This window comes from Neoarius graeffei, chromosome 24, assembly GCF_027579695.1.
Source record: "Neoarius graeffei isolate fNeoGra1 chromosome 24, fNeoGra1.pri, whole genome shotgun sequence".
Lineage (NCBI taxonomy): Eukaryota > Metazoa > Chordata > Actinopteri > Siluriformes > Ariidae > Neoarius > Neoarius graeffei.
In genome coordinates, this window is record NC_083592.1 from 24,796,177 (window position 1) to 24,868,265 (window position 72,089).

The 72,089-nt window shown below is 41.6% G+C and overlaps 1 protein-coding gene across 2 annotated transcripts; it reads left to right on the forward strand.

Moving 5' to 3' along the window:
* The first annotated feature begins 4,973 nt into the window (after positions 1-4,973).
* On the forward strand, positions 4,974-33,152 carry olfm1a (olfactomedin 1a). 2 transcript variants are annotated; one of them, XM_060906925.1, is made up of 6 exons: positions 4,974-5,404; positions 9,054-9,203; positions 9,442-9,597; positions 10,884-11,103; positions 16,980-17,086; positions 31,573-33,152. In XM_060906925.1, the coding sequence occupies exons 1-6, from the start codon at positions 5,339-5,341 to the stop codon at positions 32,239-32,241; spliced, it is 1,368 nt and encodes a 455-aa protein (XP_060762908.1). In that variant the 5' UTR covers positions 4,974-5,338; the 3' UTR covers positions 32,242-33,152. The 2 variants fall into 2 exon arrangements, with proteins under 2 accessions (XP_060762908.1, XP_060762907.1); XM_060906924.1 differs by lacking the exon at positions 4,974-5,404 and adding an exon at positions 7,201-7,576.
* The last annotated feature ends 38,937 nt before the right edge of the window (positions 33,153-72,089 follow it).

The window sequence follows — 72,089 nt, forward strand, 5'->3', positions numbered from 1 at the left end:
GGCGGCACGGTGGTGTAGTGGTTAGCGCTGTCGCCTCACAGAAAGAAGGTCCGGGTTCGAGCCCCCGTGGCCGGCGAGGGCCTTTCTGTGCGGAGTTTGCATGTTCTCCCCGTGTCCGCGTGGGTTTCCTCTGGGTGCTCCGGTTTCCCCCACAGTCCAAAGACATGCAGGTTAGGTTAACTGGTGACTCTAAGTTGACCGTAGGTGTGAATGTGAGTGTGAATGGTTGTCTGTGTCTATGTGTCAGCCCTGTGATGACCTGGCGACTTGTCCAGGGTGTACCCCGCCTTTCGCCCGTAGTCAGCTGGGATAGGCTCCAGCTTGTCTGCAACCCTGTAGAACAGGATAAAGCGGCTAGAGATGATGAGATGAGATGAGATGAGATGAGATGAGATGAGATGAGATGAGATGAGATGAGATAACACATTTCAAAAAAGTTGGAATGGTAAAGCATTTACCACTTTATAATGTTGTCATTCCTTCTATCAACACTTAAAAAATGTTTCGGAATTGAAGACACCAAGTGATTAAATGTTTCAGGTGTTATTTTGTCCCATTTTTCCTGCAAACTGGTCTTAAGGTGAGCAACAGAATGAGGTCATCGCATTTTTCATTTCAAAATTCATCACATATTCTCTATCAGGGACGGACTGGGACCAAAAAATGGCCCTGGACTTTTCCCCCAAATAGGCCCACTATACTATAGTATACGTACTATACTGTACTATAGTGCTATAGTAAAGTGCTATAGTGGTATATTGTCTGTCATAACAAAACCCACACAGATGAACTATTTTCATAACATTTTTTTGTCATAACAAAACCCATTTACAGATTAACAGGTTTTTGGGCTTTTGCTGGGGGTGGTAACTGAAAAACTGCTCCAGCCTGTAACTGTCTGAACTGGGGCGGCTGAAATATTGGGGCACTGATCCCTCATTCTGGCATTTTCCTGGACTCTCCCCGTCATCTTTTGAGCTGCCACTATCTTCAAACTGAATAAACAAACAATTGAAAAGATGAAGTTGGATGCTAATGCTATTGTTGATTATATCTAAACTATGCAATGGCATCTAGGAAAACCCTTCACACTGTGCACTGACATAATATGCTTGATTAACATTTGTTTAATAGTATTATTTGGAATGACAGCCTTTAAACCTGTACTTATACCTCAAAATTCTATTTTTAAAAATCAGCCAAAACTTTGGATAAACATAGCATTTGATACCTAGGCTACAGACAAGAAGAATAAAACAGATTTGGAGTTTTTTCCTAAATCTCAATTACATTTTTAGCCTTTTCGGTCTATTCTGTGTAAGAATTAGCCTGCTTGACACATTTTATAGTTTTAATATTATGCTGATTTTTTGGTAGGTAAGCCTGACAAACAGATCTAAAATTAGGCTATTAACAAATTGCACAATGCAATGCTGCTGTGATTAGTTATAATACCATTCAACCAATCATCCTTCAAACAACATTTGTAGCCTATTCCACAGACATTCCACCACGCACCACGAAAGAGAAGACAAAGATAAATAATGCCAAAATGGAAAACACTTTTCCCCCCTCAAACTTTTGGTTAATGATAGGCTAGAGCTTTGGTTCTCTTGAACGTAAAGAGCCTAATCTGTATGAATTATGCAGAGGTGAACATATGAAATTGCGGCCATTTGTGCTTGCCTATCTATTTATAATTGGCTTGCTTGGTAGTTACGTGTTTGTTTTGACAGCAATAAACCACATATTTCTCATCATCACACCGCAAATCCAGTCAATAGAAGATTGGCCTACTATGAGAGGGGTCTATGAGTGGCCTTTACATAACCTGTTTTATGCTATGGTTTTATGTCGTTGTCACTTACCGGTACCTCCTCCTCCGGTGAAATTCCCTCAGCTGCCTGCCCCTCATCATGACTATCATCATCAGCATGTGGTTGATCAGGTTGGATGTCCACCTGGTTCTCAGTCTCGCTCGGTGATAATGTGACATGAACGTTACTGCTGCTGCTTGCAGTTGCGCTGCTGCCAAAAAGCTCTGTGAGCTTTCTACATTTTGAAGCATCTTCTTCAAGTGACTTCACTTTCTTTTGTTTTAACTTTTCCCATCCACCTTTCTCCTTATGTTTTCTGCTTGCCATCTTTCTGTTGACAGACACTAATGTTACTCTTCTTTGTTGGCTTTTAGGCCTATGGAATAATGATTGATGGATAAATTATCGTCTTAGCGCCACCTGTTGTTAGTTGATAGACTGAAAATTTTGGTTATTGAACAGGGCTGACGGCCGTAGACCAGACAGCCGTTCTGGACTTTTCCAGAACGTACAGATTGCCAGTCTGCCCCTGTTCTCTATTGGGGACAGGCACCCTCTTCTTACACAGCCATGCTTTTGTAATGTGTGCAGAATATGGTTTTGCATTGTCTTTTTGAAATATCCCTGGAAAAGATGTCATCTTGAAATCAGCATATGTTGCTCCAAAATCTCTATATACTTTTTTGCATTAATGCTGCCATCACAGAAGTGTAAGTTACCTTTGCCAAGGGTACTGACACAACCCCATACCATGACAGACCCTGACTTTTAGACTTCTTGCTGGTAACAGTCTGGGTGGTCTTTTGTCATCTTTGGTCTGGAGCACACATTGTTCATTTCTTTAAAAACAAACAAACAAAAAACCTGGAATATTCATTTGTCTGACCACATTACACATTTCCACTGTATGATGGTCCATCCCAGATGCCTCCAAGCCCAGAGAAGTCAATGGCACTTCTGGACACAGTCAACATAAGGATTCCTCTTTGCACAGTAAAGTTTTAACTGACATTTGTGGCTGTACCTTTGTATTGTAGTGATTATCAAAGGTTTGCTAAAGTAATTCCAAGCCCATGTGGTTAATATCAGCTATAAATGAATGACAGTTCTTGATGCAGTGCCATCTGAGGGATCAGGTATCAAGGCTGTGTGTATCAACAGCTTAGGCCTGTGCCCTTTACGTACCAAAATTCCTCCAAAGTCTTTGAATCATTTAATGATATTATGCCCCACAGAAGGTGAAATATCCAAATCCCTTCACATCTTTCTTTGATGAACATTGTTTTTAAACATTTCAATAATTTTCTCACACATTTGTTGACAAACTGGTGATCTTCGGCCCATTTCTGGTCCTCAAAGTTTAGACCTTTCCTGGATACTGATTTTGTACCAAATCATGATTACAGTCACCTGTTGATATCACCTGTTTCAAATCACATCATTATTTAATTCTTTCACCTTATCACTAGACATAAATAGTCCCTGTCCCAACTTTTTTGAAAGGTGTTACAGGCCCGAAACACAGAAATGGATGTATATTAACAAACTAAGTGAAGTTGACCAGACAAAACATGAAATGTCTGTCATACTATCTGCAATGAAATACAAGTCAAAGCAAATTTAAAAATCATTGCTTTTTATTTTCATTCATTCATTCATTCATTCATTCATTCCTTTATTTTGCATTTTCCATACCATCCCTTTTTTTTAATTTGGGATTGTAAATATTCTGTCCTATATTATTTAATGAAGACAATCTTGCTGATTGTGTGTAACATCTAAGAAGAAATACAAGTGCATGAACCCATCTGTAATCAGTGGAGGTGTTTCTCCCCATTAATTTACTACCACATATTACTTGAAACCATGATGGAAGAATTACAGGTAGGTACAGTCAACGAATTTTGTTTTCTATAACGTCATGCAGCACCAATAATGGTAAGTGCTAATGGTTGCTTTTCGGGATGTAAATTCTGTTTGTCCTTTGATGTGTTTAAATAGGTGGAAAAAGATTAATTTGACCTTTAAGGCCATGGTCTAGCACTATGAGCAGGAGCTGGCACATCATTTCTATAACATGATGCGACCATGGTGATGGCATTTAGTGCCCTAATAGAACAGTGAGTTACTGTTGGTGAGTGAAGGCTAGCTCTAATGATGGCATGGGTTAATCCAAAACAGATCTTTTCCATTAGTGATTGGGCTTAAATATGCGCATACTTTATATGAGTGAACAGAAAAAAAGAAAAAAAAAACATTGTATATGCAGTTAGAGTAATTAGACTATTAGATTAATTACAATCTAAACTGTTGGCTGCCCTCAAACAATCATCAACACCCCTCTCTCTCTCTCTCTCTCTCTGGCTGTCCTCAAACCATCATCAACACCCCCCTCCAGCCAGTACTCTCCAGCATTGTAGTCAAACCAATAACCCTCAAGTCAAGTTTATGTGATATTATACCCTTGCCAAGTCTACTATGAGTCCAAGTCAACTTAAGCTGAATCCATGTCGAGTCGTAAATGGGGGATCAAGTTTGATGTATTGCATAAAGTTGTAGCGTATTTCCAGGCTAATGTTTAACATATGCTCATATTGGCTAAATAAACATGTTCATATGTTTATTTAGCCAATTTACAATGCATCCAGCATTTAGGAAATGTCTCAAACTCAGCACAGCGTTGAACTTCAGGACATAGATGGAGAAGTCGTACATAAGTCCAAATCTCTCTCTCTCTCTCTCTCTCTCTCTCTCTCTCTCTCTCTCACACACACACACACACACACACACACACCAATTTTCTACAGTATATATGACGATTAGACCTCATTTGGAAAAGTGTGTAAATAATGTAGCCGCTTCTACGACTACGATGAAACCGAGGATCGAGGATGCAGTCGTCATAGCAACCTAGTTCGTCGCGGCACATTTATACAATAACCGCTAATTAAACCAGTGTGCAAATGGTGATGATTATGCACCATAACCTATATCAGAGAGATACCAATTTCCTATGTCTGTTCAAAACCACACACCATCTCAGGCCGTACCGCATCGTGTTTAGTGGTTTAGTATGCGGTTTGGACGAAGCCCCGCGCGCCCCGCCGCTCTTGACTCTCCCACGCCTTCTCGTGTCACTTCCGGTTCAGCACCACGGCTACTTCTCGCGTCTCAAATTCGCCTCCCACATCTGCCCTTCTCACATTAGGAATCCAACTTTTGCTAGCGATGAAGTAAATAGGCTATATATATATATTTTGCCTCCTTTTTGCGCTTTCGTTTCTTTTTGTCGTCTTTAGAAGCAGCCAAGGGAACAGGTCGAAGACGCGTCGGCAAACCGAGACGCGATAAATATGCTAAAAGACAGCTCTGCTACCCTGATTTCATCCCTTTCCTTATTTTGACATCGAACCCTTAAAGAAAATATTGAAGGCGGGTGTGTAAAAAGAGAGCTGGACGATTGTGCTAAAGTAGATCTGCATGCGATAGCTTCTGGATCAGGTGCCACCGGCGAGAAGAAGATGCAGCCTGCGAGCAAGCTCCTGAGTCTCACCCTGCTTGTTCTGATGGGAACAGAACTCACTCAAGTAGGTTTATAAACGCCATTTTCTTTCTCCCCATCCAACGAGCACAGGCTCATTCTTCTGACATGAAATAATCCACATCTGCCAATGCAAAACTCATAGTATAACTGGCTAGATGACGGTTGGTTTTTTGTTTGTTTGTTAATCTGCAGTAGTTATGATGATAAGCCTATTTCAAAACAGTAATTACTGGGGCACCTCCGCCTGTCACACCACACAGACATTTTACACATATACACTAAATATTTACATATTACAGAATGAACACAAAGGATGTCAGATTAACCTAGAGACACGAATCCTGTCTGTCGAAGTACATACTGGACATATTAACACACTGGACAGTGTGTGTGTGTGTGTGTGTGTGTGTACACGCGCGCGCAGAGTTATGGTAGCTTCATGGCGATTCTTTGCAGATGCACTCCTTTTTGTTTAAATTTGTTTAGGAGATGAACCCCCTTTTCTGAGTTAAGAGTGAAAGGACATTGCATGTTGAAAAATAGTGATGCATGTTGGAATAGTCTCTATTCACACAATATTAAACAATATGATCAATTATCCTCTTTCTTATATAAAGCAGTAAATCTTAACTGCCATGCCAGTGGGGCTGCACTTCCCTAGACTCCGAAGACTAAATTTGTGTCCCAGATTGCATTTTTTTTCTTTCACATAGACACTACCACACCATTGTTTCTCAGCTCGAAAGCACTCAAATATTTAATGATTGGTCCACAGTAAGTTACAGAGACATTGTAGGACATGGTTAGAGAGAAAATACACCAATGAACACATTTTTAGTGAAACATTAGCGTGGGACTTTGGAAAGGCAGACATTGTGGTGACATTTGAAGACTCATCTCCTGTAACCATTTGGACAATCATGTTTACCACATTTTCTTTAACGAGGAATAATTGACTGTCAATAAACAGTCAATAATAAATAGTTACAATAATAATAAATAGTTACAATTTACTACATTGTTATACCTTTTAGCCTATCAGACTATTAATTTCTTGGATCAGTATATTATTAACCGGTTTATTAATTTATAGAGAGGACTGAGTTAAACGTTAATTTTAGTTAATGTTTAGTGAAACATTAAGTTTGTTAAAAGGTAAATATTGATCATGGGCTGATCAAACATTAAGATCCCTGGTGTTGTATGGAGACAAACTATTACGAAACACTAATCAGCAGAGGTCACTAGTTTAAAAGGATTATGAACCTTGCACTGCCCTCTGTTGGCTAATTTATGTCTTATCACCCTGGAGAATTATCATTTGGTCATAAATGAGTATTTGTCAAAGACAGAGCATGGACAATTAAACACAATTAAAGCACACTGATAATTACAGCCATTTTTCCCTTTTTAATTATCTGTATCTTTGTCTTTTTGTTATTAGTCTGCTGCTAAGTTCATCTTTGCCTGTTAATGCCTGTGATCAGAATAAAGCAGATGTAGTCAGTGTGTGCAGCTTGTGAATTATTCACATCGTTTTACTACGAACACTGAAAAGGCAATGGTTCATATAAGGCAATGGCCTTATAGCATCAAAAACGATTTATTCATGCACATGTATTTTAACCATAATCTAAAACAAGCTGCTGTAGGTCCTACTATGTTTCAAAACGTTAAGAATATCACCTTGGATGTTAGAATTTATGTAATGCATGGAAAAATACACGTATAGTCAGAGAGACTCATGAATATTTAATAAGCTGCGCGGTGGGCGTGGACAGTGGACCAATGAGAAGCTCGGCTGAGTCTCTGCAGTTCTAGTTATTCGAACAGAGAAGGCGAACCGAGTGGACAGGCTTCAGCAAATACGAACAGCGAGCATCCCGCACAGCACCACCGGCTTTATAGTGAAAGGAAAGATCAGCGGGCATGTCTGGAGCGGCTCTGTCCTCAGCCGGGGCTCAAATGCACCACCATACTTTGATGGGCAACACTGGGTTGCAGATTCGTGCCGCGCCGGAGTGCGTATAATGAAGGATCTGGAGAGGAAGGAAGGCGCGCAAAGATGTCGTTGCCCTTGCTGAAGATCGGTGTTGTGCTCAGCACCATGGCCATGATCACTAACTGGATGTCGCAGACTCTGCCCTCGCTCGTGGGCCTGAACTCCACCAGGCTGATGGCGGCTCCGCCTGCGGGAGCGGACCGGAGCATGGCTGTGAGTTACTGAGCTTTACATCACGCTCCACACATCTGAGCGCAGGAGACTCATGCCTTACGATCACAAGACCATATGTGCAGAGGGAAGTGCTAATTACAGAAATACCCTGTTTGGAAACATGATTGGAATACCTAATTCAGTTAATTGTGATTTATTGAATGGATCAGTTTATTGGTTCCCCATTACATCATATATATATATATATATATATATATATATATATATATATATATATATATATATATATATGAAAGGCTGTCAAATACAGTTGCTTAATTTATCACTAGAGTAATTTTTATCACTGTTTTTCTTTCTTTGAATATATTTGACAAGTCACAATATTAGTGTTTTTGTTGTTGGTTGTTTTTTATGAATAAATTTTTTTAAATCTCCTCACCTACTATTTTGGTTGGATATTGTAACTTATGAGATCTCATTCTAGTTATGGTGTTTAAATTTGTAAGTACACCCATACAGAATTAAATAATCAAGAACAGACATGTTCAACATGTGAACTGTTAGAAAATCATGATGAGCTGGTTAATGAGCTGTTCTAATTTGCAATCCTCCTTGACAAAAATATAATTGGATTTCTTTTTCAAAAACAGGCAATATGGTTCTTGTAAATAGTGCCACCAAATGTGTCGGGCAAAATTACTTGGAGAGTACAATTGCTATTTTCTGCTTATTAGTGAATGAGAAAAAAATGAAGGGTGGAGAACTCCCTTTAAATGTCTGCCTAAATGCGCTATCCTTTCAAAAGTCAGCACAAATGTGCTTTTTCAAAGGAAGTTGATTTCCTTTACAGGTCAATTTAAATGGATTATTACTGGGTTACTCTAGCCATTTTTATTCCATTTTAGATTTAAGATTGCAGCTTCAAAGATATTTGAAACATAATTCCATTTAATAAACTCAATATTCAGTTATTAATCTGAATTTTAAAATGCTGAACTTTTGGTTTGATAAAATTCTCTTGTCATGGTAAATGGAATTATTGATAATTGTGTGTTGCTGAAATCCAGACGACTGTTTCACATGAAGATCATGAAAGGAATCTTTCAATCATAAAATTCTTTTTGAACAAAAAGTGACTATGGATTAACACATCATATGTGAAAACTCCTGAACCTGGCAGCTGTGAGCTGTATATGTGTGAGAGCCCTTCATTTGTACATGCAGTTCTCTGGGGAAAATGTGTTCAGCTTGTGTGAATGCATCATCAGTTGCACAAGCTCAGCATGATGACATAAGTGAAATGTCTTGCTGTGTTCTTTGTAGGAGGATAGATTAGTTCAGAGACACAGGAAAATGTAAAAATAATTAGGATTTGCAGGGAACCAAATGTACCTGGAGTATTGCTGTGTCCCCTTTTAAAGAAGTAAAATATCAGGATCAGACACAGATCCTCTAGTGTGACTCTGGAATCTCTCTCACTGACCTCGTCTGTCTGTCTGTTATCTGCTATGGCCAGGTGCTGCCTGCGAACCCTGAGGAGTCGTGGCAGGTGTACAGCTCAGCACAGGACAGTGAGGGCAGGTGTGTGTGCACCGTGGTGGCTCCTCAGCAGACCATGTGCTCGCGGGATGCCAGAACTAAGCAGCTGAGACAACTCCTTGAAAAAGTAACCTTTACATTCATAATCAATATAGCAAGCACACACACACACACTCAAGCATACACATATTAGATCTTCTTGCACAAATTTATCTCAGATGACCTTCTAGTACTTGCTTATTATGTAAAGCACTATAAATATTTTGATGAGAACCTCAGACTTGGCACTGCTCCCAGGTACAAAATGTTCCCCCAATGTTCATGGTCCTTGGTAATTTTCCCATTTCTTTCCATCATTCCACCAGGTACAGAACATGACCCAGTCAATCCAGACTTTGGATGAGAGGACACAGAAAGACCTGCAGTATGTCCATCGAATGGAGGTGCAACTGCGTGGCCTGGAGACTAAATTCAAGCAGGTGGAGGAGAACCACAAGCAAAATATTGCTAAGCAATACAAGGTATGGCAAGACAATGTGTTCACCCATCTATTCTTTCAGATTTATTGAATCCATTTTAGCCTGACAGATGTCTGCATTTTAACAGCCTTCAACCCTGCTTTAATTTGCTTTATTGCTAAATAACTTTAATTAATGTGCTTAAGATTAATTGGTTGGAAAAAAAATCAAGCAGGGACAGAAAATGTTTAGCTTCACCAGTTTCCTGGACCACAAATTTAAAATGTAGTCCTAATAATTAAACTGCATGAAAGGCCTGCTCATTTTTATTCAAATATCATCATAATCCTCAAACTTTGACCTTTAACATGTTGTTTATGTCTGCATGTACAGAGCATGTACAAATGTGGTATTTTAGTTACAGAATGAATTACTTATTTAAGTGTAGAATGAATTATGAAAGAAATATGTACTTCTCCTAAGAAGTCCTTTGTGTCCTCCATAGTGCCTTATGAATCTTTAATTAGACTTTAATCCTCTTTAAATATTAGTGTTATTTATAGCTTCGCTGGCTATGTTTGACGTAGTAATTATTTTAATTAATTACCACAGTCATTATCACAATTATTTGCACAGTTGCACAGCGATTCCTGTTGTGTCTATTTGCATGCTGCATCTTTCACCCATTTTTATGTTAATGTGTCATCTTGTGAATGCACCTGTATCTGGGTATAGTGTGTGTTTATGTTCCAGACAGGCTAGCGAGTTAGCTATTCAACAGTTTCTCATTTTCTTGCTTGCAGGGCTAAAATTATGAATTATGAATATCAAAGCTGCAGAGACTGAAGAGCAAGTTCAATCCCATTGTAATCCCGAGCTGGTCTACTGAACCTTTGCACCATTTAGTTTATTTTAAGCCAATAAGCACTTTTAAAGCTCCATGTTGCGCTCTTTCTGTGCATGCCATTGTAGAAGCATTCCATTACTAGATATTTATTTATGTTATGGTGAATTTCTTCCGTGTCTTTCCTCATTCAGGTTTGTTAATGCACATTTTGTTACCGGGGGAACAAAGTAACAAGTAAACAATGTTGTATGTGATGCACAGCATGTAATCACTTAAGACATTGCATTTTAAACATTGAAAAATAAAGGAGTTTTGCCAATTGTTCTTTGTGTACTGAGGAGTTGTTTTATGATTCTTTCGATATATCATATCCCACATCTGTGTTAGGCACACATTGCACTCAGGCTAGGCTAGACAGAGAGGGCATGTTAGGGCCAGATAGGTGTTTGGACAGGACGGTTGCACACATGCCTACTGAACCAAGCCTATTTTAACCTTACAGGCCATAAAAGCGAAAATGGAGGAACTTAGGCCAATGATACCAGTGTTGGAGGAATACAAGGCCGATGCAAAATTGGTATTGCAGTTTAAAGAGGAAGTCAAGAATCTGACGTCAGTGCTAAGCGAGCTGCAGGAGGAGATCGGAGCCTTTGACTACGAGGAGCTCCACAACAGGGTGTCAAATCTTGAGGAGAGGCTTCGTGCATGCATGCAAAAATTAGGTAGGCTGAGTTTGAGCACTAACATCAACACCCTCTCGCTAAACTCACTTTAGTCAGCTATATAATCTGTTGGGCTCACATTAGTCAAATATATTTGCACAGATCGATGTTACTGAGCTTTTAAACACACACAGATGCACAAACGCACGTTTCAGTATGCATGTAGAGAGCACATGCTAAGCAGGATACTTGCTGACTGTTAACATGGTGAAGATGGATTCAGATTAATACTAACAAGCCAAGTACATACAGGTAAGTTTAAATGCTTTTTGAACAGAATAGAAACAGTAGTTATAACGAATATGTAGCAAGCAAATACCATGATTGAGTAACATGGTGATGCAAAAGCTGTTGCCGTTCACTGCTAAATATAATACCTTTTGCCATGGGTACAATAGGATTTTAGGAGACATATAGCATTATTTAACATGTCATAAGTGTACAGGAGCTTAAATTTAAAAAAAGAGCTATTTTCATGATACGTGAATAACTTTGTCATCCTCGAGCTCAGGCAGTCTTTGAGATGATGGAGCCTTTTTTTGATACATAGCATGAACTGATGAGCATCAATCTGCCATAATGAATAAGTCAATGACTTCTAGATATATAACCTTAATGCAGCTGGGGGAGGATAGATCAGGTGGTGCTGTTAGACACAGACAGATCCTCCATTTCAGTAAACTGCTCTGGGAATATGGGATTCATTTAAAAGCAAATAGGACATTTTCACAGAAGTACAAAGAAAAAAAACAATGTCATAAATAAATAAAGGGCTCTGAGGACATAACCTTAATGCAGTTGAGGATGGATCACATAGTGCAGTAAGACATGGACAGATTCTCCAGTTAACACAAACTGTTCTGGGAATACAAAATTAATCTAAAAAAATAAATAGGAATTTTCCACAAAATTACAAAGAAAAAAGAATGGAAGAGGAATTCATCTTGTACAGTTTCCCCGGTGAAATATGGTGGTTAATGATATATTTCAGTTATATTCCATGGCCTGCAAAATCTTGAATGGGCTTCATGCTTATGTTTCCTTTTGGGTCAAAAGCTACATCAAGCGGTAAAGATAATCATTTAGAAATAGAAGCAGGATTTAAAGAGTGACAGATTATTGCCCTTGGTATAGTACATCCTGCCTGCAGGAACTGGTCATGGGTCATTATGTTAAAGAAAGGATAATCGTTGCCTGTTCTCTTAAAACTAAAGCCTGAGGTATGACCTTAATGCATAACTCTCTCTCTCTCTCTCTCTCTCTGTCTCTCTCTCACACACACACACACACACACACACACACACACACACACACACACACACACACACACACACACACAGAGTCTATCTATCTATCTATCTATCTATCTATCTATCTATCTATCTATCTATCTATCTATCTATCTATCTATCTATCTATCTACAGTGGCCTCCATGATTATTGGCACCCCTTGTGAAAATTAATAAAAAGGGTTAGGAAAAAAATCCACCTTTTAGTGTAGTAGCTTCATCTCACACTGAAAAAAAAGAGAAAAATACAACCTTTAATTGAAATGCATTTATTCAGAGAAAAGAAATATCTCATCAAGAAATACTCATTTTCAACAAAAACACATGTGCCACTATTATTTTGTACTTTGTACAACCTCCCTTTGCCAGTAAAACAGCATCGAGTCTTCTCCTATAACATTCTATAAGGTTGGAGACAGAGCAGGACATCTGAGACCATTCCTCTTTATACAGTCTCTCCAGATCATCCAAGATCCTCAGCCCTCTCTTGTGCTTTTTCCTCTTCAGCTCACCAACTCCACAGGTTTTCAGTGGGGTTCAAGTCAGGGGACTGAGATGGCCATGGCAGAAGCTTTATTCCTGTGGTCAGTGAACCATTTTTGTGTTGTCAGGAGCAGCGAGCCAGTCAAGATACAGGAAATCTATCAACAATTCTACATCAGGCTGACCTTTGACACTGCCCACAAAATGGCAATTTGGCTGTACCCTTAAGTGAGCGGGAATACAAAAGAATTTTGAAGCACTGCTTTACGCAACATGGTGTAACAATACAGGGTAGTCAAAATACATTTGTGCAAAATGTGTAATATTTCTAGCCTCTGTTTATTTTTCACTGCGGGTACCCTTTGACATCCTCCTCACTGGATGTGGGGACAAAATAAACTTGAGTCCTCTTCCAGGCCAGTTTCTATCAGTTCCAGTTGGTATCCACTTTTTTATTATTGCCCTAACAGTAGAAATGGACATTTTCAGGTGAGGAGGTCTTTTTTTATTTTTATAACCATTCTCTGACTTATGAAGGTCAACACACTTCTCCTTATTTGGTTTATGTGTTTCTTAACTTTCCCATGTTGATGGATGACTAAAGGACTTTGGCTTCTGTGTCACCTCATATTTGTACCCCAGTTAATCAGGAATTCATGGATTTCAGCTTGAAAGTTCCTACACGCTCCAAGCAACTTAAAACTGTACAATTTAAATGGGAAACATGCTTCAGCTACACTATAGTCTTCACTATAATTTCCAGGAGTGCCAGTTTTCATAATTTCCAGGGGTTCTATAATTTCCAGGGTTTCCAGGGGTGCCAGTGGCACGTGTTTTTGTTGGAAACAATTATTTCTTGATGAGGGATTTGTTTTTCTCTGAATAGATGTGTTTCAATTAAAGGTTGGATTTTTTTTTTCATTGTGAGATGAAGCGATTTCACCAAAAGTTCTATTTTTTTTCTAAACCTCTTTACTAATCTTTACAAGGGGTGCCAATAATCATGGAGGACGTGTGTGTGTGTGTGTGTGTGTGTGTGTGTGTGTGTGTGTGTGTGTGTGTGTGTGTGTATAAATAAAAGTTAACACAAGACCAAGACCTATTTACTAAATTGCTTGCAGTAATATTATTTGCACTCTTAAAGGGTTCTTTAGTTATCTGTCTATGGGGTCCCTTAAAGTTCCCAAACAACAGATGGGTTCCCATTTAGAAGCTAGACCTATTAATCAACCAAAGAACTATTGTAGTAATAGTGTAGGTAAGAAATAATGCCCCTTTTCATTTTTTGTTTAATTTTTTAAATTTTATTCCTGAACAGTTAAGCTCCTTCAAGGTACAGTGTACCTGTCTGACCTATATAGTATATAAATGAGTGATTTTTACAGAGAAGTATTATTCAATCTAAAAAAAGGACATGACCTCAATCTTGTTTATAGCACGTTACAGAATAATTACATCGACATGTTCACTGATGAAGTGTTGTATCTTTTGACCTACGATACTAATGGGTTGTATTCAGTTGGACGCACTCTGAAATCTTAGCAAAATGATGGTCATAATTCTCTTTTGTAGTACATAAGCCTATTAGCCAACAGGCACATCAGATGCCTTGCAGCCATCACCCATCTGTGATGAATATCCAACCAATATATATCAAATTTGTATTTCTATAGAGGATTGTTTAAAAATGGGTCATGTTTGCAAAAGTAACTCCTTCCATCCTCCTTAGATTATAGGATTACAATGGTGAATAATAGCAGATTACTGGTACACATTGTATAGTGAATTGTTTTACACTATTTGATACTGTATGCTACATTACATTACATCAGTGTGTGAAAAAAAGGAATTTTAAGCAGACTGTCACAGGACAAACAAGTTTGAAATGTTGTCTGTCCATCCAAATTTCAGCCTGTCTCAGTGATGGGCCAAAAGCTGGGAACAATGCAGCCAGGGGTCCGGGGCCCGCCTTAGGTCCCCGGAAGCTGACGGGCTTTAGATGCTTGGAGATGGCTTTTCAGCTATTTCCAGGCACATTTTTGTGATCTTCAAAGGCCAAATTACACTAGACATTAGTTGCTAATTGCACTACAAATCAAATATAATTTACAAGAAAATGTCAGACGATTCAAGTAAAATGTGCTTCAAGTTATGCCCAAGAAAACAGTAGCACACACAGGTCAATTCCATGTCTAGAAAAAAGTATGGGGGCCAAGGATGTTCCAGTTGGTTACAACTTACTGGTACTCAGATATAGGCACTATAATAACACTCACAAAACATTATGTCAACAATGACTGTTTTTTTATACTATGTTTATAATAAGTCTATAAGAAATTTAGTAATGAACAATACAACTGTTCTTACATCATAGAGTTAAAATTTTGAGTACGAGATTCCAAGTAACTTTGTAACAAAATTATTTTAAAAATGACTCAGAACTATACATGGTGATATCATTTGGCATTCAGACTAAAATCTTCTGGACTAGAACTTAGAAAATAGAAGAAAATAAAAACTATATAAATCATAATATATGCATAATATAAATCTACATCCTCCAAAGCATATGACTATGACTGTCATTCTTATTATGAATGAAAAAAGGCACATAATAATAACAACATCATAACCATTGATTGGCAGTTTGGCTCTTAATATAATATTGTGCTGCAAAGTTTCATGTAAACTGAACTCTTCATCAGCTGACTGGATCAGTCAAATAGTGTCAACCTTAAAACACTAATTCAAAAGCATCATGCAGTAAAAACAACTGTGAATACTGAGTGTATTACTATTGTCTTATTTAGTGTGCCACTTGGGGAGAGGGAGGTGCCTGTAAAGTTTGGCAGGGCTAGGACCTTCGGTGGCTGAGTTATGAATTTTTAAATCCCCGCACATGAAAATAGCATGAGCCCTGGCTCCAACCAAAGTTTTCCATAAGTCGTACTCACTCCTGATGGCGGATTGAGCCATGCCTGGGCTTGTTTGAAAGGTCTTGGGGAGAGAGATGTACCTGTAAAATTTGGCTGGGCTGGGCCATTTGTTGGCTGAGTTATGAATTTTTAAAGGCTGGCTTGAACCAGGGGTTTTGATGCGCAGCACTCGCACGATGGTTTCGGGGGCGAATAACAGGCCGAGGTGGGGTCGTAGTGGGTTGTGCATGAACTGGTTTGAGAGGGCTCAGAGAATGGGAGGTGCCTGTAAATTTTGACAGGGCTAGGACCTTCGGTGGCCGAGTTATGAATTTTTAAATCCCCGCACGTGAGAGCGGCTGGAGCAAGGGCTCATGCTAAAGTTTTCCATGAGCCGTGCTTGCTGCTGACGTCGGATCAGGCCTGTGCCTGGGCTCATTTGAAAGGTCTCACCGAGAGGAATGTCCCTGTAAATTTTGGCATGGCTGGGTCTTTGGGTGGCTGAGTTATGAATTTTTAAAATCGGGCCTGCGGGGGCCCCCGTTTCACAGGCCGTATTACTACATAATGTATTCGCCCAGTGTAACATTTGGAAGAAAATTAGAAGTAGATTAGACCCATATCTTTACAATTTTTCATGGGCCATCCGGTCCAATGCTTTTGAAATACAGATGGACAAATTCGAAAATTACCAGTAAATGTCCGCCGGTCCGGCCTTATTTCCCACACTGTTACACTAAATGTTACTGGTTTGAATTGGTGGCAGCCTGGGTTTATTTAAGCCAGCTATACAGATTATTTCACTGATGAGCACAAAAATGCTGCAGAAAGGAAGTGGTAGAAGAGTTAAAAATGGAGGTTTGGTAAGAGGACGGAGTGTCTAGTGCTCCCTAAGGATGTCATATGAAGAGCGAGTGAAATAATGACAAGTTGAGTTTATTTTCAGCCATGGAAGGATGGCTGAAACCACTAGTGAGACAAAGAATCTGATCCTGACACTAGCTCAAGGGTGTGTGTGTGTGTGTGTGTGTGTGTGTAAGAGAGAGAGAGCGCGAGAGAGTGCAAGCATGTGTGTGTGTGTGTGTGTGTGTGAGAGAGAGAGAGAGATAATATTCCACATTGCTGCTTTTATCAAGCACTTAATGGTCTCACTCATATAATCTGCAGTAATTTTATTTATTATTTGCAGCATGTGGAAAACTAACAGGAATAAGTGACCCTGTCACTATTAAGACATCCGGCTCGAGATATGGATCATGGATGACTGATCCCCTTGCCCCTGATGGTGACAGCAGGGTAAGTTTAAAAAAATGTTCTATACAAAATGTTCTATGCAAATGTTTCAAAGGAACAATGAAGAGCATAAAGTAGAAGGTGAATTGCATTAACTTTGAACACTGTGCCCTTGACTTATAGCTGATGCATGATGCTGCAGTTTTAGGTCTAAATGCACTTTTTTTTTTGCACCTTATCAGCATTCTTGTTTGTCCCAACATTATATATTCTACTGCACATTCCAGGGCTGTGCCTGTTTTACTAAGGCTCATTTAGATGCAAATGTTGGGTATAAATCTCATAAGATATCATTAACTCGGCAGCAGAATCATTCCCAATGCCCAATAAAGGAGCACCTGTGTCAGGGCTCCACATATACTGTACTACAGTTTACTGTTAGTTTATATGTTTATTAAAACATATTCCATGAGTAGTCCTTCCTAGGCTATTTTTGTCTGGGCTTTTTAGTGTTCTCTCTTTTAAAACTTTTTGTAATTTACTGAAAAGGAACTACTCCTAACTCTTTGTAAAATATCAAGAGAGTGCTTGAGAACTAATCCTAGGGCTCTTCATATATTAATACATCACTTCAAAGCAGATAACTTTGAGAGCAGACAGCCTGAGGTGAGCCTGTAGGTATTTAACTCCTTCAAGAGTAAGATCTAATAGAAAGATGCCTGTTTTAACTGACTGATGAAGATCAGAATGTCGCCCATCAACTTAAAAGCCACGACAAAGGTTAAAATCAATAGTTAAATGTCATGTTAGCATGTTAAATTAGGATTGTGTAAATTAGTTAATAATATTTGAGTACATACAACCGCGATTCCAAAAAAGTTGGGACAAAGTACAAATTGTAAATAAAAAAAGAATGCAATGATGTGGAAGTTTCAAAATTCCATATTTTATTCAGAATAGAACATAGATGACATATCAAATGTTTAAACTGAGAAAATGTATCATTTAAAGAGAAAAATTAGGTGATTTTAAATTTCATGACAACAACACATTTCAAAAAAGTTGGGACAAGGCCATGTTTACCACTGTGAGACATCCCCTTTTCTCTTTACAACAATCTGTAAACGTCTGGGGACTGAGGAGGCAAGTTGCTCAAGTTTAGGGATAGGAATGTTAACCCATTCTTGTCTAATGTAGGATTCTAGTTGCTCAACTGTCTTAGGTCTTTTTTGTTGTATCTTCCGTTTTATGATGCGCCAAATGTTTTCTATGGGTGAAAGATCTGGACTGCAGGCTGGCCAGTTCAGTACCCGGACCCTTCTTCTACGCAGCCATGATGCTGTAATTGATGCAGTATGTGGTTTGGCATTGTCATGTTGGAAAATGCAAGGTCTTCCCTGAAAGAGACGTCGTCTGGATGGGAGCATACGTTGCTCTAGAACCTGGATATACCTTTCAGCATTGATGGTGTCTTTCCAGATGTGAAAGCTGCCCATGCCACACGCACTAATGCAACCCCATGCCATCAGAGATGCAGGCTTCTGAACTGAGCGCTGATAACAACTTGGGTCGTCCTTCTCCTCTTTAGTCCGAATGACACGGCGTCCCTGGTTTCCATAAAAAACTTCAAATTTTGATTCGTCTGACCACAGAACAGTTTTCCACTTTGCCACAGTCCATTTTAAATGAGCCTTGGCCCAGAGAAGACGTCTGCGCTTCTGGATCATGTTTAGATACGGCTTCTTCTTTGAACTATAGAGTTATAGCTGGCAGCGGCGGATGGCACGGTGAATTGTGTTCACAGATAATGTTCTCTGGAAATATTCCTGAGCCCATTTTGTGATTTCCAATACAGAAGCATGCCTGTATGTGATGCAGTGCCATCTAAGGGCCTGAAGATCACGGGCACCCAGTATGGTTTTCTGGCCTTGACCCTTACGCACAGAGATTCTTCCAGATTCTCTGAATCTTTTGATGATATTATGCACTGTAGATGATGATATGTTCAAACTCTTTGCAATTTTACACTGTCAAACTCCTTTCTGATATTGCGCCACTATTTGTCGGCGCAGAATTAGGGGGATTGGTGATCCTCTTCCCGTCTTTACTTCTGACAGCCGCTGCCACTCCAAGATGCTCTTTTTATACCCAGTCATGTGAATGACCTATTGCCAGTTGACCTAATGAGTTGCAATATGGTCCTCCAGCTGTTCCTTTTTTGTACCTTTAACTTTTCTAGCCTCTTATTGCCCCTGTCCCAACTTTTCTGAGATGTGTTGCTGTCATGAAATTTCAAATGAGCCAATATTTGGCATGAAATTTCAAAATGTCTCACTTTCGACATTTGATATGTTGTCTATGTTCTATTGTGAATACAATATCAGTTTTTGAGATTTGTAAATTATTGCATTCCGTTTTTATTTACAATTTGTACTTTGTCCCAACTTTTTTGGAATTGAGGTTGTAGTTTATCAGTGAATTCATTCATTCAGTCATCTTCAGGCCTCAATGTTAACTTTTGACCCCTTTTGCCCTGCAGGGCAAATGGCCTCAAAAATTTTTTGCCCCCCTTGAATTTTCTTTTGCCCTAAAATTTTGCGGTATTTCAGCAAGTTTTCAAGTACATTGTTCAAGGCAATACTGATGTGTTTTCTAGGGGTACAGTGGTGCTTGAAAGTTTATGAACCCTTTAGACTGTTCTATATTTCTGCATAAATATGACCTAAAACATCATCAGATTTTCACACAAGTTCTAAAAGTAGATAAAGAGAACCCAGTTAAACAAATGAGACAAAAATATTATACTTGGTCATTTATTTATTGAGGAAAATGATCCAAAATTACATATCTATGAGTGGCAAAAGTATGTGAACCTTTGTTTTCAGTATCTGGTGTGACCCTCTTGTGCAGCAATAACTGCAACTAAACATTTCCGGTAACTGTTGATCAGTCCTGCACACTGGCTTGGAGGAATTTTAGCTCATTCCTCCGTACAGAACAGCTTCAACTCTGGGTTGCTGGTGGGTTTCCTCACATGAACTGCTCGCTTCAGGTCCTTCCACAACATTTCGATTGGATTAAGGTCAGGACTTTGACTTGGCCATTCCAAAACATTAACTTTATTCTTCTTTAACCATTCTTTGGTAGAACGATTTGTGTGCTTAGGGTTGTTGTCTTGCTCCATGACCCATCTTCTCTTGAGATTCAGTTCTCCTTGCAACCCTGCCATGCACACCATTGTTGTTCAGTGTTCTGCTGATGGCGGACTCATGAACATTAACATTAGTCAATGTGAGAGATGCCTTCAGTTGCTTAGACGTTACCCTGGGGTCCTTTGTGACCTCGCCGACTATTACATGCCTTGCTCTTGGAGTAATCTTTATTGGTCAACCACTCCTGGGGAGGGTAATAATGGTCTTGAATTTCCTCCATTTGTACACAATCTGTCTGACTGTGGATTGGTGGAATCCAAACTCTTTAGAGATGGTTTTGTAAACTTTTCCAGCCTGATGAGCATCATCAACGCTTTTTCTGAGGTCCTCAGAAATCTCCTTTGTTCATACCATGATACACTTCCACAAACATGTGTTGTGAAGATCAGACTTTGATAGATCCCTGTCCTTTAAATAAAACAGGGTGCCCACTCACATCTGATTGTCATTCTATTGATTGAAAACACCTGACTCTAATTTCACCTTCAAATTAACTGCTAATCCTAGAGGTTCAAATATTTTTCCACTTACTGATATGTAATATTGGATCATTTTCCTCAATAAATAAATGACCAATTATAATATTTTTCTCTCATTTGTTTAACTGGGTTCTCTTTATCTACTTTTAGGACTTGTGTGAAAATCTGATGATGTTTTAGGTCATATTTATGCAGAAATATAGAAAATTCTAAAGGGTTCACAAACTTTCAAGCACCACTGTATAATTGAGTTATTTAAACAAAAGTACATTTTTTGTTTTTTTAAAGCATTTATTTTTAAAAACATTTATTTCTGCAACAGAAGAACAAGACAAGCCCTGAAATCATGTAACATAAATCAATATCATATACAGTTAGGTCCACAAATATTTGGACAGAGACAACATTTTTCTAATTTTGGTTCTGTACATTACCACAATGAATTTTGAACAAAACAATTCAGATGCAGTTGAAGTTCAGAATTTCAGCTTTAATTCAGTGGGTTGAACAAAATGATTACATAAAAATGTGAGGAACTAAAGCATTTTTTAAACACAATCCCTTCATTTCAGGGGCTCAGAAGTAATTGGACAAATTAAATAATTGTAAATAAAATGTTCATTTCTAATACTTGGTTGAAAACCCTTTGTTGGCAAGGACTGCCTGAAGTCTTGAACTCATGGACATCACCAGATGCTGTGTTTCCTCCTTTTTAATGCTCTGCCAGGCCTTTACTGCAGCGGTTTTCAGTTGCTGTTTGTTTGTGGGCCTTTCTGTCTGAAGTTTAGCCTTTACCAAGTGAAATGCATGCTCAATTGGGTTGAGATCAGGTGACTGACTTGGCCATTCAAGAATATTCCACTTCTTTGCTTTAATAAACTCCTGGGTTGCTTTGGCTTTATGTTTTGGGTCATTGTCCATCTGTATTATGAAACGCCGACCAATCAGTTTGGCTGGATTTGAGCACGCAGTATGTCTCTGAATACCTCAGAATTCATCCAGCTGCTTCTGTCCTGTGTCACGTCATCAATAAACACTAGTGACCCAGTGCCACTGGCAGCCATGCATGGCCAAGCCATCACACTGCCTCCGCCGTGTTTTACAGATGATGTGGTATGCTTTGGATCATGAGCTGCACCACGCCTTCGCCATACTTTTTTCTTTCCATCATTCTGGTAGAGGTTGATCTTGGTTTCATCTGTCCAAAGAATGTTCTTCCAGAACTGTGCTGGCTTTTTTAGATGTTTTTTAGCAAAGTCTAATCTAGCCTTTATATTCTTGAGGCTTATGAGTGGCTTGCACCGTGCAGTGAACCCTCTGTATTTACTTTCATGCAGTCTTCTCTTTATGGTAGATTTGGATATTGATACGCGTACCTCCTGGAGAGTGTTGTTCACTTGGTTGGCTGTTGTGAAGGGGTTTCTCTTCACCATGGAAATTATTCTGCGATCATCCACTACTGTTGTCTTCTGTGAGTGTCCAGGTCTTTTTGCATTGATGAGTTCACCAGTGCTTTCTTTCTTTCTCAGGATGTACCAAACTGTAGATTTTGCCACTCCTAATATTGTAGCAATTTCTCGGATGGTTTTTTTCTGTTTTCGCAGCTTAAGGATGGCTTGTTTCACCTGCATGGAGAGCTCCTTTGACCGCATGTTTTCTTCACAGCAAAATTTTCCAAATGCAAGAACCACACCTCAAATCAACTCCAGGCCTTTTATCTGCTTAATTGAGAATGACATAACGAAGGAATTGCCCACACCTGCCCATGAAATAGCCTTTGAGTCAATTGTCCAATTACTTTTGGTCCCTTTAAAAACAGGGTGGCACATGTTAAGGAGCTGAAACTCCTAAACCCTTCATCCAATTTTAATGTGGATACCCTCAAATGAAAGCTGAAAGTCTGGACTTTATGTCCATGTCCATTATATAACTACAGTGGTGCTTGAAAGTTTGTGAACCCTTTAGAATTTCCTATATTTCTGCATAAATATGACCTAAAACATCATCAGATTTTCACAGAAGTCCTAAAAGTAGATAAAGAGAACCCAGTTAAACAAATGAGACAAAAATATTATACTTGGTCACTTATTTATTGAGGAAAATGATCCAATATTACATATCTGTGAGTGGCAAAAGTATGTGAACCTCTAGGATTAGCAGTTAATTTGAAGGTGAAATTAGAGTCAGGTGTTTTCATTCAGTGGGATGACAATCAGGTGTGAGTGGGCACCCTGTTTTATTTAAAGAACAGGGATCTATCAAAGTCTGATCTTCACAACACGTGTTTGTGGAAGTGTATCATGACATGAACAAAGGAGATTTCTGAGGACCTCAGAAAAAGCGTTGTTGATGCTCATCAGGATGGAAAAGGTTACAAAACCATCTCTAAAGAGTTTGGACTCCACCAATCCACAGTCAGATAGATTGTGTACAAATGGAGGAAATTCAAGACCATTGTTACCCTCGCCAGGAGTGGTCGACCAACTAAGATCACTCCAAGAGCAAGGCGTGTAATAGTCAGCGGGGTCACAAAGGACCCCAGGGTAACTTCTAAGCAACTGAAGACCTCTCTCACATTAACATTAGCCAATGTTCATGAGTCCACCATCAGGAGAACACTGAACAACAATGGTGTGCATGGCAGGGTTGCAAGGAGAAAGCCACTGCTCTCCAAAAAGAACATTGCTGCTCATCTGCAGTTTGCTAAAGATCATGTGGACAAGCCAGAAGGCTATTGGGAAAATGTTTTGTGGACAAATGAGATAAAAATAGAACTTTTTGGTTTCAATGAGAAGCGTTCTGTTTGGAGAAAGGAAAGCACTGCATTCCAGCATAAGAACCTTATCCCTTCTGTGAAACATGGTGGTGGTAGTATCATGGTTTGGGCCTGTTTTGCTGCATCTGGGCCAGGACGGCTTGCCATCATTGATGGAACAATGAATTCTGAATTATACCAGCAAATTCTAAAGGAAAATGTCAGGACATCTGTCCATGAACTAAATCTCAAGAGAAGGTGGGTCATGCAGCAAGACAGCAACCCTAAGCACACAAGTCGTTCTACCAAAGAATGGATAAAGAAGAATAAAGTGAATGTTTTGGAATGGCCAAGTCAAAGTCCTGACCTTAATCCAATGGAAATGTTGTGGAAGGACCTGAAGTGAGCAGTTCATGAGAGGAAACCCACCAACATCCCAGAGTTGAAGCTGTTCTGTACGGAGGAACGGGCTAAAATTCCTCCAAGCCGGTGTGCAGGACTGATCAACAGTTACCACAAATGTTTAGTTGCAGTTATTGCTGCACAAGGGGGTCACACCAGATACTAAACGCAAAGGTTCACATACTTTTGCCACTCACAGATAAGTAATATTGGATCATTCTCCTCAATAAATAAATGACCAAGTATAATATTTTTATCTCATTTGTTTAACTGGGTTCTCTTTATCTACTTTTAGGACTTGTGTGAAAATCTGATGATGTTTTAGGTCATATTTATGCAGAAATATAGAAAATTCTAAAGGGTTCACAAACTTTCAAGCACCACTGTATAACTTGAATATGTTTCAGTAAACAGGTAAAAAGGGTGGCACGGTGGTGTAGTGGTTAGCGCTGTCGCCTCACAGCAAGAAGGTCCTGGGTTCGAGCCCCGGGGCCGGCGAGGGCCTTTCTGTGCGGAGTTTGCATGTTCTCCCCGTGTCCGCGTGGGTTTCCTCCGGGTGCTCCGGTTTCCCCCACAGTCCAAAGACATGCAGGTTAGGTTAACTGGTGACTCTAAATTGACCATAGGTGTGAATGTGAGTGTGAATGGTTGTCTGTGTCTATGTGTCAGCCCTGTGATGACCTGGTGACTTGTCCAGGGTGTACCCCGCCTTTCGCCCGTAGTCAGCTGGGATAGGCTCCAGCTTGCATGCGACCCTGTAGAAGGATAAAGCGGCTAGAGATAATGAATGAATGAATGAATGAATGAACAGGTAAAAAAACAAAATTTGTGTCAGTGTCCAAATATATATGGACCTAACTGTATGTAAGACTTACATATGGTACTAGTACATAATACATCTTTTTATGTAGAGTTTAGGACACAAAACACTTTGTTTTGCCAATAACAATGACTAGCAGTATTGCAAAGATGAATTATAAAACTAAAAACATTATAAAACAGGAGTCTGTACTGCAGTACTGTCTTATCATTCAGTTTGCCATTGCATTTAAGAGGAAATTAAACAACCTGTCCTCCTCATCTTCACATGCATAATGGGCCAATGTCAAATGATAAATGGGGTAAGATATATTTATCTATGGGATAATTCACTATGTAAATGATATATATTTACTGTAGAGGGTGCGGTTTACTATTTGAGACACAAAAGCATGTCTTTCCATTTACTGAATGTACTTGCCACTAGCTTTTATTATTACAAGAATTATTATAGTTACTGTACGACTGTAGCTACAACTGGAATGTGCTGATTCTGTTAGCGTTTTGTAATTATTGTACCATCCACTATTAGGTAAAATTAAAATAAAATCTTACAACATTATTTGAAAGTCTAGAGCAAGATATTTTGTTATTTTCCAAATAACACTTCAGATATTGTTTTAACAATAATAAGCATCAATCTATAAATGATAGAGTGCAGATAGCTCTCTAACTAGATGTCCTTGGGGTTGCTGAGACATGGAGGGGCAGGAATACTGTTTTGCCTACAGTTCAGGTCAGAGCCCTTTGAGAGTAAATGCTTTGGCTTTTGCAACATTCTGTTGTGTAAAAAGTCTTTACACAAAGAAGGTTTTTTGCTTTTGTAGGTTTTTTTTTTTTTTTACTGTTCTTCTGTGTCAGGACTCTTCGGGAAAAAGAAGGTATATTCTGACATGTAGCTAATGTTAACACTAGGCCACTAATCTGCACCATCGCTCCAGTCGTTTTGATGAATTTTGTACGGATCAGAACCGCTAATAAACTCTAATTTCCACGTATATCTATCCTGCGCTTTTTTCTGACTAAGGGCCCATTTACACGAAGACGCTGTCGGGTAAAAACGACTATATATTTTATCGGAAGTGCCTTTCGTCTACACAGGGACGGCGTTTCCGAGGCTGAAAAACGGAAAAAATTGAAAACGCCTTCCAGAGTGGATAAGTTAAAAACAGCCCCCGTTGCATATCCGTCTAAACTACCCAATACGCGAAACTCTGCTCGGATCTGCTCACGTCGGGTACGCGTTTACGTCATACATATGTCATATACTGTACATGCCAGCCTGGGAAGTAAGAAAGTAAGTAAAAAAGTAAGAGCATGTCTGATTACATCGATCCAACAGAACGGACCTTCAAGCTGCTCTGGCAGCTTTAATAAACGTACAGGAGTCCTTCGAACATCTATACCGAATCTGCACATATACCGTTAATGAACAGAGGCGGGTATAGTATGCTCTTACTTTTTTACTTACAACCCCGATTCCAAAAAAGTTGGGACAAAGTACAAATTGTAAATAAAAACGGAATGCAATAATTTACAAATCTCAAAAACTGATATTGTATTCACAATAGAACATAGACAACACATCAAATGTTGAAAATGAGACATTTTGAAATTCCATGCCAAATATTGGCTCATTTGAAATTTCATGACAGCAACACATCTCAAAAAAGTTGGGACAGGGCAATAAGAGGCTGGAAAAGTTAAAGGTATAAAAAAGGAACAGCTGGAGGACCAAATTGCAACTCATTAGGTCAATTGGCAATAGGTCATTAACATGACTGGGTATAAAAAGAGCATCTTGGAGTGGCAACGGCTCTCAGAAGTAAAGATGGGAAGAGGATCACCAATCCCCCTAATTCTGCGCCGACAAATAGTGGAGCAATATCAGAAAGGAGGTCGACAGTGTAAAATTGCAAAGAGTTTGAACATATCATCATCTACAGTGCATAATATCATCAAAAGATTCAGAGAATCTGGAAGAATCTCTGTGCGTAAGGGTCAAGGCCGGAAAACCATACTGGGTGCCCGTGATCTTCGGGCCCTTAGACGGCACTGCATCACATACAGGCATGCTTCTGTATTGGAAATCACAAAATGGGCTCAGGAATATTTCCAGAGAACATTATCTGTGAACACAATTCACCGTGCCATCCGCCGTTGCCAGCTAAAACTCTATAGTTCAAAGAAGAAGCCGTATCTAAACATGATCCAGAAGCGCAGACATCTTCTCTGGGCCAAGGCTCATTTAAAATGGACTGTGGCAAAGTGGAAAACTGTTCTGTGGTCAGACGAATCAAAATTTGAAGTTCTTTATGGAAATCAGGGACGCCGTGTCATTCGGACTAAAGAGGAGAAGGACGACCCAAGTTGTTATCAGCGCTCAGTTCAGAAGCCTGCATCTCTGATGGTATGGGGTTGCATTAGTGCGTGTGGCATGGGCAGCTTACACATCTGGAAAGACACCATCAATGGTGAAAGGTATATCCAGGTTCGAGAGCAACATATGCTCCCATCCAGACGACGTCTCTTTCAGGGAAGACCTTGTATTTTCCAACATGACAATGCCAGACCACATACTGCATTAATTACAGCATCATGGCTGCGTAGAAGAAGGGTCCGGGTACTGAACTGGCCAGCCTGCAGTCCAGATCTTTCACCCATAGAAAACATTTGGCGCATCATAAAGCGGAAGATACGACAAAAAAGACCTAAGACAGTTGAGCAACTAGAATCCTACATTAGACAAGGATGGGTTAACATTCCTATCCCTAAACTTGAGCAACTTGTCTCCTCAGTCCCCAGACGTTTGCAGACTGTTGTAAAGAGAAAAGGGGATGTCTCACAGTGGTAAACATGGCCTTGTCCCAACTTTTTTGAGATGTGTTGTTGTCATGAAATTTAAAATCACCTAATTTTTCTCTTTAAATGATACATTTTCTCAGTTTAAACATTTGATATGTCATCTATGTTCTATTCTGAATAAAATATGGAATTTTGAAACTTCCACATCATTGCATTCCGTTTTTATTTACAATTTGTACTTTGTCCCAACTTTTTTGGAATCGGGGTTGTACTTTCTTACTTTTCATAGCCAGAGTGGTCAAAGTTTTTGCGGCGCAGATGTGCAGATCAGACAAGACGGAAGACGTTGCGCATGCGTGCAGACATAGCGGAGGTCTTTCACAGCACCACCTAGCCGCCAGGCATGCACATCCAATTGAATTCCACACATTTATGCGTCACCGTATAGACGCAGATTTCCTCCTTGAAAATGGTCGTATAGACGCGGAAAAAAAGTGAGAACGAAAATGGACTTTTGCGTTTTTGTTTCAGACGTCCCCGTGTAAAGTGGGCCTAAGATTATCCAAGTAATCTGGTAGTAGAGCTTTTTTATCTGTAGTTTTCTTTGAACAGCAGCAACAGACGCCAGACATCTTCATTTGGCTTAAGACCACTCGTAGTGATGAAAAGCACAAATGTGCACGTGCGCCTGAAGCGAGCCAATCAGAATCGCCGTTACAAATCGGGAAGAAAAAAACAAAACGGTGATCACAAGGGAGGCAAGGATGCTGGTTAATACGTCTTGTTTTTTGTAATGTACTCGCTCGAAAATCATTTTGTGCTTAAAGAAGCCAACCATAAGTGTGCCCGAACAGGCCTAACTCGCTAAAATATTTCTGTCCGAATGTCTTGATTGGGCATTTGGGCAATGCCTGATGTTGAGGCTTGATCTTCAGTCAACACTTTCTCCTGGTCAGTGTTGCAGAAAACTGGGCGCTCATCAGTATTGATTTCAGTTTCTTTGTGCATTAGGTATATTGCATATTGGATTCCATACATTTATCACCAAACATACGGTACATCACTTTCAAAATTACCAACCTGACAGCTAATATCCAGTTTCATTAAAGGAACAGTGTACTTGTACAAATACAATTTCAAGCCAAAAGACCTAAGTAAGTGGTTATACAATATTTGGCTAAAAGTATGTTGATGCCTGACTATGACCCCTATATGTGAGCCTACCCCAAACATTGGCCACAAAGTTGGAAGCAGATGATTGTCTAGAATGCCTTTGTATGCTGTTGCATTAAAATTTCTTTCAACTGGAACTAAGGAGCCCTAACATGTTCCAGCATGATATTGCCCCGTGCACAAAGCGAGGTTCATGAAGATATGGTTTACCAGGGTTTATGAAGAACTGGAGTGGCCTGCATCAAGTTCTGACCTCAACCCCACTAATCACTTTTAGGATGAACTGGAATGCCAACTGCAGACCAGGCCTCCTCACCTCAACTTCAGTGTCTGACCTCACGAATGATCTTGTGACTGAATGAGCACAAATCCCCACAGCAACATTTCAAAACCTAATTGAAAGCTTTCCAGAAGGATAGAGGTTATTATAACAGCAAAGGGGAACTAAACCTATCTTGTAAAATGGAGTGTTCAAAAAGCACATATGAGTCTGAAAATCAGTTTGATGCTTTGGTCAAACTTTTGGCCATATAGTGTAAGTGTTTTATATCACAACCCTATGCAGAAAAAGTGACAAAAATTAGCCAAGGGTGAAATCATATTCCTGTTTTCTCCAACATATGATCTCATCATGTAGTTATCCATCCATCCGTTATCTGTAGCCGCTTATCCTGTACAGGGTCGCAGGCAAGCTGGAGCCTATCCCAGTTGACTATGGGCAAGAGGTGGGGTACACCCTGGACAAGTCACCAGCTCATCGCAGGGCTGGCACATAGAGACAAACAACAATTTACACTCACATTCACACCTACGGTCAATTTAGAGACACCAATTAGCCTAACCTGCATGTCTTTGGACTGTGGGGAAAACCGGCGCACCCGGAGGAAACCCATGCAGACACGAGGAAAACATGCAAACTCCACACAGAAAGGCCCTCACCGTCCGCTGGGCTCAAACCCAGACCCTTCTTGCTGTGAGGCGACAGTGCTATCCACTACAACACCATGCCGCCCATATAGTTGTGTATTGTATATAAAATGCTGTTAACAGTAGGCAAAATAATTAGGCTTATTTGACATTTATTCACTGAGCTGTATACTGTTTATAACAATCTATTATTTTTGCATACACTAACAAATATGATAGGAGGTTTACAATGGTGCTTGAAAGTTTGTGAACCCTTTAGAATTTTCTATATTTCTGCATAAATATGACCTAAAACACCATCAGACTTTCACACAAGTCCTAAAAGTAGATAAAGAGTTAAACAAATAAGACAAAATAATTATACTTGGTCATTTATTAATTGAGGAAAATGATCCAATATTACATAGCTGTGAATGTCAAAAGTATGTGAACTTTTGCTTTCAGTATCTGGTGTGACTCCCTTGTGCAGCAATAACTGCAACTAAACATTTCCGGTAACTGCTGATCAGTCCTGCACACCGGCTTTGAGGAATTTTAGCCCATTCCTCCGTACAGAACAGCTTTAACTCTGGGATACTGGTGGGTTTCCTCACATGAACTGCTTGCTTCAGGTCCTTCTACAACATTTCGATTGGATTAAGGTCAGGACTTTGACTTGGCCATTCCAAAACATTAACTTTATTCTTCTTTAACCATTCTTTGGTAGAACGACTTGTGTGCTTAGGGTTGTTGTCTTGCTGCATGAGCCACCTTCTCTTGAGATTCAGTTCATGGACAGATGTCCTGACATTTTCCTTTAGAATTCACTGGTATAATTCAGAACTCATTGTTCCATCAATGATGGCAAGCCGTCCTGGCCCAGATGCAGCAAAACAGGCCCAAACCATGATACTACCACCACCATGTTTCACAGATGGGATAAGGTTCTTATGCTGGAATGCAGTGTTTTCCTTTCTCCAAACATAACGCTTCTCATTTAAACCAAAAAGTTCTATTTTGGTCTCATCCATCCACAAAACATTTTTCCAGTAGCCTTCTGGCTTGTCCACGTGATCTTTAGCAAACTGCAGACGAGCAGCAATGTTCTTTTTGGAGAGCAGTGGCTTTCTCCTTGCAACCCTGCCATGCACACCATTGTTGTTCAGTGTTCTCCTGATGGTGGACTCATGAACATTAACATTAGCCAATGTGAAAGAGACCTTCAGTTGCTTAGAAGTTACTCTGGGGTCCTTTGTGACCTCACCGACTATTATGGTCTTGAATTTCCTCCATTTGTACACAATCTGTCTGACTGTGGATTGGTGGAGTCCAAACTCTTTAGAGATGGTTTTGTAACCTTTTCCAGCCTGATGAGCATCAACCACACTTTTCTAAGGTTCTCAGAAATCTCCTTGTTCATGCGATGATGTACTTCCACAAACATGTGTTGTGAAGATCAGACTTTGATAGATCCCTGTTCTTTAAATAAAACAGGGTGCCCACTTACACCTGATTGTCATCCAATTGATTGAAAACACCTGACTCTAATTTCACCTTCAAATTAACTGCTAATCCTAGAGGTTCACATACTTTTGCCACTCACAGATATGTAATATTGGATCATTTTCCTCAATAAATAAATCATCAATTATAATATTTTTGTCTCATTTGCTTAACTGGGTTCTCTTTATCTACTTTTAGGACTTGTTAGAAAATCTGATGTTGTTTTAGGTCATATTTATGCAGAAATATAGAAAATTCTAAAGGGTTCACAAACTTTCAAGCACCACTGTATGCTTTTTGAAGAGTTCTATTTCTTATTTAGATTGATTTGAATGTAACCTGACTCAAGGTTAATAATGGGTAATCAGATGTCATATTTGGTGTTTCACTTATAGTGTGTATGTGGTATACTGGGAATAGCTTGTAGTGTTTGGTTTTGAGAGTCTGTTTTTTTTCTATACCACATTAATGAACCTGCTGTTTTTCCACCATCAGGTTTATTACATGGACGGGTACCATAACAACCGCTTTGTACGTGAGTATCCGTCCATGGTGGAATTCATGAATTCTGATAACTTCACCTCTCATCGGCTCCCTCACCCTTGGTCTGGAACAGGCCAGGTGGTCTACAATGGCTCCATTTACTTCAACAAGTTCCAGAGCCACACTATCATTAAGTTTGACTTCAAGACATCCATGATCAGTAAGTCCAGCCAGCTGGATTATGCTGGCTTCAACAACCGCTACCACTACTCATGGGGTGGCCATTCTGATATTGATCTCATGGTGGATGAAGGAGGACTTTGGGCAGTGTACGCCACCAATCAGAATGCAGGAAACATCGTCATAAGCAAGCTAAACCCAATTACATTGCAGATAATCAAGAGCTGGACCACTAACCACCCGAAAAGAAGTGCCGGGGAAGCTTTTATGATCTGTGGAACTCTGTATGTAACAAATGGCTACTCCGGAGGAACAAAGGTATATTATGCCTTCCACACCAACTCCTCCACCTATGAGTATATCGACATCCCTTTCCAGAACAAGTATTCGCACATCTCTATGTTGGACTATAACCCAAAGGACAGAGCACTGTATGCGTGGAACAATGGACATCAGGTGCTGTATAATGTAACTCTGTACCACCTTATCCGCTCTGAGTAGACCCTGTATGAGTGACCTTATCAAGCCACGTGAGATGTAGATCTGAAGAATTACTGAAGAGTAGAAAAATAACCAGTGATTGTTCAATTAATGAAGACGTCAAATATATATATTCAAAGTAATATTAGGCAATGATATAAACAGCTGCCAAAAGGTTATGCCTTTCTTTTGTAATATTTGGACACTGAGGTTATACTTTCTTTGACTGTCTTCTGAATTTTGTATCACAGAGTACTTGTACAGCTTTGTCTATGAATATGAAATAAAGCATCCTATTGGCAGAGAGAGAGAGAGAGGAAGTATGGTGCAGAAAGGAAGACATTTCTGTTTATTTACACAATCATAGCCTTTGTATCAAAAGCAATCAATAACCTTTCAACACCAACTAAAGATATGAAGGCACTGACTGTTGGAGGAACCCTGTTTAAAACAAACAATATCATTGTGGTTGTATGTACTGTTCTGATTTTCTTAAGTTTTGCATGGACATTTGATAGCACAGAGGTTCACATGGATGTATGTAGTTCTCAGTAATATGGCACATGTATATGAAAAGGAGAGTAGATTAGCAATGGGTTGACATTATTTGCTATGTTTTATTTATGTCTACTTTTCATTGACATTAACCGTGCATCTGAAATTTTTTGTGTCCAGAGAATTTCAAGTTTTTATTTGGTAGTTTAGAATGTAACAAAAGAGGAATTTATAAAAATAATATATATGTCAGCAAAAAAGTATTACCATAGAATGTATCAAAAATGTATTTATGAGATAGCAGTCTATACTTTGATTGTATTTCAGAATTGACTTCACATATCAACTGTCTTCGTAGTTTAGAAAAGATTGATGGTGGCGTCTAAAACTGTTGCGCTTGCATATGTGTTGTATCTGCAATGTGATTGATATCAATAAAACTGGTCTTTATTTTACATGTACCTTGTCATGGCTAGGGAAAAAATGAATCCTTGCATAAATAAATAATGAAGCACGATTGCCAAAAACGCATACCTAACACAACAAGCAAAATAATTCTGTCTAAAGCATTCAAAAAAAAATAGTCATGTCTCTAATTTAGAGATGAAAACCTTTCTCAAGATCTCAATCTAATTTCAGAATGGGCCCCAAATTCCCAGGGGATGTATGGATTAGTCTGAATAGTCTGATGGAAAAATGACTAACCTGAATTAATTCTTCTACCAGCTGTGCCACAGTGTTAGACCACTGGGAAACAGCTGATCAGGAAACAGACCCAGGCTATGCCATGTAAGACAAAGTGGCTCATTAGCCATGTGCGGTACCCTAAAGGCAAAAATAAAAAGGAATTGTCTAGGCTTCCCTTGCTACACAGCAAAGTGAGCGCGCATATATATATATATATATATATATATATATATATATATATATATATATATATATATATATATATATATAATAACCTGTGAAACACAAGATCAGCCTCTAAAAGCATGCAGCTTTCTTGGCAGCAATCCTCATAGATTTGAATTGGTTTTTCTCTTTCTTTTTAACAAAAGATCATCAGCAAAAGTGCAGCTTCAGCAGAGTTCTTAGGTCTTTGGATATTACCTGTTTTCTGCAGTATTATATAGCTTTTTGACATCTAGAGAACATATAACTTCACAGAAGGTAAATCATTCATTTCTTATTTTCTTTGTATCAGAAATGATGTGTCAAGAATTTCCTGAAAGAATGTTTCATCATTTTAGTGCTAGAAATGTATTTCACCTAGTAACAACAGTCATAATTAAACTATAACATTTTCTTAAAGGGTACATGACGGCAATATGTGGGCCTTTGCTGTATTTTATATAAGGTTTTGATTGAAATATAAGGTGGGTCTTAACCTCAGCATGCATGCAGAATTTCAGTCAGGAGTGGATTTCTACTCTTTATCTTGAGAGTGACCTTTCAGAAGTAGTTTTCAGTTTCACCTCCAGAAATAATACAGGCCTTGAATAATATTCTCATGTAACCTCCCTACTGAAGTAGTTATCCTTTTAGGTACATGTTTAGTAAATTAAGCTCTAATTACCCCCGTTTTAATCTGCATGGGGCAATTTAAGTGATTCTACTACGAATCAGTATACAAATTGGTACAGAAGATATACCCAAATAAGGGTGCAATAGGGGACTTTCACTGACATCACAGATTCTTGTTTATCATGCAGCGTCCGCCATATTGCCAGGCAAACAAAGAAACATAGCCATGGCAGTTACTAAGGAAAATCAAGACAAATGCAGTCAGTACAATCTCTCTGAAACGATTCATCCATCCATCCATTATCTGTAGCCACTCATCCTGTTCTACAGGGTCACAGGCAAGCTGGAGCCTATCCCAGCTGACTATGGGCAAGAGGCGGGGTACACTCTGGACAAGTCGCCAGGGTATCGCAGGGCTGATACATAGAGACAAACGACCATTCACACTCACGGTCAATTTAGAGACACCAATTAACCTAACCTGTGTGTCTTTGGACTGTGGGGGAAACCAGAGCACCCAGAAGAAACCCACACAGACATGGGGAGAATATGCAAACTCCACACAGAAAGGCCCTCGCCAGCCGCTGGGCTCAAACCCAGAACCTTCTTGCAGTGAGGCAACAGTGCTAACCACTACACCACCGTACCGCCCCTCTGAAATGATTAAAAATGTATATTATACCAGCAGACTGTATTACATCCAAAAGCTGAAACATGCAGGCATCACAGAGCCATATAATTGACCCACAAATTTATTTATTTATTATTTATTCTGCCTATTGCTCTGGGTACATGTGTGTGCTCATTGCTCACTTCTGTGTGCGTGCGTGTGTTCAGTACTTCAGATGGGTTAAATGCAGAGGAGGAATTTCACTGTGCTTGAGTGTACATGTGACAAAAATAAAGGCTTCTTCTTCTTAATTTACCCATAAATGGTCCACTCGGAAAGTCTACCACAAACCAGCTACCAGATTTGGGACACCACAACAGCCTGAACACCCCCCCGTCCAAAAAAAAAAAGTTTTAGTCTTGCAGATACCGAGATATGCCTGCCATTTTTATTTAATTAATAAGGTTTTAAAAACTAAACAAAATAAATCAATATGTGGGCTTGAGCTGAAGAGTTTATGATGTAAATTTATATTTAATAGCAGGTCCTAGTTTAGGTTTTTTTGCTCGTGACACGAATGCAGTGAAAAAAAATAGGTACCCTATGGGTACATGTGGCTACTGTTTATAAATAAAATTGTTTTCTGATACCATGTCCATACAGTAAATATAGCCTATATATTTACTCTATGAGGCAGTAGCCACAAAAATAAAGCGTAATCCAAAAATGAATAATTTAAAAATCACAGAAGTAAAATAGACCAAGTGTCTGTACTTTATATGTATTATTCTACTCTTACCTCTTACAGTTTTCGAAACTGAAACCTCCAAACCGAGGCTGACATACACACGCTGTCGTCATGAATGAAACTTTTCTTTTCCGGAAAAGGCCCGGGGCTAGAGCTCAGTGGTCTCAATACTCTTTTTGACAACTTCCCGTAACAACTCAGAAGTGCATCACATCTACATCACACATTGGACAACCTGGAGTATATTTTAAAATAGGAACGCACTTTCCCTCAGTAATAAGCATAAACATATCTGAAAGTGATTTCTTTAGTCTAGTCCATTTATTTTGAATGGTGAACTGAATTGTATACGCACACCGGCCATTTTAATAGGAACACCTGTATGCGCATGTGCAGTGCATACGATGACATAGTGGCTCCTGCCTCTATGAGGCAGTAGCTACAACAAGCTGGCGAGTCCTGTTGGATTTTTACAAGGCGCGAGAACTCCATGCATCGACATAATAACATATTGTATTCCCAGACTGTACTGTAGACTATGTGTAAAGGGTGTGTGCCATCCTTTTATGTTTATGGTATCATTACACATGTTCATGAGCCAAAATGATAAGATGCTGCAGCAGGCTTACTGCGTACACACACATGTCGGCTGTCCGGCTACCTCTCGTATTCATTAATAGGGTATCCCTGTCCTTACTATACCCTGTGTATGTACATGGTACGTATGCTGTTTTGGGGGTGAGCCTCACTTTGATTTTTACAACAGTGGCTAGATAGGGCCGTGAGAGATGTTGATTTTTGCAACGGCTCTGAAGAAAATCTGTCTGAAATCCCCTGCTCAGGTTACAGTTACTGACTTTGTATTATTGACATGCAACTCTTGCCGTCTTTTTTTATAGTTATCTCAGTATTAAGTTCGGTCTTAAGTGGCCACCTACATTACCTCAGTTTACCTGGGTATACTCACTGTCTTATATGTACATTGAATGTCCTGAGCAGGAGCTCAGATTGCAGTTGCTAAAATAGTAATAATTTATTGATATAAGGTGTTTTGTGGTCAGTGTACTACACTGTAGTGTGTCATGTGGTAATGCATTATATGACAATGCAACTTTCATAAATATTAACATATATCAGTTGTAATTATGTTCTACGCATATAGAGGGCTACCGCATGACGTCACCGCGCCGTGAGATTTTGTTAGGCGCCATATTGGAAGACCAAGTACATGCACTCACAATATAAAACAAAGTGCGAGCGAGAGTAAAGTGACACGATGGATGATAATTCGGGTTATGTGAGTACATTACCAGCTGCAGAAAGGGCACGGTATGTGGAGAAACTGGCTGTGATTGATGGGTTTGACCCATATGATAAGACTCGCGGCAAGGGAGAATGGAAACATAAGGAGGACCGGACACCAATTCTGCCATCTGTTTGCTACCCAGACATTGTAAACTATTTGTTGTTTACACCCAGTGCCTACACTGCTGATGACTTGAAAGCCTACAAAGGGCTACAGGCTTACAATTATTTCGTTAGTGGCTTGGGTCATGATATTAATACAGCTGTTGTTAAGAATAACCTACACATAGTTATGGCCAAGGTAATCTTGTTGATATTTATCTTTTAATAATATATCTTTTCAGTTGAAAAATTAATACTTTTTGTTACTATTAAGGTATCCATAATTTAGGTTAATTTATCCAAATTATACATATGTATTTATGATATATGCCTACACAACAACTATGCTTTATTTATATAATAGGAGGGAGAGCAAGCCCCAAACCATCCTAAATTATTATTATTATTATTATTATTATTAAATTGTAGAAGTCTGGGAGGCTTGCTCCTCATACAGTTATCAACTTGGGGCCAATTTAGCATGTTTTAAATCTGAATTTCTTGCGTTTGCTTACCTCAAAGTGTCCACAGATCATGCACAGACTTATCCATTATATCCACAGTTTTTTGCCAAGTCTCACACAGGTTTCTTTCAAGTCTACTGTTGGGCCAATAAATCATAAATAAAACAGCTCAGATTTGTTTGTTTAAGTCGCTTGCCACTCCACTTTATTCTCGTGGGTTCACATACCGCTGCCGTTATTTCCCCCTAATCACAAGTTTGTTGGTCTTCCAAAATGGCGCAGGGTCTGTTTACTTCCGGTTTCGGGTGACGTCAGTGAAATCCCTCTATACTTGCAACTCTGACAATATCATTTTCAGTGACTAATAAAATGGTTTTGAAAGTTCCTAGTTTTAAAACATTTTAATACGGTCATTTTCTTTGAAAGATTTCATTTACAACATGTCTCTGACAGCTCAAAATGCATCTCCAGGTATTTAAAAACTGCAGAGTTTCTGGGGGCCTCTGGTGGCTCTCAAATCCCCGGCCTTACTGGGTTGACACCCCACCCCCTTCTCATTTTCCTGGGTCTGCCCCAGTGAACTATTTAGTATTTGGGACTTCTAAATACAGTGGGAAAATGCTAAAGGCATACAAAAGTACAGATGCCTACCTATATTTTGAGGCAGGTTTCATGTTGGAATGTTATGGGAAATTCCTGATAAAGAAAAATACCTTATTATGACAAAGGTAAGCTCAAACCTGGACTTCTAATAGTAATAAACAAGTCAGGGCCTAGATCTAGCATATTTTATGTCTTTTAGGCGAGTCCACATTATCAGCATATACGTAACAAACATGGTGCTCATCTAGCCAAGCATTAGGTATAATAAAAATATTGTGTCCAAAGCCCACATCCAGATATACATTTTAACTTTCATACATTTTCCATTTGGCATGTTTTTTGTAGTGCAGTAGAGCTGCTAAATATGACACACTTGTATATGTACCAATAGACTGTACTGAGTAGTGCCAGACCATGCGAACTGTTAAACACTTTACTATCTTGACCAAAAGTCTGTCTATGTTATGCCAACTTACAGACTTGTTGAATGTTAACTTGAGTATGCTAAGGCTAGATCTAGAGCTATGGGATTTTTATAATTGAATGACATTGAACTAGAAAAAGTGTTAGGAGAAATAACAGAACTTTCATACTAACCTGATATAAAATGTTCTCCACACACACGGGAATGTTTTGTTGGTATCCAGTGTTCCTGTTTAACTGCAGCTCACCATTTTTCTCATCTTTCTGGGTTCGCTGGAAAGTGGTGAAAAGTTAAACCAGACTTATCTCCACATCTGTTATTACATCCAAAAGCACTACAGGTCTCTGGCAGTGTTCTTTTAGATATAACTTCTACAAGCTTATCTGTTTAGATGTTTACTGAATTGGGCTTACAATCACTCATGTGCACGTGCCCAGCAACATGGCCGCATAAACAAATCCACAGCTACGATGACATTGTCAGACTTGCGCACTTAGCATGCGCACCAGTTGGATTCTTGGGTGTGCATGCCGAGTGGACTCTTATACGCACGCTGTTAACAACACACACCTGCTTGTGATTAAGGTGCAATCTGTGCACTTAAATAAAGACTGTTTAAATGCATGCTCAGTGCAAAGTATTGAGTTCGTTGTGACACTTTACCGAGCCTTGTTTCTGTGATTGATTTCCTGATATTCTGAATTCTGATTCCTGTTCTGTTTTTTGCCTTTGCCTGTGCTTGTGCCTTGCCCGACCCTTTACTCGTTTAATGGTTTTGATCTTGCCTGCCGAATTGGATTGTCTGCCTGTGTGTTTTCACTGTTATAAATAAAAAATCTATTCTGCACTTACAGCCATATCCTACCTATCCCTGACAGACATCATGTGAAAGGGCCGTATATAAACCTTTGTTCTTTTGCTTTTTGGTTTGAAACTGTTTACTGGGAAGCTATATGTGGTTTTGAACTAATTGCAGAAGCGTCATCAGAACTAAGAGGCTAATAAAATGCAATAAACTTGAGACCAGAAAGGGATTTTGGCTTGCACTCCATTTTTTTCTCCAAAAATGTCATTCTAATGACACTTGGCAGACCATTTTTAATTCTGTCATTCATTCTCAGGAACCACTTTATACTGATCAGGGTCATGGCATTAGGTGAAAATACACCCTCAATCACAGGATACTATGCACACACTCATTCACCTGAGCTCATTATTGAACCAGGGACCCTGAAGCACTTTGGTAGGGATGAGACTAGCAATGAATTATTTGGTCAATAAATACAATCAGTATGTTTTCAAAAACCTGGGGTGGTGCAATGGTTAGCACTATTGCCTCACACCAAGAAGGTTCTGCATTTGAACCTCATGGCCAACAGGGGCTGTTCTACTGTATGTGGAGTTTGCGTGTTTTCCTCATGTCTACATTGGTTTCCTCCCAGAGTTCAAAGACATGCAAATTAGTTAAAAAATACCCAGCCACTGGGGTTGCACAAGCCAGTGCACACTTAGTGCCAGTCCTAAGCCCAGATAGATTGGGCAGGGTTGCATAAGGAAGGGCATCCAGTGTAAAACCTATACCAAATCAAATATGTGGATGAGCCGCTGTGGCAGCACCTAAAAGGAGCAGCTGAAAGAAAATGTTTTCAAAAACCTTTTCAAGAGACAATGTTTGATGTCTCTTCTGACATCAAACAACTATTACAGATTTTAACAGGTGTAGCCAGTGATTTCATTTGTTTTTACTCCCATTTACAGAGCCAGCACCATAGAGAATGCAGTTTTTCCTCTGAGCAGATATTTTAATGTTAGCTGACAGAATCTAAGGTGAACTAACAAATATTAGACCAAAGTGTTCTGGCTTAAACTTAACTTACCACACCTTTGGCTTAAACTTAACTTACCACACCTAATAAAGTGATTCTGATTCTTTAAATGGAGTCCAGGAAAAAGTCAGTAATTACTTGATACAGCAGAAAATGTGGTCTATTACAATAAACTGTCTTGTATTTTGTGCTCATGGCTGTGCTATAAAAAGAGACATATACACAAAACCTGTGACCACCCACTGAACTTATTCCAGGTGATAAAAGCCCTACGCACCTGTTTAGCAAACCATACATGCAGTTTTTCATGCTGAAATAGGGTTTCCAACAACAGAAACATCAGAAAATCTGCCCTATAATCATTACTTAATAGGTGCAGATGGTGTTCTGGCCATGAAACTGGAGCCAATAAGTCATTATTTTCCCTGGAGGCAAATTCATTACTGTGAAAAATGCTTGTGGATTATATAATCAGTGCTTTTATTCATCTACTCTCTGACCTATAAATGAAAACAACAGGACTGATATTTAATATGAGTAATCTTTGAAATATCCAGTCAAGCTGAAAATGTTCTTATGTTATATGAGGCTTATCAGGCAGAAAAAAACACAGCTGCTCACTTATTTGTTGTTCAGCTCTGTATGTTGAAACCTGGGTTACTACAGTAAAATCTGGTTGTATACCAGTCAATGATGGATGCAAGAAAGAGGTGTACAACTGTAAAGTCATCAGAAACTAAGACAGCGGCTGGTTGCCCCATAGATATCCTAAATGTGCATTTATCTTTTAGACATGGACAGCATGTAATGACTTCTTCTGCTGTTTCCACCCTTCATCCCAACCCCCACCCTCACCCTCACCCTCCACCCTCTGAATCATCTCGCTGTATTCCCACATGGCTCGATTCACTTTTAACTACTACTTTAACTGCATTTCCATAGGATGTTCTAGCCATCTCATGTGTTTGCTTCTAAAGCTTACAAAGGCATCTATGCTGTGTATTTTCACAAATGCTCTCTTTTATTAATTAAATTCACAAATTATCAGATGCAATTCATGTTTGCGTCACAAATCACTTTTTTATAGTAACCACTAATTTTATGCTTCAGTAAACATTTTCTTCTATTTTAACTTCAATTTAGATATTTATTCTTGCATTTCTTCATGTGGAACATGAGACATTAAAATTTAAACAAAAACTAAACATTTTCTGAGCAAAGAATATAATCATCTGACAGTTCCTGTCTCCATCTTTCTTGTACATAATGACTTTACACTCCACATGTTTCAAACCACAATAAGTACCTTTTTGTGTCTGGGACTTACACCTGAGGTAATAATTCACGCACTGCTAATGAATATATAAGGTTTTATAACATGGGCGCTGTGTGAGACGGCTGCCTCTCCAGTAGCTCTGTAGTTTTTAGCTCTTTAAACCTCTTTTTTCCACCTTTTTTTACTTTTCTGCTCTTCTTATGAAGACATAGTGTGTTTTACTTATATAACATGGATATTTTTAACTTTAACATGCAACCAGGAGCCAGTTTTCTCACTTATTCAAGAGAGGAGCTGCTGGCCCTTAAAACAATGGGACGAGCCGGGATACGACACCCCATCCCGGCTGAGTTGAGGAGGAAACCCAGGGGCTACAAAGCTGGAGCTAAGCTAAAGGCTAGGCTAGCGGACAACCGGCGGCGCTACAAACAGGGCCGGAGTGGGCCCTGTTTTCAGTCCGGGAGTTTAATTCACATTCAGGCCACTTTGAAATGGAGGAGGAATTTGAGTACATTAAAAAAGATAAAACAAATAACTGTTCTTTCACAATGCTTTTTATTTGGTTTAAATTCAGGTAAACTTCACTTCACTTCACTTTAACAATATAGGTTATAATTCAAATTAACATAAAACGAAAGATAAAAATTAAGAATAAAAGTTGTTTGTACAGTTATTTAACCAATCAAACTGATGGTGTTCTACTGTAGCTTCACTACACATATTTAGGATGTTAAAACATCAAAAGCCTCTTCAGCAAAGCACTTTTCTCTGCAAGTTTGTTGATGACAATGTCATTATCAATGGACATGTCCCAAAGTTCCTTAGTGAAAATATTTGAAAACACATCCAAAGGACATGCATCTTCAGAAATCGGCATCTTCGGCCCGGGTGTGGGAATGAACTTTTACGTCGGGGGCGAAATCCAGCTGACTGCCACTCCAAATAGCAAAGCAGCGAGTATGGCTGATTGTTTCAAGTTATTTAAGACGAATTACACAACACATTTTTAGTCACATAGTCTTAAAATAACGAAAGCACCCATCTCGCGTGCATTTGAACCAATGCTTGTGCATTACATGCCGCATACGCCTCGAAAATAATGGCAAATCAACAATGCTGGGTACTCAGCAACCGGCAGATAAAGCGTGAGGGCGCATTAGGCAACTCAAAAATGGTTAAATGAAATGTAGGCTAAAGCAAGTGTTCGATTCTGCTTAGAATATTGGCATACGCATACACCTCTTCTAAGTTATATATTTAACAACAATTATTTAACATCAAATATGACTTCTAGGCCTATGTGTTCATAACCACAATGTGCGCACGCCTGTGGAAATGCACAGTGTGACAGCGAGATGAAATAGGCTGGATGAGGAAATAACACGCAACAGCACATTTGGGACCTGTTCATCTAAAATTGTTAATAACTGGGATGTAAAGCAATGTCCAGTTCTTCTTAGAATTAAGACATACACCACATCTATACCGTGTAAATTGCGAGATTTCACATGACATCAAAAAGCTGAATTGACATCGCAAACTATCGACACATTATAGGCCTAGCATAGACTGATAAAATCGACAAACAGGGTTATCATACTACATATCTTTCGTAACCTACCAGCTGGTCTTGAGAACATATCTGTCAGTTTGGCACATTTTGCTGCCACCTCCTTCCTTTTTTTAAGCTTCGCCCTTTCGGTTCCACCTGGCCTCTTTCTGCCCTCCATCACTGACGAGCGCTGTTTCGAGCCAATGTTGTTTAAGTTCCCCGCAATACAGAGGAGGAGTCTTGGACCAAACCAACTGCAATAGAGGGGAGGGGAGAATTTCCTTATTTGGTAGTGCCTATTTAATCTGCTGCGATGCTGTCGGCGTCTGGGCTGCCATGTGAAAATGCAGAGTGCAGTTGAATTGATGATTAATGCAAGAATAAGATCAGTGACCAAAATTGGTGAAAATTATTTTCCCCATGCTCCAAGCAGGCCACCATTGATAGTTTGGGCCGGGGATGGTCCCGGCTAAATATAGGGCCACCCCAGCTTTGGCTACAAACCATCCATTCCCTCCGTTATCACGGGGAATGTGAACTCGCTGCCGAATAAAGTCAACAAGCTTTCCGCTCTGTTAACAATCACTGGTGTAACCCGGGACATATCTCCATAAAGACAGTTTTATGTTGCCCGGACTTGGAGCTGCTAGCCGTTAGCCTGCGGCCATATTATCTGCCAAGGGAGTTCAGTCACGTGATCACCATCTGTGTTTACATCCCTCCGAGGGCAGACGCAGCCACTGCATGTGAGAGGATTCACTCTGTCACAGCAAGGTTGCAGACACAGCACCCTGAGGCATTTATCATCATTTCTGGGGACTTTAATCATGCTACTTTGGATTCTACTTTGGCTGTTTTTTACCAGGCTGTGGATTGTCCAACAAGGAACAACAGGACAATTGACTTGCTGTATGCTAATGTGAGGGATGCATACAGAGTCACACCCCTCCCCCCACTAGGGAAGTCTGACCACAACCTGGTTCTTCTACAGCTGAAGTACACCCCCCGGTTCAAAGGCAGCCTGCGACAACTACAGTGGGGCAAAAAAGTATTTAGTCAGTCACCAATTGTGCAAGTTCTCCCACTTAAAAAGATGAGAGAGGCCTGTAATTTTCATCATAGGTGTACCTCAACTATGAGAGACAAAATGAGAAAAAAAATCCAGAAAATCACATTGTCTGATTTTTAAAGAATTTATTTGCAAATTATGGTGGAAAATAAGTATTTGGTCAATAACAAAAGTTCATCTCAATACTTTGTTATATACCCTTTGTTGGCAATGACAGAGGTCAAACGTTTTCTGTAAGTCTTCACAAGGTTTTCACACACTGTTGCTGGTATTTTGGCCCATTCCTCCATGCAGATCTCTTCTAGAGCAGTGATGTTTTGGGGCTGTCGCTGGGCAACACGGACTTTCAACTCCCTCCAAAGATTTTCTATGGGGTTGAGATCTGGAGACTGGCTAGGCCACTCCAGGACCTTGAAATGCTTCTTAAAAAGCCACTCCTTCATTGCCCGGGCGGTGTGTTTGGGATCATTGTCATGCTGAAAGACCTAGCCACGTTTCATCTTCAATGCCCTTGCTGATGGAAGGAGGTTTTCACTCAAAATCTCAGGATACATGGCCCCATTCATTCTTTCCTTTACACAGATCAGTCATCCTGGTCCCTTTGCAGAAAAACAGCCCCAAAGCATGATGTTTCCACCCCCATGCTTCACAGTAGGTATGGTGTTCTTTGGATGCAACTCAGCATTCTTTCTCCTCCAAACACGACAAGTTGAGTTTTTACCAAAAAGTTCTATTTTGGTTTCATCTGACCATATGACATTCTCCCAATCCTCTTCTGGATCATTCAAATGCTCTCTAGCAAACTTCAGACAGGCCTGGACATGTACTGGCTTAAGCAGGGGGACACGTCTGGCACTGCAGGATTTGAGTCCCTAGCGGCGTAGCGTGTTACTGATGGTAGCCTTTGTTACTTTGGTCCCAGCTCTCTGCAGGTCATTCACTAGGTCCCCCCGTGTGGTTCTGGGATTTTTGCTCACCGTTCTTGTGATCATTTTGACCCCACGGGGTGAGATCTTGCGTGGAGCCCCAGATTGAGGGAGATTATCAGTGGTCTTGTATGTCTTCCATTTTCTAATAATTGCTCCCACAGTTGATTTCTTCACACCAAGCTGCTTACCTATTGCAGATTCAGTCTTCCCAGCCTGGTGCAGGTCTACAATTTTGTTTCTGGTGTCCTTTGACAGCTCTTTGGTCTTGGCCATAGTGGAGTTTGGAGTGTGACTGTTTGAGGTTGTGGACAGGTGTCTTTTATACTGATAACAAGTTCAAACAGGTGCCATTAATACAGGTAACGAGTGGAGGACAGAGGAGCCTCTTAAAGAAGTTGTTACAGGTCTGTGAGAGCCAGAAATCTTGCTTGTTTGTAGGTGACCAGATACTTATTTTACCAAGGAATTTACCAATTAAGTCATTAAAAATCCTACAATGTGATTTCCTGGATTCTTTCCCCCCATTCTGTCTCTCATAGTTGAAGTGTACCTATGATGAAAATTACAGGCCTCTCTCATCTTTTTAAGTGGGAGAACTTGCACAATTGGTGGCTGACTAAATACTTTTTTGCCCCACTGTAGCTCCATCAGGAGGCAGTCCCCTGAAATGGAAGATGCCCTCAGGGATTGTTATGACATCACAGACTGGGATGTGCTACTTAGCCCACACTGTGAGGACATAGAGGGGCTGACACACTGTCTGACAGATTACCTTAACTTCTGTGGAGATGTGGTCTCCCCCGCTAAGACTGTACGGTGTTACCCTAATAACAAGCCATGGGTAACACAGGAAGTCAAAGCTGTCCTTAACAGGAAGAAGTCCGCCTTCAGGAGCAGGGATAGGGAGGCGATGAAAGCAGCACAGCAGGAGGTAAAACACTGCATGAGGGAAGCTAAGGACAGCTACAGGAGGAAGGTGGAGCAGAAGCTGAAGGAGAACAACATGAGGGAGGTCTGGGAAGGTGTGAAAACCATCACAGGCCACAATACAAAGACCAGAGTTGTTGAGAGGACAGTGGAGAGGGTGAATGAGTTGAATGACTTTTTCAATTGGTTCAACCAGCCCACGTCCCCCCCACCCTCTCCCTCACTGCAGCCATCTCACCTTCTTCCCTCAACACACCTCTCCCCAGTAATTACAGCGGCCCCCTCCTCCCCCTCCTCCCCCACCTCAACACAGACTCCATGCATTACTGTAGACCAGGTCAGAGATCAACTGAGGAAGCTTCACCCCAGGAAAGCAGCAGGCCTGGACAAGGTGTGTCCCCGACTACTGAAGACCTGTGCTGCTGAACTGGGTGAACCACTCCAACGCATCTTCAACCTTAGCCTGCAGCTGGGGAGAGTGCCCACCCTCTGGAAGACATCATGTATTGTTCCAGTTCCCAAAAAGAATTGGCCCAGCGAGCTGAACGACTTCCGACTGGTGGCACTCACTTCACATCTGATGAAGACGTTGGAGCCACTCTTCCTCAGCCTCCTCAGATCCCAGGTACAACATGCCCGGGACTGTCTGCAGTTTGCGTATTGGGCAGGTGTCGGTGTGGAAGACGCCATCCTCTACCTGCTACACCGAGCCCACTCGCATCTGGATAAGGGAAATGGCACAGCGAGGATCCTCTTCTTGGACTTCTCAAGTGCCTTCAACACCATCCAGCCCCTATTAGCTTCAGGACAAACTGAACAGGATTCGAGTGGACCCCTGCCATGTCACCTGGATCTCCAGCTACCTCACTGACAGGCTGCAGTATGTCAGGCTGAAGGACATCATGTCTGACACTGTGATTAGCAGCACTGGAGCACCCCAGGGCACAGTGCTGGCCCCTCTTCTCTTCACCCTGTACACCGCGGACTTCTGCTACAACTCGGAGCTGTGTCACATCCAGAAGTTTGCTGATGACACAGCCATCATTGGGTGTATCAGTGATGACAGAGAGGAGGAGTATAGGACCCTGGTGAGGGACTTTGCTGTGTGGTGCAACAGGAACCATCTGCAGCTCAACACCTCGAAGACCAAGGAGCTGGTCATTGACTTTGGAAGGTCCAGACCAAGGTCACGACCATTTCTGATCGAGGGAGTCGAGGTGGAGGCTGTGGATTCCTACAAGTACCTCGGGCTGTGGCTGGACAGCAAGCTGGACTGGACTTGCAATACCAAACACTTATACAGGAAGGGACAGAGCAGGCTATACTTCCTTAGGAGGCTGCGGTCCTTTAACATCTGCAGGAAACTCCTGTGGATGATCAGTCTGTGGTCGCCAGTGTCCTGTTTTACACCGTGGTGTGCTGGGGGGGCAGCACATCCAAGAAGGACACATCCAGACTGGACAAACTGATCAGGCGGGCCAGCTCTGTGGTCGGCATGAAGCTGGACTCTCTGGTGACGGTGGCAGAGAAGAGGTCTATGGACAAACTATTGAACATCATGGACGATGCCAGTCACCCTCTGCACACCGTCATCAGCAACCAGAGGAGCCTGTTCAGTGACAGAATGCTCCTTCCTAAGTGCAGGACGAACAGACTCAAAAACTCCTTTGTCCCTTACGCCATCAGACTGTACAACTCCTCTCTGGGGGGGAGGAGGGGCAACAGGAGGACAGAGGATGGGAAGGAGCAGTAGTCTAGCCTAATAATAAGCAATACCGGACAATGTGCAATATAAAGTTAAATATCTCTCCTACTGCCGCCCCCCATTCTCACCACCTTTTTTTTCTTTTCTTCCCCCTCCTTCCCCATATCTTATTTTTTTATATATTTGTATATGTCAATACTTAATTTATTTTAATTTATCTCGAAGTTTTATCTATTTCTTTTCTCTGTTTATCTGTAATGATGCTGCTGGAATCTTAATTTCCCTGAGGGAACCCACCCAAAGGGATCAATAAAGTTTTATCTAATCTAATCTAATCTAATCTAATCTAATCTAATCTAATCTAATCTAATCTAATCTAATCTAATCTAATCTAATCTAATCTAATCTAATCTAATCACTACCACCATGAACAGATCTTCAAGTTTTAAGACAGAAACCAGTGGCAGAGCATTCATAAAGGTTTGTAAAATACTATTTCAGTGCAATATTTTAAACAAACAAAAATGTTGATGCAAGAAGAAAGCCCACTTCAGAAAAATGGGTAATGAGTTGATTACTCAACAGCATCTTATTTTGGTATGAATGCTGATGTGATTAGAAAACCATAGAACCAGTATATATTTTTTTTGCATATCTCACCTTATTCTTACCATCCCCCCCTCTTCCAACCTACGGTGTGTGAACATACCTCTGCAGCAGCCCCAGAGCAACACCCCGCCTATGACTGATAATGGCTTTCAGAAAGCTGAGCATCTGTGCTATGCTATTTTTACCCCTTATTTCCTGGTTCAGCTCTGTATTGGGAGAAGTGCTGGGGGCCACACACCGTACAAACACTCATAATGACCGAAGTATCTCCTGGAGGATGCCAGGCTTAACACTGCTGGAATCATCCAGACCTGTCCGCACTGACTGAATGTGTGTGTGTGTGTGTGTGTGTGTGTGTGTGTGTGTGGTGCCCAGTGATGGTTAAGGTTAAGGATAAGTTGTTGTTTTTTTTTTAAATTTGTCATTTCAACCATATACAGTTGGTATGTCAGTAACCCAATAGAGCAGGTGTGTCCAAACTGATCCATAAAGGGCCGTGTGGCTGCAGGTTTTCATTCCAGCCATGCAGCAGCACACCTGATTTGGCTTATTCAATCAACTGACACACCCACCCTTTAATCAAGGGTGGGTGTGGCTGCAAGTATTTGACTGTGTGAAGACAGTTTAGTTGATTGAATGAGCCAAGTCAGGTGTGCTGCTGCATGACTGGAATGAAAACCTGCAGCCACACGGCCCTTTATGGATCAGTTTGGACACCCCTGCAATAGAGAGTGCCACTTCCAGTCTGCCTACAAATGTGGCTGATCTGAACTACAACACCCAAGAACCACAGCGCCCTCTATTGCCTGTATTAATTACACCTGTCACTCATTTCCTGGTTAATCAGCTCACGCTATATAAACACCTCTTCCACACTCACTCGATGCAAAGTATTATTCAGTGTCTTACCTGTCATACCAAACCTTGTTATTCTGCCTGCCTTACCATGTTCTCGAGCCTTGTTATCGTCTTGTTCTCGTTACTCTTTAGTCTAGCCCCTATTACTCTGTCTGCCAATCGATCAACCCCTGCCTGTCCCTCGACTTCGATTTCATCTAGTGTTTTGGATTTGTTTGCCAGTCTGTGTTCCCTGCTCTCCCTTGCACATACATCCGTAAGTGCCTGCATCCTGACAGGATACTTTGCTGCATATGGATGTAGCAGAGGAGGCTTGGCAGACTGCTTTGATCTCTCAAGGGCACCTCTTACGAGAACATCAGCAGATGCTCGCTGATCTCAACACCAAGATGGCTCAGCTCGCTGCTATGATGCCACAGGCCCTCCTAATGCACTCCAAAGCTCCTCCAAGTCCCGTGCTCCCACTTCCATGCCCCAAGAAGTATGCTGGGGATGCACTCAGCTGCAAGGGGTTTCTGCTTCAGCACTCCATGTATTTCTCCTCACTCCCACACATCTTGGATGAACGCAAGATTGCCGGATTTCTTTCGGTTTTAACTGGTAAAGCGCTATAATGGGCCAGCACAGTGTGGAGGAGCGGAGGCAAACACACCATCCTCCTATGACAGCTTTCTGGAGTTATTCAAGCGTGTGTTTGATCACGAAATAGAGGGAATTGAAGTCGGTGAGAGCCTACTCACCATCACCCAAGGTTCAAGGAGAGTCACTGATTATGCCCTAGATTTCCGGACTCTTGCAGCCACCAGCAGATGGAATGAGCCAGCGTTAAAGGTGGTGTTTCACCAAGGACCTCACCCCTCAGTATTGAGTGAACTATCATGCCAAGATGAACATCTCACTCGGGACATTCTCATTGATCTCACCATTCAGCTAGACCACCTGCTATCCAGCCACCCATCCCTCTGGGAGGAAGCCAAACCTGCCATGACCTCTGATTCTCCCTCTCCCATGGAAGTTTCTCGTGCTCACCTGAAACACTCTGAACGAGATCAGAGAAAGAAGGAGGGCTTGTGCTTCTATTGCAGGAGCTCCAGTCACCCTATCATCCAGTGTCCAGTCCACCCGCCATGCACCAGCTCCGAGGAGACCAAGGCTGATTCGGTGAGCCCCATGAGATCACTAAGAGCTTGATCTTTCAAGCTTCCAGTATTACTGAAACTGTCTTCCTCTACCCACATGCTGTCTGCGTTTATCGACTCAAAACTTCATTGGCAGCTCAGTCATTCAGAGGTTCAATCTGCCCACAAACTCATTGCAGAGCCCACTCAGCATCCGGTCCATCGATGGAGGCCCCATAGGGGAGGGCCTCGTCACCTCCTGAACCGCTTCCATGCATATTCAGGTGGGAGTTCTTCACTGTGAACAAATCTCACTCCTCGTCACAGCTATCAAGCATCATGACATCATCTTAGGCTATCCATCACTACAGCTTCATGACCCACTCATCTCCTGGCAGAACAAGGAGATTCTACAGTGGTCCCCAACATGTTTCCAGAACTGCCTCCGATGTCCTCAGTTAAATCTTTCTTCCATCTCCATAGAGAGTCCTCACCCTGACTCCCTGGAAGGGATCCCCATGTGCTACCTGGACCTAGGGGAGGTTTTCAGCAAGGGCAAAGCATGCGGCCTACCCCCACATCATCCATACGATTGTGCCATTAACCTCCTGCCTGGAACTTCTCCCCCATGCGGCCACATTTACCCTCTGTCCCAGAACGAACAAGCTGCTATGGAAGAGTACATACAGGAGGCCCTCAAGCAGGGGTACATACGCCTGTCCACTTCACCAGCATCAGCGGGATTCTTTTTTATGGGGAAGAGAGGGTGCAGACTTCGTCTGTGTATGGACTTTTGAGGACTCAATCAGATATCAGTGAAATACCCATATTCACTTCCACTTGTGCCCTCTGCATTGGAACAGCTCTGCAGTGCCACGATCTTCTCCAAGTTTGACCTATGTAGTGCCTAAAACCTGGTCTGCATCTGCTAGGGTGACAAGTGGAAGACCGCCTTCAGTACCAGCGCTGGCCATTTTGAGTATTGGGTCATGCCTTATGGCCTCTCTTCGGTGCCAGGCGTGTTCCAGTGCCTCATTAACAATGTGCTGCAAAACATGTTGGGTGGTATATCATAGCTTACATCGATGACATCCTGATCTACTCCCCTGATGAAGAGAGTCATCTGAAACATGTTCGATCAGTACTCAAACACCTGTCTAAGAACCATCTTTATGTCAAGGCTGAAAAGTGTGAATTTCACATGCATAAGATCTCCTTCCTGGGGTACATCATCAGTGCTGAGGGGGTCAGCATGGACCCCTCCAAGGTAACTGCAGTCACATCCTGGCCCGTACCCACCTCGATGAAGGAGCTCCAATGTTTCCTAGGCTTTGCAAACTTTTATCGTCATTTCATTAGAGGGTTCAGCACCCTCATGGTGCCCCTGACCTCCCTCCTGAAGAAGGGGCCCAAACGCCTCTACTGGAACCCCACAGGCCTTTGACAGGCTCAAAACGGCTTTCACCACAGCCCCTATCCTTCAGCATCCGGACCCAACCTGACCTTTCACGGTCGAACTGGATGCCTCTGAGATTGGTGTAGGAGGGATTCTCTCCCAGCGCTTCAGTGAAAGGTCCAAGCTCCACCCAGTAGCGCTCTTCTCCAAAAAGCTCACTCTAGCAGAGAGAAACTATGATGTCGGGAACTGAGAGCTACTGGCCATTAAGCTCGCCTTAGAGGAATGAAGGCACTGGTTGGAGGGGGCCACACACCCCTTTGTCATTTTTACTGATCATAAAAACCTTGAGTATCTCAAGAAGGCAAAGAGACTGAACCCACACCAAGCCCGATGGACACTGTTTTTCACCCATTTCAACTTCATGATGTCCTGGCACCAAAAACACCAAGGCTGACGCCCTGTCATGCATCTTCAGCCCCTCTCTTCACAACCCAGAACCTCATCCCATCCTGACACCTGAATGCTTCATCCAGGTGATCACTTGGGACCTCAACAAGGAGATAAGGGACTCACAACCACAGAATCCTCCAGTCAACTGTCCACTGGGCCGCCTGTACGTCCCTAATCATCTCAGGAGCAGACCCATCACATGGGCACACACTTCTCCTGCCATTGGTCATCCCAGCAGCCATCGCACCCACCAACTGCTGCGAAACAAGTACTGGTGAGAGAACATGTTGACTGAGATCATTTGTTTCATCTCTTTATGCACTGAGTGTGCTCAAGCCAAGGTCCCTCAAACTCCTCTAGCTGACAAACTATGCCCTCTTCCTGTGCCTCAGATACCATGGTCCCACCTGGCAATCGACTTCATCACTGACCTGCCGCCATCCCAAAGCAACTCCACAGTTTTGGTCATTATTGACCGCTTCTCCTCATCCTGTTATCCGGCCTACCTACAGCATTTTAGACCGCCGAATTATTGTTCCAGCACGTGTTCTGATACTTCGGCATCCCAGAAGATATAGTCAGTGACAGTGGCCCTCAATTCATCTCTCATCTGTGGGCCAGCTTCATGGAATGGTATCATGGTTGACCCTGTCCTCTGACCTCAACTTCCTAACAAGCTGGGATATGTGAAGAAAAAAATTCCACGGTACTGTAATGTGTATGTGACAAATAAAGACTTCTTCTCCTTTCTTTTGGCCAAATAGTTTGTCAGTATATTGGTATAACTTTCCTAGCTGGACAAATTTAGCAAATGTTTATTTTTATGTCTGTGGTTTAAGGTCAGCTTCAATGTTAAATTTAGCTCAGATTTTTAAATACACTCCTGAAGTGATACACATCCTGATACTAACTCAATTCCCACATCTGAAGGCTGATGTTTGATTAACATACAATATATAATAAACATTAATATAAAATACAGGTTAGAATCATTCAAACTCTGATAAATGACAATGTACTGTGGCCTGACTATAATACGGATGTGACTTAAACACTCTAAAGCTTTCTGTTTTAGTCTGTTTCAGTGTCAACTGTAGCTGAACCAAATTAGTTGATGTTTTCTTTCATCTAATATTCATTCATGTATGTTTATCTCCAAGGTCTCTGTTTTATTAAAACCTACATTAGATCACTTAGACAAAGCCAACTGCTGTCCTATTATCCTGGTAAAAGGTGCAAAATGTGAACTCGTGAAAAACTAAAAACATGCAAATTAAATGAGTAATGATGAGCGTTTCTCATTTATATGCTGCATGTCTGTGCAGTGTGGGATGTTCTACTTTCACAAGGATCCCACTCATCCATTAATTAACACCAGAATCCCAGGCTCGTAGTCTTCTCATGGTGTTTGCAGAGCCTATTTCAGGATCAGGAATGAAGACATTACTTAGTTAGAAGAAGATTTAAAAAAAAAAGACTTTAAAGCCATTACAAGTCAGGCTTCAGAAGTACAGTAAAAAAAAAGAGAACAAAAGAACTGACAGTGAAGAGAGTCTTATTCCACTGGCAATTGGAGTCCTACTCTGATTTACAAATCATAGTCACTACAGGAATAGCAATAATGAGGTCCCTGGAATTAAATGCAAATGTTGTAAGATGACTAAATCTCAACAAGTTTCCATGTCCCAAACAAGGCTGTGTATATGGTTAGTTTTTTTCTTTTTTATCAGACATCTAGTTTTTAGGTTTGTTTACCTGACGTTTCGACGAACGTAACTGTCATCTTCCTCAGAGTGTCACCGGATGTTGTTGGTGACGCATCTTATCAGCTGATGTTTCCGAAGGTGTGACCTTCCTGTCTGGTTTGACAGGTCGGTCACGCCTTCTATTGTCTGTTCGTCCCCTGCAAGATGACACTCCAGGTATGGGAGAGCATGTATGCTCCCTCATCCTGGTTGATGGTCCTCAGGCTTCGCTTACGGATCTCCATGGCCTCCCTGATCCAGAGCTGATGTTTATTATCTTCTGTGCGGATGACTCTGGCATTCCCCCAGTCCATAATATGATTTTCTCTTTTGCAGTGATCTGTTATGGCTGACTTATAATTTTCTTGTTGTACCTTTTCTTTTATTGTTCGGGTTTGTCTTGTAGCTGTCTCCTTTTCGCATTCTTTCTTGTGTTCGTTTTTCCTTGTGGTGAAGCTCCTTCCTGTCTCCCCGATGTAAGTTTTATTGCATGATTGGCATGGAATCTCATATATGGTGTTGCATTTGTTTTCCGTATGTATTCTGTCTTTGGGATGAACCAGGATCTGACGGAGTGTTGTGTATGGTTTGACAGGTGTGTTAATGTTGTGTTTCCTCATTGCTCTTTGAATGCATTCCGTTATTCCTCTGATGTATGGTAATGTTACCACTCCCCTGTGTTCTTGTTTGTTGGTTTGTTTTTTCTCTTTCTTCTGTGTTTTATTGTTCTTGACCTTTTCTGCCCCTTTGGATATTGCCCACTGTGGATATTGACATGCCTTCAGCGCGTGTTGTATGTGTTGTTCCTCCTGTTCTTTGTTCTGTGGATCTGTAATTATTGCTGCGCGTTCATGTAAAGTTCTAACTACAGATAATTTGTGCATTATGGGGTGTTCGGAAGTCCAGTTTAAATATTGGTCGGTGTGTGTGGGTTTTCTATGCACTTTTATTTTGATGTCCCCATCTTCCGTGTGTTGTATTTTTAAGTCCAAAAATGCTATTGACTGCTCCGTTTCCTCTTCATGTGTGAATTTTATATTGCCGGTATTGTCTATGGTGTTGAGATGGTCGGTAAGTTGTTGAGTGTATCCCGTCTTCACTTTTTCCAGTATGTCATCCACGTAACGTTTCCAAAGGGTTGGTCTGTATTCTGCTGGTATTGTGGTGAGTGCTTTCTGCTCCAAGTCTTCCATGAAAAAGCCGCACATGATGGCTGATTGTGGGTCTCCCATGGCAAAACCTTCCTTTTGTCTGTATATTGTATTTCTAAACTGAAAGTATGTGGATGTGGCGATGAATTGAAGGAGTTGAGTGATGTCTTGTACTGTGAGGTTTGTGCGTTTCTTGAGTGTCCTATCTGTTTTTAATCTGTCTTGTACTACCTGTATGGTGGCTTCCGTGGGTGTTCTGGTGAAAAGAGATATGACATCGTGTGATATGAAAACTTCGTCTTGCTGCATTTTGATGTTTTATAGTTCTTCTGCCAGTTGTTTTGAGTTTTTGCAGTGTTGGTCTGTGAGTCCTAGTAATGGTTTGATTATTTCAGCGAGTGCTTTTGATAGGTTGTATGTCACTGAACCAATGCTAAACATTCGTCGAAACATGTCAGGTAAACAAACCTAAAAACTAGATGTCTGATAAAAAAGAAAAAACTAACCATATTTAATATAAGACATAATGAATGTAATCGAAAGAAGGCTGTGTATAATTGCAGTGTTACTATGCAACTCCTGTTTATGCATTTGGTGTCCATACAGCAGCAGTACACCATGTTTGATATATTTCAGAATGTTGCATAAGCACCCTTGTGTCACAAGAGCCTTGCGAACACCACAACAGAGCAACTACAACAAGGTGTCCTTGTGAAATATTTCAATATTTTACCATAACCAATGTTTTTAAACCCTTATATGAATGCATTGTTTTCTTTTGTTCAAATAGATTTCTCTGTCAAGTCACAAATAAACAAGTTATCCACAAATCTAGATTAATTATATTCATGTAGCTATTAATGTTTCACAGTGATGAACTGCTGTGCTTTAATTACATATTGGAAAGCAATTACCAGCTGTTCAGAGGGCACACAAAATGTTTGTTTCATTAGTTTTCTTAATATTGTGATTTGTCGCAGGTGGAATACAAAATACCAAACCTTAGGCATAGGACTTTTTAAAAATTGTATTAATCACAAAGGTTTGAGTCTTGGCATAAATGTAACTGTAGATAAATTATACATTTTCCACTTTCATTAGCTTATGAAGTGCAAAAACAATTCACAATAAATGTTTAAAAAGCATCTATCTTTTTTTTTAAATAATTACTTTTTGGACAAATTGGATAAGGCAACCCATGGCAAACAGACAGACAGACAGACAGACAGACAGACATAAATGTGCTTGTGAATTCCTTGAATCCTTTTCTTTTTCAACTTTCTTTTTTCTTTGACCTTGTCCAATAAAGAAAACATATCAAGAGGATTATATCACCCTAATCCTAGGCTGTTCCTGTTTATTATATATATATATATATATATATATATATATATATATATATATATATATATATATATATATATATATATATATAAAATACTTTTGCATTTTTATAATGTTATGATCAGAGGGTTTGCAGCTATAAACCTTGTGAATCCTCCAACGCTCTTAACCTCAAGGTCTGCAGTTATGTGGGTTTCTCTCACCAATCAATACAGCACACTGTGCAGGATAAAGATAGTTCCAAAAGTCAATACACAGACCAGATATATCAAGGCCTCAAAACAGAGCCTCAAAGTATTGGACATACTATTCATCTATATTTGAGGTAAACAAAGGTGTTAAAAGACCTGTTTTTATTCATATGGTATCATATATGATTGTTACTGTTGAAATTATATAGGTAGGTTTTGATATACAGTATATTATTTACTGGGTGTACTGTAAATCTGTAGCAGTTCCTGATGTGGGTGGAGCACAGAAGCACGGCAGGCGAGAGTTGATGGTCACACACAAACTCTTTATTTCACTTATTTTTAGCTTTTCAGCTTTCTTTCTTTCTTTCTTTCTTTCACTCACTCACTCACTCACTCACTCACTCTACACACACACATGCATTGTGGTCGGGAGGGAGCCTCTTTTCTCTGTTCTCCCCCTCCTTTTATGCTCCATCCCTGTAACAAACACACACATACACACACATTAATTGACAGCAGGTGGAATGACTTAGCCACTTACCTTCCCCGACCCTGCTCTCCATTCACAGACTGCTGCTTGGCCATGCCCCCGCTGCCACATACCCCCACTGCCCAACTCAGGCCCCCCCGATGGGACAGGAAGTCCACCACCACCATCTGTGCCCCCGGCCTGTGGATCACCTCAAACTTAAATGGCTGGAGGGCGAGATACCAACGGGTCATCCGCGCATTGGCATCCTTCATGTGGTGGAGCCACTGGAGGGGCACGTGGTCCGAACAGAGAGTGAAAGGGCACCCCAGCTGGTAGTATCGGAGGGCTAGGATCGCCCACTTGATGGCAAGACACTCTTTTTCGATGGCGCTGTACTTGCTTTCACGCATCAAGACTTTCCGGCTGATGTACAGCACGGGACGCTCCTCGCCCTCCACCTCCTGGGACAAAATGGCCCCCAGCCCTCTGTCCGATGCATCAGTCTGCAAAATAAATGGGCAAGAGAAGTCAGGGGAGTGTAAAAGTGGCCCCCCACACAGTGTAGCTTTTACCTCAGAGAAGGCCTGTTGGCACTGCTCCGTCCACTGGACCGGATCTGGAGCCCGCTTTTTAGTGAGATCGGTTAGCAGGCTGTTGATGTCCGAATAATTAGGTATAAACCTACAATAATAGCCAGCCAGCCCCAGGAATTGTCTTACCTCCTTTTTGGTCTTGGGCCTTGGGCAGGCCACAATCGCTGCAGTCTTGTAAATTTGGGGACACACCTGCCCATGACCCAAGTGGAACCCCAAATATCGTACTTCCACCTGCCCAATTGTACTCTTTTTCGGGTTAGCTGTGAGGCCCACTCACCTCAGTGACTTTAGAACGGGCTCACCTCAGTGACTTTAGAACAGCCCTCAGGTGTTCCAAATGCCACGGGCAATCATGGCTGTAGATTATAATATTGTCCAGATAGGTGGCCGCATAGGCAGTGTGAGGGTGGAGGACCCTGTCCATAAGCCGCTGGAACGTAGCGGGCGCCCCAAACAACCCAAAAGGGAACGTGACAAATTGGTGTAATCCAAATGGTGTGGAAAAGGCTGGTTTCTCTTGGGATAGAGGAGTCAAGGGGATCTGCCAATATCCCTTTGTTAGATCCAGTGTTGAATAAAAGCGAGCAGCGCCTAACCGATCAAGCAACTCATCAATGCGAGGCATTGGGTATGCATCAAATTTAGACACCACGTTGACCTTTCTATAGTCCACACAGAACCAGACCAACCCTTCGGTCTTGGGAACCAGGACCACTGGGCTGCTCCAGTCACTATGGGACTCCTCGATTATGCCCATTTTGAGAACGGCCTTGAGTTCGTCCCGAACCACCTTTTTCTTGTGTTTGGGCAAGCGGTAAGGGCAGCTACGCACTACCACCATCGGGGGCATTTCGATGTGGTGTTCTATGAGGTGGGTACAACCAGGAAGGGGCGAGAACACATCAGAAAATTCCTTTTGCAACTTGGCCACCTCCATGAGTTGGGCCGGTGAGAGGTGGTCTCCACAAGGGACCAGAGTGGTTCAAGATGTTATCTTTTTCACCTCCGGCTCCAGCTCTGCCTTCTCCGGGACTACCGATGCCATGGGGACCCCCTTCATTCCAGGGTTTTAAAAGGTTGAGGTGGTAGATTTGCAATGCCCCGCCCCTATCCATTTGCCTCACCTCATAGTTGATGTCCCCGACTACCGTGTGACCTCGAAGGGCCCTTGCCACTTGACGACTAATTTGGAGCTCGACGTGGGCAATAATACAAGCACTTTGTCTTCTGGCATGAACTCTCTAAGGCACATGCCCCTGTCATACAGCCGGATTTGACGTTCTTGTACCTGCTGCAAATTTTCCTGGGTTAGGTGTGTGAGGGTGTAGAGTTTTGCCCGCAGGTCAAGAATGTACTGGATTTCGTTTTTGCTAGGTAAAGGTCCCTCCTCCCAATTTTCTCGTAGCATGTCCAGAATGCCACACAGCTTACGCCCATATAATAATTCAAATGGAGAGAACCCTGTGGAGGCTTGTGGGACCTCTTGTACTGCAAATAACAGGGGCTTGAGCCACTTATCCCAATCACGTGCATCTTCACATACGAATTTCCAGGTTATGTTCTTGAGTGTTTGGTTAAATCGCTCTACTAATCCATCCATTTGTGGGTGATAGACACTGGTGCGGATAGACATCCCCAATAACCCATACAGTTCGTGCAGTGTGCATGACATAAACAAAGTGCCATGGTCTGTCAGGATTTCTTTTGGAATCCCGACCCGGGAGATAAAGCAGAAGAGCACTTCCGCAATACTGCGTGCTGAGATATTGCGGACAGGCACTGCTTCCAGATATCGCGTTGCATAGTCCACCAGAACTAAAGTAAAGTGATACCTTCATGCCGACTGATCTAATGGCCTAACGAGATCCATCCCAATTCGCTCAAACGGGGTCTCGATTAGAGGAAGAGGGCGCAACGGTGCTTTTGGAGTGGCCATGGGATTTACTAATTGGTATTCATGGCATGCTGCACACCACTGACGGACATCCCTGCAAATCCCTGGCCAATAGAACCGGGCCATTATTCGGGCTAGTGTTTTATCTTGCCCCAAGTGTCCAGCCATGGGATTAAAGTGAGCTGCATGGAATACGAGTTCCCTACAGCTCTTTGGGATTAACAATTGGGTTATTCATTCACTAGTTTGAGTGTCCTGCGTCACTTGGTAAAATCTATCTTTAATAATAGCAAAATAAGGGAAGGTCGGTGCCGCACTTGGCTGAAGAGTTTGACCATTGATTACTCTCACTTGGTCAAACGCATGCTGCAGAGTGTCGTCTTGCGACTGCTCTAATGGGAAATCCCCAAGGGGAATCCCTGAGAGAGGGAGGAGGAGCGGGCTGCTCCTCACTCTGACATGGTGTTGACGTAGACGGCCCTGTGACAGCTTCTCCAGTCAATGCCACACCGGAATCTTCCCGTGACCTACTAGTGCAGGACCCACTACGTGTTAAATATTCCATCAGCTTTTAAAACCCTGGCCAATCAGTACCCAAAATCAATGAGTGGGTGAGATGAGGACTAACCGCCACCTTTACTCTATGCATTTGGCCCTGGAATAGAATACGGACAGACACTAAGGGATAATTGTGAACATCCCCGTGCACACACAACACTTTCACCGCTTGTGCTCTCCCCAATGCCTCACCTTGCACTAGGCGTTGGTGAATTGAGGTCTGATTACAATCAGAAGCCACCAAAGCGTGATATGTATCCCCTTGAACACTTACTGGTATGCGATACGTTCCGGCCCAATCGGGGGCTGTTTCTGGTGTGTTGGGGATCCGGATGACAGCTCCCACCTCCCTTGCGGAGCTCCGACTCTGGAGATGCTCCGACTCCCCGCCGCACCAGCACACCGGCCCAGGCTTTCCCTCTGCACTGGCGTTAGGTGTCACTCACCTGAGGAGGAGACAACACAGAGATGGAAGAGGAACATGGGAGGACACCATGGGTGCGATGGGCCGGCTGGTGAGGAGCCGGCTGCCACCTCCGAGGCAGGGGAACAGGGTGGGGAGGGGAACGAGAGATGGGGGAAAGAGAGAGAGAAGAGAAGCGAGGGGAGACGCCTCGTCTGCCTGCCATCAGAGCCGCCTCCAGATGGTTCTCCACCAGCTCAATGGCTCGTTCCAGCAATGCTGGGTGATGGTCACTGACGTGACCCCACTGTCATGATTCTGCCATTCCTTCTGGAAGTCGAGAGATAAACTGTTCCAATGCCACCAGATCGATGATCTTGTTGGTATCGCGGTCTTCCACCCTCAGCCACTGCCGGCAGGCGTCCCGGAGTTGCTGGCCAAATGCAAACAGCCGGCCAACCTCCTCCAATGCCAGCGTCCAGAAGTGCTAGCGATGTTGCTCCGGGGAGCGGCCAACCAGCTGCAGGATGGCTTTCCTCAGATCAGCATACACCAGTCGGTTGTCAGCAGGGAGCTGCCGCGCTGTGAGCTGTGCCTCGCCAGTCAGGAGCGGGAGGAGACGCGCGCTGCTCCAGCAGCCACCCCCATGTCTCGGCTGCTTGCTCGAAGAGGGCGAGGAATGCTTCTGGATCGTCCTGCGGGCCTATCTTCGTAAGGGTGCCGGCTGCGGTGATGGTCAACGCCCCTGCTGATGTGAGCAGATGCCGGAACACCTGGCGATCTTCCTGCTGGGCCAGCATCAAGGCTTCAAAGCGTTGCTCTTCTTCCTTTTGGAGGGTGATCAGCGCTTGATGCTGGTTCTGCTGGGCGGTAACGAGGGCAAGGATGAGCTCTTTGGATGGGGAGAACTCCATGGGGTGGTTCCCTTCTGTGCATCCCAGGTTTCGGCATAACTGTAGCAGTTCCTGATGTGGGTGGAGCACAGAAGCACGGCAGGCGTGAGTTGATGGTCACACACAAACTCTTTATTTCACTTATTTTTAGCTTTTCAGCTTTCTTTCTTTCACTCACTCTACACACACACATGCATTGTGGTCGGGAGAGAGCCTATTTTTTCTGCTTTCCCCTTCCTTTTATGCTCCGTCCCTGTAACAAACACACACATACACACACATTAATTGACAGCAGGTGGAATGACTTAGCCACTTACCTTCCCCGACCCTGCCCTCCATTCACAGACTGATGCTTGGCCACGACCCCACTGTCACAAAATCCTATCTCATCTCATCTCATCTCATCTCATCTCATCTCATTATCTCTAGCCACTTTATCCTGTTCTACAGGGTCGCAGGCAAGCTGGAGCCTATCCCAGCTGACTACGGGCGAAAGGTACACCCTGGACAAGTCGCCAGGTCATCACAGGGCATAGACACAGACAACCATTCACACTCACATTCACACCTATGGTCAATTTTAGAGTCTAACCTGCATGTCTTTGGACTGTGGGGGAAACCGGAGCACCCAGAGGAAACCCACGTGGACATGGGTAGAACATGCAAACTCCATCCTGTTTTATATTTCACATATTTTCACAGCCAATTTTCATTTCAAACTAATAGACAAAATATGAAGATATGTAATTGTGTGGAACAATCATTGTGCTTGGTTCAGTGTTTTTATGTCGTTCCTGTTCGTTATATGTAATATTACTTTTCTGTTTGCCCTACATGTAATTTGGCGATGAAATTTCATGCCACTAATGCATTCTTTCACTTATCACCAGCTTGTACCCAAACTCTGACAGGAAGAAGAGACAGAGCGGCAACAGATGCAGCTTCCAGTGAAGTAATTCCTCTCTTATCCTTTGGCATTAGTGTCAAGCTCCCACCGAGAACACAGTGATGTCTTATAGTGTGGCTCTGTGGCACAGCAAGGCTGTGTACAACAGACTGAGCTATCAGTCTCACAGAGTCCCAATAGACCCAACCAATCAATTGGCTATTTTAGGAAAAGAAGATTTTGACAGGAAACTTGAGATGGGGCTGAGCACATAAAGTACATGATTCATTCTACACTTGGTGAAAACTAGTGTAACGTTACATTACATTTACACGAGGCAGGATGGGATACAGCCTTGATGTGATGCCAGTCATGGTAAACCACACTACACTATCATCTTGAATTATTCTAACTTTGCATTATATATTAATGTTACTGAGCGTTTAGACTTGAGAAGTGAGTCACTCTCCAGCAAATTTGTGTAATGTAGATGATAATTATTTTATTTTAGGGCATACCTAACAACCTGTGTTTTCTTTCTCTCTCTCTCTCCCCCCCCCATCCTGTCCCTCTGAGTTACATGTTGATCCTGGGATTGAGATGCTGGCCTCTTCTGCCCCTCGGACCTGCTTGATCCATCCTGGTGCCCTATGTCTGGTCGGAGTTTTATTGCACCGCTCCTGTGAAGGACGGCCCCATGAGGACAGTTGAGGGTTATACCTGTTAAAACTGTTAATATTATAGTCAGGCTGTCTGTTGTTGCCCAAATGAGGATGGGTTCCCTTTTGAGTCTGGTTCCTCTCAAGGTTTCTTCCTCATGTCGTCTGAGGGAGTTTTTCCTTGCCACCGTCACCACAGGCTTGCTCATTGGGGATAGATTAGGGATAAAATTAGCTCATGTTTTAAGTCGTTCAAATTCTGTAAAGCTGCTTTGCGACAATGTTTATTGTTAAAAGCGCTATACAAATAAACTTGATTTGATTTGATTTGATAATTATTGTAGCTTTTAGCTACCCATGGCTGCTTGCCACTTCAGCAACTCCTGTAAATTATTAACCAGCAAAGGTATATAAATAAATGCTAAACCACAACACTAACAACAAACAATTGCTAAACTTGATTAGAAAGGAAAAGTTATCCTCAAACCGCCTTTATAGCAGTGGCAACTCATCAACATTGGGGAGTTGAAGCTGAGCCCAACCATATATATCAGCCATTCAACAAATGTTAATTTTATAAAGTCCTCGTTCGCAACTCCATACATTTTAAATTATGCAAAAAAACTATAATTAGTATCTCTTTGTAGTACAATTATATTTTTAAAATATTGCTTTTCAGCAGCACTAAACCTATGTTTCACTGATTTGTTCACCTTGTAAGTACTACAAAATCTTTGCATCCATATACTGTAGAAAGTGGCTATAATTTTAAGTTCAGTAAAAATTTACAGTAAACAACTATTTGTTTACTTTACAAACCTATTTATAGTAAGGTACTATAGCAGGGGTGTCAAACCTGATCCATAAAGGGCCGTGTGGCTGCAGGTTTTCATTCCAGCCATGCAGCAGCACCCTGATTTGGCTTATTCAATCAACTGACACACCCACCCTTTAATCAAGGGTGGGTGTGGCTGCAAGTATTTGACTGTGTGAAGACAGTTCAGTTGATTGAATGAGCCAAGTCAGTTGTGCTGCTGCATGGCTGGAATGAAAACCTGCAGCCACACGGCCCTTTATGGATCAGGTTTGACACCCCTGTACTACAGGATCATTGGACAGGACAGTTAATGGGGTTGCCAGATTGGTCTAGTTAAAAATATTCAGTGGCTGCCAAGATCTTGTCTCATCTCATTATCTCTAGCTGCTTTATCCTGTTCTACAGGGTCACAGGCAAGCTGGAGCCTATCCCAGCTGACTGCGGGCGAAAGGCAGGGTACACCCTGGACAAGTCGCCAGGTCATTACAGGGCTGACACATAGACACAGACAACCATTCACACCTACGGTCAATTTAGAGTCACCAGTTAACCTAACCTGCATGCCTTTGGACTGTGGGGGAAACCGGAGCACCCGGAGGAAACCTACGCGGACACGGGGAGAACATGCAAACTCCACACAAAAAGGCCCTCGCCGGCCACGGGGCTCGAACCCGGACCTTTTTGCTATGAGGCGACAGCGCTAACCACTACACCACCGTGCCACCCACCAAGATCTTGTGACTAGCAAATAATTAGAATTAAATCTAATAAAATTTTATTCCACAGAAATGTCTAAATGTATAAAGTGTTGCTAAATTTGTCTTCATTTTCTAATTCCCAGATTTTTAGGCTATTTTCAAGACATTTATGCAGTTTTTGAGATGTACGGTACTGTGCAAAAGTCTTAGGGCACTTTATTTTTTTCATACAAATTTTGTTATAGATTTCTATTTTAAGACTTCTACATTATTGAGTACTGGAGAGTGGCTTAGTGGTTAGCATGTCTGTCTCTTGATCAGGAGATTGTGAGTTCTACTCATGGCTGGGTCATACTAAAGACCATCATAAAAATGGTGCCATCTGGCAAGGCATGCTGTAATACAGATGTGAGTGGGGAGTCAAGCTCTTGTGGTTACCAGAGGACTAGCTATATGTAATATAGGTGAGAGGCTGAGGGCTACAAAATGAAGATCGGTGCTGTTAACGTGCCATGGATGGTGTGGGAAGGACTTTGACATTATTGAGTCAGTAGAAAAACATTTGTTTTCCAGCACAAACTTAAATGCCACAGAAAATTTTTTTGTATCTGAGTAGCATATTGCATAAGAGACCACTTTTCAGATTAAAAACGAAAACATAATGACGGCTACTGAGTTTTCCTGCAAAATTAAGAAGCAAGTGTGTCCAGAAGAACTGTGGCTGGTTCTGCGAAATGCTCAGTAAAACCTACAGCTCATTTCCTTATAAAACTGCACTAAATTGTACCTGAGACTACTTTTTTAAAAAAACTAAGGGGTCATCTCACACCAAATATTGACTTTGTTTCATTTATTATGGCTTACTGCGGTTTATAGTGGGGTTTTTTTTTTTAATGTTGAAACATGTCATTTCATTATTGTTAAGCCATTTTTGGTCTACAGCATTTGTTTACATGTGCCCAAGACCTTTGCACAATACTGTAGTTGGGATAAAAGATTGTTGAAACTTGGCAACCATATTTATTGATATTGTGTGAATGATTTGTTGTTGACGGGAAATGCTCCTGCTATATTGAACAAAGGTTGAACAAAGATGCACAGTTGAACAAAGGTACATCTAAAATGATACCCTCGCTTAAGTCAAATGTGGTAGCCTCCCAACTTTAATTTTGTTTAAGGCTCTGTCATTATTAATGTTGTCCTGTCAAGATAAAAACTATAGTCATAAACCACTGCTGGTTTATAGAGTTGTTTACCTGGCTGTGTTCAGTAGGCCTAGCGACTGGATATAGCATTAAAGACCAGTGACTGATATTTGAGTGACATTAATATTTTCATTGGGGTGGCATGGTGGTGTAGTGGTTAGCACTGTCGCCTCACAGCAAGAAGATCCAGATTTGAGCCCCGTGGCCGGCGAGGGCCTTTCTGTGTGGAGTTTGCATGTTCTCCCCGTGTCCACGTGGGTTTTCTCCGGGTGCTCCGGTTTCCCCCACAGTCCAAAGACATGCAGGTTATGTTAACTGGTGTCTCTAAATTGACCGTAGGTGTGAGTGTGAATGGTTGTCTATGTGTCAGCCCTGTGATGACCTGGCGACTTGTCCAGGGTATACCCCGCCTTTCACCCATAGTCAGCTGGGATAGGCTCCAGCTTGCCTGAACCCTGTAGAAGGATAAAGTGGCTAGAGATAATGAGATGAGATAATTTTCATTCAGTGAATTTCAGGAACCAGTTTATCCTGGTCAGAGTAGCTATGGATTCAGAGTGTCTCCTGGGAACACTGGGCACAAGGTGCACCCTGCAGGGTACCACACTGTTATGTATTTCCCCCTCACACCTAACACTCTGCTGTGGTTCTCAGCACAACTTGTAGCTTGTAATGCTACACCACTTACTTCTGCATGTTCTAGTATTTGTTTATGTTGCAACATGTGTTCATTTTGATTCATGTCTTGTCTCCTCTCTTGTCTTGTCATTCTCTTCATAGTGTGTGATTATATATATATATATATATATATATATATATATATATTTGGGTGCATCAGTTGCCCTCACTTTCATAAAATCTGATGCATTTTTGTTTGGGTGTTCCTTTTCACCAATGAAGACATCCTGTAAAATTTTTGACCATATTCAAAAGTCTAATGGTGGCACCATGAGGTTCATTTTTTGCCAAAAAACGCTTATTTTATGTTTTCGCGTAAGGTTTGAAACACAATGTTGGACTCCATTTATTGATTTCTTGTGACCCAGAGATCATGTTAAGAACATTTGCAAGGGATTGAGAAGCATTAATGTGATTCATAATACATTTGTATTGTTTAAAAGTAGTTGAACAATGATTCAATGAACAGCTAAAACTCAAACTGTGCTTGATAATATATTTAGAATATGTACTAAAAATGTGTATCTAAGATATTTGGTATACTCTATAAGGTGCCATAATGTTTCATGAAAAGTGATCGAAATTTTGTCATAAAAGTCATAAAATAGCAGCTTTTTCCATAACTTTGAGCTCCTGGTGCCACCATTAAACTTTTGAATTTTGTCAAAATATTTCACCCAGGGCGGCACGGTGGTGTAGTGGTTAGCGCTGTCGCCTCACAGTAAGAAGGTCCTGGGTTCGAGCCCCGGGGCTGGCGAGGGCCTTTCTGTGTGGAGTTTGCATGTTCTCCCCGTGTCCGCGTGGGTTTCCTCCGGGTGCTCCGGTTTCCCCCACAGTCCAAAGACATGCAGGTTAGGCTAACTGGTGACTCTAAATTGACCGTAGTTGTGAATGTGAGTGTGAATGGTTGTCTGTGTCTATGTGTCAGCCCTGTGATGACCTGGCGACTTGTCCAGGGTGTACCCCGCCTTTCGCCTGTAGTCAGCTGGGATAGGCTCCAGCTTGCCTGCGACCCTGTAGAAGGATAAAGCGGCTAGAGACAATGAGATGAGATATTTCACCCAGTGTGTTTTCTTACCAAAAGGAACATAACAAAAATGCATCATGATCGGAGGAACTTTTCATTTTTAGGGGGCAACTGATGCACCCTAATATATATATAATCCAGCCATTGGGGGTGCATAAGTGTACTCTTGGTGCCGGTCCCAAGCCCGGATAAATTGGAGAGGGTTGTGTCAGGAAGGGCATCCGGCGTAAAACTGTGCCAAATCTAACATGCAGAATGAAAAGAGAAATACCATACCGGATTGGTCGGGGCCCGGGTTAACAACGACCGCCTCTGGTACTGTTGGTCAACAGGGTGCCGGTGGAAAGTGTGCTACTGTTGCGCCAAAACAGAGAAGGAGAAAGAGAGGGGGGAGGCGTGTTAGGAGAGAGCATGAAAGATGGAAGGGAAGGAGCTTAGAATTGAGGGTAGGAGCACTGAATGTGGGAACATTGACTGGCAGAGCGAGAGAGTTAGCAGGTACGATGGAAAGAAGGAAGTTGGACATTTTGTGTGTGCATCAAACGAGGTGGAAAGGAAGCAAGGCCAAGAACATTGGAGATGGATGCAAGTTGTTTTATTATGGAGTGGATGGAAAGAGAAATGGTGTTAGTATTGTTTTGAGGGGAGAGTTAGTCAACAGTGTGATTGATGTAAAGAGGGTGTCAGATAGAGTGATAGGCATGAAGTTGGAGATTCAAGGAGTGGTAATCAATGTTGTGTGTGCGTATGCCCCACAGGTTGGATGTGAGAATGAAGAGAAAGAGTCTTTCTGGGAAAAGATGGATGAAGTGGTAAAAAGTATACAGAGGGAGGAGCGCGTGCTGATAGGAGCAGATTTCAATGGACATGTTGGCAAGGGAAACAGAAGAGATGAGGACGTGATGGGCAGATATGGTGTAAGAAAGAGAAATGTGGAAGGGCAAATGGTGGTTGATTTTTCAAAGAGGATGAATTTGGCAAGGCGGCACGGTGGTATAGTGGTTAGCGCTGTCGCCTCACAGCAAGAAGGTCCAGGTTCGAGCCCCATGGCCGGCGAGGGCCTTTCTGTGTGGAGTTTGCATGTTCTCCCCGTGTCCGCGTGGGTTTCCTCCGGGTGCTCCGGTTTCCCCCACAGTCCAAAGACATGCAGGTTAGGTTAACTGGTGACTCTAAATTGACCATAGGTGTGAATGTGAGTGTGAATGGTTGTCTGTGTCTATGTGTCAGCCCTGTGATGACCTGGCGACTTGTCCAGGGTGTACCCCGCCTTTCGCCCATAGTCAGCTGGGATAGGCTCCAGCTTGCCTGCGACCCTGTAGAAGGATAAAGCGGCTAGAGATAATGAGATGAGATGAGATGAATTTGGCAATAGTCAATACATACTTCAAGAAGAAAGAGCATCACAGGGTGACGTTTAAGAGTGGAGGAAGATCTACACAGGTGGACTACATACTCTGCAGAAGGGGTAACCTGAAGGAGATTGGAGACTGTAAAGTGATGGCAGGGGAGAGTGTAGCTCGACAACATCAAGTGGTCGTGTGCAGGATGAGCTTGAAAGTGAAAAAGAGGAAGCGTGAAATAGTGGAGTTGAAGATTAAGTGGTGGAAACTAAAAGAGGTTGAACATCAGAAGGAGTTTAGGGAAGAAATGAGACGAGCACTGAGTGGTCATGGAAGTCTGCCAGAAGATTGGAATACTACTGCTGTACTAGTAAGAGAGGCAGCAAGGAAGGTGCTCGGGTGGTCATTGGGAAAGAGGAAGAAAGACAAGGAGACATGGTGGTGGAACAAAGAAGTGCAGGAAATTATAAAAGAGAAGAGGCTAGCAAAGAAGAATTGGGATGATCAGAGAGACGAGGAAAGCAGGCGGTTATACAGAGAGACAAGACAGAAGGCAAAAAGAGCGGTAGCAAAGGCAAAAGCAGATGCATACCAGTAGTTGTACGAAAGACTGGAGACCAAAGAAGGAGAGAAAGACCTGTACAGACTAGCTAGGCAGAGAAACAGGGAAGCGAGGGATGTACAGTAGGTAAGAGTGATGAAAGATGTAAATGGAAATGTGCTGACAAACAGAGTGTATTAAGAAGGTGGAAAGAGTACTTTGAGGATTTATTATATGAGGAGAATCCAAGAGAGAAAAGGTCAGATTCATTGCAGACAGCAAATCAGGAAGCAGAGTTGGTTAGTAAGGATGAGGTGAGGGCAGCCATGAAAAGAATGAAGACTGGGAAAGCAGTCGGACCAGATGGTATCCCGATTGAGGCTTGGAGATGTTTGGGTGAGACGGCTGTGGAGTTCCTAACGAGATTGTTTAATAAGCTCCTAGAGAATGAGAAAATGCCGAATGAATGGAGAGTGTGCTAGTCCCAATATACAAGAATAAGGGAGATGTACAGAGCTGCAGTAATTACAGAGGAATAAAATTGATGAGCCACACCATGAAGCTATGGGAAAGGGTATTGGAGGTGAGATTGAGAAGAAAGGTAGCAATCTGTGAACAGCAGTATGGGTTTATGCCAAGGAAGAGCACGCCGGATGCAATTTTTGCTTTAAGAATGTTAATTGAGAAGTACAGAGAAGGCCAGAGAAAGCTACATTGTGTGTTTGTAGACCTGGAGAAGGCATACAATAGAGTGCCGAGAGAGGAGTTATGGTATTGTATGAGAAAGAATGGAATGAATGAGAAGTATATTAGAGTGGTGCAAGACGTATGAGAACAGTGAAACAGCAGTGAGGTGTGCAGTTGGAACAACTGAATGGTTCAAGGTGAAGGTGGGACTCCATCAAGGATCTGCTCTGAGTCCTTTCTTGTTTGCCATAGTGACGGATAGCTTGACGGACGAAGTGAGGCAAGAGTCACCATGGAACATGATGTTTGTGGATGATATTGTGATATGTGGTGAAAGTAGAAAGGAGGTTGAGTTGGGTTTGGAGAGATGGAGGTATGCATTGGAACGAAGAGGAATGAAGGTGAGCAGTAGGAAAACAGAATACTGTACATGTGCATCAATGAGAATGGGGATGAGAGTGCAGTGAAGATGCAAGGAGTAGACGTCAAGAAAGTTGGTGAATTCAAGTACCTGGGGTCAACTGTGCAGGAAAATGGAGGCTGTGATCGTGAGGTGAGAAAGAGAGTGCAGGCAGGGTGGAGCAGTTGGAGAAGGATTTCAGCACGGGTGATTGCTCTAAGACAACGAGGGAGGCTCAGCCTCCTCTAAAAATGACGAACATCGTGTAGGATGAATTGCGCTAGGCTTATGTTATAGCCGACCTTATAACATTGCTATTTCAGATCCAGAATCATAGAAATATATGTGCTCAACCCACTACAGTGCGAAATCATTCCCTTATAACTTTAATGTGTGCGTGAGTTTTTCCCCCTCGTGACAGCGCGATGCAGCGCAGCCTCAGTGGACTTCAATGGCATTTGGGAGCTATGCGCTTTTCAATCTCAAAATGCAAGATGGTTATTGGACAAATACTGTGAAAATGCCCACCTACGGACTCCCAGCCTCACATGGGGGGGACATGGCAGTTTCCGCGAGGAGACTGGCGATTGGTGAAAGCGGCCGGATATTTTCTTTGATTGACAGCTCATTTCAACTATAGACAGGCAGCAGTGAATTTCAGTTCAGTCCCATGCGGATTCGCAAGTGCTGTGGTGTATTGTAAGAGATCAGCTTACATTTCGATTTCATTCATTACATACGGTTTCTACCAGCTTTTTTAGTTTGTATATATTTTCATTGTAAATAAAGTGTAAATATAGTGTTGTCAAGTTTGCTATCTTAGTTCCAGAAATTTCATTTATTTGACTGACTGAACTTGAACTTGAGGGGGCTAGTCAGCTAGCAAGAAAGCTGCACACGGATGCCAAGCATTGCTGATTTAATTTTGGCGAAGCCATTTGCCAGTCTTCCTTTTGAGGTAAAAATTAAAATTAAAGAGCAGGGTAGACCAACGCCTCAAATTGACTTGGTGAAAAAGGTAGGGAATAATACTCGTTCCTTTCAGCTCTCCTGGTACGAGAAAGTGAATTGGCTAACAGCAAGTGACCCACATCAACAACAGTAAATAGGCTACTTTAGTAATATGTCATGGATGGACCAAAAATATAGAATCTATTTAAAATGTTTATGCTGAGTATATTATATTGGAATATATATTTTTCTGGATATGAATTAAACACAGCTACAATTTGGAAAACATTTTTAAACAAAAACACAGCCAAGAACATTTCACACTACAGACCTGGATTAAAAGTGAAGGGTTATCAAAATTGTCAATAAAACATTTCTCAGTCAAAATAAGTAAAATATAGGGAAAGTGTCATTGAATGAAATGTGTGGCACCCAGCTCTACTGCTGAGGTTCCTGACAAAGAGCTGCTTTCAATAATGATCAATTTTTAAACAACATGCCACAATTTTAAAATATAAAATGTTAAAATATACCCCCCCAACACCACCATCATGTATATTGGACAGTAGGCTAATGGGCCAAAAGAACCTGTTATTTCACAGTTTGTGACGCTGCCAACAATCAGCCAGATCAGAGGTAAGAGTATGGGCAAAATTGATGTTTTTTCTTTTAAAATCTGGAAATATCGTAACCGACCAGCCTCCCCTGTTTGAAAGACTACCAGCCGCCACTAGATT

What these genes read in the sequence shown, in the direction of transcription:
- olfm1a (XM_060906924.1), top strand. Translation starts at nt 7,427, where the DNA reads ATGTCGTTGCCCTTGCTGAAGATCGGTGTTGTGCTCAGCACCATGGCC. An exon ending in TGAGACAACTCCTTGAAAAA is followed by an intron (nt 9,204 to 9,441) that starts GTAACCTTTACA and finishes TCATTCCACCAG; the next exon opens with GTACAGAACATGACCCAGTC. An exon ending in CCCCTGATGGTGACAGCAGG is followed by an intron (nt 17,087 to 31,572) that starts GTAAGTTTAAAA and finishes TTCCACCATCAG; the next exon opens with GTTTATTACATGGACGGGTA.